At 39.8% G+C, this 72,089-nt stretch overlaps 1 protein-coding gene across 2 annotated transcripts; it reads left to right on the top strand.

Annotated features, from left to right (window-relative positions):
- Window positions 1-3,399: 3,399 nt before the first annotated feature.
- Window positions 3,400-53,271, top strand: rai14 (retinoic acid induced 14). 2 transcript variants are annotated; one of them, XM_033646760.2, is made up of 21 exons: window positions 3,400-3,672; window positions 5,553-5,634; window positions 28,655-28,785; window positions 30,583-30,671; window positions 32,209-32,273; window positions 33,271-33,328; window positions 33,895-33,965; window positions 39,555-39,661; window positions 39,921-40,105; window positions 41,133-41,158; window positions 41,536-41,622; window positions 42,088-42,177; window positions 42,962-43,099; window positions 43,594-43,695; window positions 45,957-46,655; window positions 47,242-47,702; window positions 47,946-48,114; window positions 48,219-48,386; window positions 49,552-49,710; window positions 49,848-49,913; window positions 51,382-53,271. In XM_033646760.2, exons 2-21 carry the CDS (start codon window positions 5,599-5,601, stop codon window positions 51,466-51,468), a joined length of 2,994 nt encoding a protein of 997 aa, XP_033502651.1. In that variant the 5' UTR covers window positions 3,400-3,672; window positions 5,553-5,598; the 3' UTR covers window positions 51,469-53,271. The 2 variants fall into 2 exon arrangements, with proteins under 2 accessions (XP_033502651.1, XP_033502652.1); XM_033646761.2 differs by lacking the exon at window positions 41,536-41,622.
- Window positions 53,272-72,089: the final 18,818 nt, after the last annotated feature.

Consider the following 72,089-nt stretch of genomic DNA (forward strand, 5'->3'; position numbering starts at 1 on the left):
AAATGGAAGCAAATACATAGATGCAGTTTAAAGACAAAGCCGCAATAAACAAAATTTTTTAAGCCCGGATTTTTAAAAAGTTTTAGCAGAGCTCAGGTAGGCCTATATTAAGGGAGCTTATGCCACAGGTGGGGAGCACAGAAACTAAAGCAAAAGCAAAAGACGAACAGAAGTTAAACACACACAAAAATACGTAAAATACTTGCAGGTTTTACACGAATCCATTTCTACAACAGTGTTATTGGGAAGTCTGTTGAGTTATTTAATGTGAGGCAACAAACACTGGACATTAAGAATCAGGTAAAAGATGTATTTCAATAAAATTACATCAAATCTGAGCTTTCATACAGTCCAACAGCTGGAATGTTAGCATAACCATGCTGAAACTCAGGGTAAAGCTTGGTGTCTGAGTGTTATCTGAGTGTAAACAAAACCACGAGATTCCATTGCATCATTGTTTCTGTCTTTACATACATTTTAAAAGACCAGATTGCGAGGTGTAGATTCAAGGATGGATATGGTAACCATCAATACACTGATAAAAAACACTGGGCTTGAACTACTTAAAAAAAGTAAGGTAACTTTTTGCTTCAGGTTATTATGTAGATCAACCCAGACTGGTCTTTGTGAAAATTACTTAATGATTTTGTACATAACAAATAATTTTCCAAGTAAAGTCAACTCATTTTGGCAAATAAAATCAATTTTTTTTTCATACAAAAAATTAAGCAGTTTATACAAAGACTAACCTTGCTTGATCTACATAATTATCTGATGCAGAATGTTGCCTTAAATTTCTTAAGTAGATTAAACACAATATATTTTTGTGCTTTTTTTTGTCTACTTAAACAAATTAAGCATATATTATCTGGTCAATCTGCCCAACACATTAAAATATGACATTTGGGGCTTGTGACATTTGACCAGCTGTACACACAAGACATCACTAAATTAAGAGGGTTCATTTCCTGGGAATCATGAGTACACCCAGCAGATTGTATGAGGGTGGCACTAAAGATATAGGCCTATTCATTTTGTGACAGCTGGTTTGTGGTAAAGTAAAGAGTATACACTGAAAGGCCTTCCAGTTGGGTCCTGAATTATTATCTGGCTTGTTTATGTCTTGTGTAGGGACACACAACAGTGTTTAGAAATGACCACAAACAGAGGTTAATACTGGGTCAGAACTATTTTTTAACCTGTAACAGATAAATTCAATAACAAGTGGGCCTGCTTTTTTCTTGACATAAATGTATCCTTGTTTTTCCCAGTTTTGTTCAACCTCTCTGTACCAACAATAAATCATATTTTCTTGAACAAGGAACTTAACTGCCTTGAATCATTTCTTGACCTACTAAAATACAGTTGGTATTATATATATATATATATACATACATACAAATAATATCTATCTATCTATCTATATATATCTCTCTCTATATATATATACACAAATATCACACATTTGGACTGGTTTATCTTTGTAGGTCATGGATAACTGGTAGTTTATATTATATACTAAAACAGGTTTTTGTAAGATATATATTTGGTGATTACTATTATATACATATACATGGGTTATTTTTGTGTGACAACGTTACATGTTAATAACAATGTTATATTTAGAAAAGTCTTAGGTATAAGTTTATCTACATAAGGAAGCTGTCTGTTTCACTTCACTCAATGGCTTGTAGAGGGGTGTGATTTAATAAGGTCATACTTCCTCCCACTCTTTTTCAAGTGTGTAAATCAAAGTAACTATACACTGACAACTGCTTTTCATTATTTGCAAATACTGCTTTCTTTCTGTCTGTCTGCTTTTTGTATGTGCATGTCTTTTTTTTTACACGTTCAAAATAAATATCAAATAGTATTAATAATAGTAGTAGTAAAAAAGTAGTAATTTCTTGTTACCCACTGTATCATACAGGTAATTCCAGTGTTACATGTATCCTTACCTGAAGGGTGCAGACAGGATCAGGATCTAGAAGAAAATGCAGACCCATCAGTTTTACTAAAGGTTCCTAATAACATAGAAACCACACACCTAAAATTTTATGTTTTGTTCTGTCACTTGTATTATCATGGGTGAAAAGTCAAGTTGCTGATATGGGTCAGATATTTTCTCACATGTGGGAATAGGCCACATTTCAGCTACTTTTATTAAGACACTTGCCAACTATGTACTCTTAAATACACTATTCATAATACAGAACAACAATGTAGTAAGTAGTTTCTCCACTAGGTGTCACTGTCTTGACATTTACTGAGACTTCATGCCACTGCCTACATTCTTTGTTGGCCCTATAAACTGGAGTCATAATAGGTGTTGAGTCAAAATTTCATATAATAGGGGCCACACCTTGGCTAAGCAGAGTAAGCTATGAGCATGCATCTCTGTCTCTTTGTCACATGATCCCATTTTTTTCTCTTATTGTTTAGATTTCACAATTGCATAATTTCAAAGACACTGCTCATATTCATTCAGAAAATATGTCCAGATATGCCAAAACAATGTGGGTAAAGCACCACGGAGTGTATGGTAATGGTATGTACTGGAACAGACACTGGCTGTAAATCATAACATTGGAACATTTACATTAATAGTTTTGGTTTATTTTGACAGACACACAAACAAAGCCAGGTAGCTCAACTTGCATTATCTCATCTTACCAAATAGCATCAACATGACAAGCTTACACCTCAGACACGTTCTTACCTGCTTTAGTAAGTTTCATTGCAGAGGTGTTGCGACACAGGCCCGTATCATCAACATGACTTGTTTGACTGGCAGAGTGTCTCAATCTCTCATGGAGATGATAAACACTGATTTCACACAAGACAAGCTGGTTTACACATTATGAGTGGGCTACTGCAGCCTCTGAAAACAGCTGTACTGAGTCTTTATGAAGTCTGAGATGCATTATGGGAAATGTATGATGCAAATTTTTGGAGGTTGAATCACTGGGAGTGGAAGTTAAAATATCCTGGAACCTGTTTCATTACTTTTGATTACACTTATTAAAGCTTGTCTCTTGTAAGTACTTGTTTTGGAGGTGCATAATATGCTGGGATACCTGTTTAAGCAAATACACATCATTAGTCTTAATATAAAATACATTGTGTAGTTATAGTGCAGCTCCATTTACACATAAGTTTGTTGTATGAAAACATGACAGTTGGTCGTTTTTGGGGGGTCATGGGAGTTCAGGGGGTCCAGTCAAAAATCCTGAACATATATACTGTGTTTATTATATTATAATTTATTCTGCTGTGGCTGTGTGAGTGTGGTTTTGTGGAAAACACCCCTCTAACTAGAACATGAATGGGGCACAATAGAGAACAGAAGAGGGCTCGCTCGCCGCGGTCACGAGAGCACAGGGGGAGTGACGTCACTTTCCTAAACCGGGCAACAGCAGTTGAGTGGAGAGTCCCGAGCAGAGAGACACACAGGCAAAGAGTCCGTGAACAACTTTTAATGTATGCGGGCCAGTGTGTCGGGGCGCACTGTTTCCCCCCTCGTTTATGCATCCTCCTGCTCGACTTAGCTCAACCACGGCTCGCTGTTTCCTCACCGGCTCCGTAGCTCGTCCGTTTTTGGCTCAAAAAGCGGTTGTGTGTCAGTTTCTTTTATGTGTCCAGCCCTCTCCTGCGACTCCAGCACAGAACCGGGTAAGTGCGTCCGGTAATTTCATATCATGTTAGCTGTTGTCGGCTGAAATAATGGGTGGTAATTGTCACAAAAGCCTCACAACTAGGTATTTGTAAGTGTCAGTGTTGAGTTAAACGCGTTCAGCTCCTGTTACAAAGAGTCCAGGCTGACTGTTTGTGTATTATGATGCACGGCGCGCGCGTTTGATAGCCTACTTTGTGCTAAACGAGCTGCAGCCGTGTTTGAGCATGTATTCAACTTCCATTGTTTGAGGGGCAGTGTCCAAATACTCAGGTAGCTACTTTCTAAAATGTGAACTCAACTGCTTGTTGGCCGCAATTCGTGCTACAATAGAAACTTTGACAATGGGTTCAGTGGTTAAGTTTGCTGCCCAACAGTGGGACCACAGCTGTGTTTGATTGCTCACTTTCAAATTGGCGTCCAATACCTTTAGAGGTGTTCACAATACATTACCACTTATTGTCGTTTTCAACACATTTGCCATTGATAAGCTGCTGATATATTACAGAAAAATTGCCTTATGGATGCACCCACCTACAGCACACCCCTCTAATACATCAGTATCCACCCACCTAAAGAGTCTTTCAACTTAAAATTACTTTATGTGTGCTCACATTTTTAGATATCCATTTAGGACCTTGTTTGTGCATGTATTCATTCATAACTTCCACTGTTTAAGGGGCAGTTTGCAAATACCCAGATAGCTACTTTATAAAATGTGGTCTGAACTGATTGTTGGTAGCAGGTGATTTAATCCGTGCTCCTATAGAAACTTTGACAATGGGCTCAGTGGTTAAGTTTGCTGCCCAACAGTGAGACCACAGCTGTGCTTGATTGCTCTGCTCATTTTTAAAAAATTAGCTTCGATAACTCTGTGTTCACAATCCACTACCACTTATTAATTGTTGCCATTCATGGGCTGCTGATATCTTACAGAAAAACTGCCAAATGAATGTGTCAGGCAAATGTATGTTAATCTTGTTGGCTTACATGCTGCCAGAGGAGCCCAGACATGGCTGTCCTTGATGCACCCACCTACAGTACACCTCTAATACATCAGTATCCACCCACGTAAAGACTCTTTAAACTTAAAATGACTCCTTCTAACTTGTGCATTGTGTCTTCAAATCCTTATGAGCGCTTACATTTTAAATATTATCCCTTCATTGCAAAGAGGCTCAAATAGCTTACGTGGTTCTCTGTGTTGAAACACAAGCAGACACAGGCAAACCTGGGTATAATGATAATAAAGTCAGACTAATTTCACTGGAATGCTCCCGGTGATACTTTGGGAGTAAATCACTGACGGTCATTTCAGGCACGAAAAACTGGAAATCGCCAGAGGTGGTTAAGGCACAAAAATGCCGTCACCAGACATCCCCCAAGGGCTCTGCGGTGATTTAAAACATCCTTACAGGAAACAATACAAAGCTAGATACTATTTCCAGCAACAGGTTTAAATTAGAATTGCATGTGGTAAAGTCTGTTCCTCAAAGTACCCATTGAATTGAGAGGATTCGTTGAATGTACAAGTGCTTTGGGTTTGTTACAGCTGGAGTACAGAGTGCTGTGATCAAACTCATTATCATCATTACTCATTGTTTTTGTTGCCTACTGTAGTACTAGAAGTCGTGCTGCTGGTGAGGCTTTCATAAACGGCGTATTTTAGTCTTTATAAGGAAAATTAATTAAGGCTGTGGATTGTTCTTACCATAAATTGCTGCTTCTGCACAGCACAGTCTCATACTGACTGCAACCTGGGTGGATAAAGTGTCACCAATCAGGAAGTTTGTCTTATAGAAACACTAAATCACATTTGAAATGGAGGCAAACATCACCGAGGCTGAGTTTAAACATCTGCGCCTTTTTTCCTTCACAGCCTTGACTGAGTGATTGAGTGAGTGACTGCATGGACCAGACTGAACATGAAGAGCCTCAAAGCGAAGTTTAGGAAAACCGATGTAAGTACTGTAGCATGTGTTCATGGCTGTGTGAAGCTTGTGTACATACAACCATGTGTGCACATGTGTATGTCTGCATGGCTGAGTCAGCGTCTGTGTATGCATGGCTTGAGCAGTTGCGGATGATTAATGGTGGAGTTTCTCAGTCCTGGGGTCCCTAGCAGCCCGCTGCTTGTTGATATTTTGCTATTTCAGAAAAAATAAATAAGACTAGAAAAATAACTAAATAGATTTTAATCATGTCTGGGTAATCCATTTAGAGCTTCCTCCAGGCTCTTATAAACAGAAAAAGTATGCCATGCTCAATTTCACATGACGACTTGTCAGCTGTAATTGTAGGTGTCATGAGACTCTAAGGACCTAAAAACAGGGTCATGAGCTTGAGAAACCATGATTTATGGAGTTAGCGATACGACGCAGGCTATTAAACAGACATGTTGAGTCACTGTGAGAGGAGTCTGTGAATGTGATGCAAGTTTTTTTTGAATAATCCTACAAACACCACAAACATCCACAGATACTCTGCACTGCTCCAGATAAGGATTTGATCCCGCTGACTATGAATCAGTCTTTAGGGAGTAATTTCTACGTGCTGGTTCAGTCATTCATTCGGTCACAGTCTGAGATACATTCACAGGAAGTGAGGCGTCTCCACAGCGTCTGACTCATCTGTTGTCACGGTGACCGTAATGACACAGCCAAACGCCAGACAGGAAAAAGCTGGAGGGTTGCTGGATGAATAGGATAAGTTTTAGGGGATGGAGGGAGTGTCAGAAGTAGTTGTCAGAAGTTGGCGACTGGAGAAAAGAATGCCTACCAAATGAGATACATAGTTTATGTAGAGTTTCCATGAGATTAGGAGTGTGTGGCAGGGCAGGAAGGTGAGCTCTGGTTAAATGGCATGTTCTGGTGAGAGACAGACTGTCCTACAGAGGAGGAATTAGGTGGAGTACATCCCTGCTTTTACTCATTTATAGACACAGTACACTACATGGCATGACTAGCGCATGGATTTGTGGAGAGCAAGATCTCTGTTGAGTTAAACGTCTATAAAAGGAGCACAGATACAAATATATGTAAACAGAAAATGGGGAAAAACAACAGTTTAACCTGAGGGTCTGATTTAAATCTTTAACAGCCTGCAATTTTACATGCCTAATATTTGTAAATTATTGCAAATTCAGTCAGCTATGTGGGGGAGTACAATAGTGTCCATTGTTCTCGCAAATTTTGAGTCCAGCATTGGGGAGCAAGGTCACAGTAGTTCCTCCGTAGTGTGTAAAACAGATAGTGGCTGTCTCACCTTTACTGGGTGTTTTCCAGTCAAAACCCGTATCGTTACAGTAAGAGTTGTTCACTGTTTGAGATGGATGCTTTTGGAGTGGAATGCTTGTCCTCACTGAAATAGCCAGTCGTAGGCGGCATGAGAGAAGAAAGGGAAGAGCAGTGGATGTGAATGTTGCTTAGAAACACGACTGAAGCCATTTGCAGTCATGCATGCCTTTGCAGACCTCACACCCACCCACATTGTTGCACTTTGATGGCTTTGATGGCTAATGATTTTTAGGTTTTTCTGTCTTTAATTGTAATGCATCTCTGTTTTTGTACCTGTGCATGGATATGATACTGGAAACAAGTGAACTGTTGGTACACAAACACTTTTGATTGATGCACCAGTTTCCTTGCACGCCACCTGCACACATATTATATAATAAAGTGTCAGTAATGAGGCATTATTATTTTGCCGAAGACAATTACATTATTTAATAACTGATCTGACTACAAAAGCATGTTTATTTCTCTCTTAAAGCACATCTAACCAACTATATTCTAAGTTTGGACTCTTTTTCTCTGGAGCAGTTTTGTGTTTGTGTCTTTTACTTAAAAAAAATCCATTGATATACTTAAAAAAACAAGCAACTTTCAGTACATTTATTTTTTATGCAAAGGGATTCTGGGTAAAGCAGTGCCAGCACTGTAGTGCATTGGTGATTAAAATTAATGGTCATGGTTAAGATATGCAGAGAAATGTTTCACAAGCCAGCATGTTTATCCTCAGAGCCAATAGTCATTCCTTTGCTTTTTATAGAAACCCTGAACACCCGTAATAGAAAGAAAATATCTCCTTGGTGCTATTTTGGGCCGTGTGTGTCAGTGACAGATTTCTCAGGAATGTTCCCCCCAAAATCCAAAACCAGACCCTCATCTTTTTTTTTTCCAACAAAATAACAGAAACATAATGCCTTCATAAATAGCTTTACTATGAAGTAAAGACATTTCCAGATTGTGTGTAATGGAATCTGTGTTTCAGTGTCAAATCTGTACTAACTGCTCCACTTTGGGGATCTACCCCCAGCCCGGAGACGTGAGTGCATCAGGCAGCCAAACCTTTACTCACACACCTCTCCAACATGAGGCCTAAATAAGGTAGAAAGATTGAAAGCGGGACTAAAGGAGAGAATAAGATGTGTTATCACTGTAGTGTGATACAGGCAGCATAAGGGCTAAATGTTAAGCTGCATGATATGACCTGATGATAAACCTTGATTGTGGATAATTCAAATTCATGGATGGTTCACAGTTTCAATAGATTTTTATGCCTCTGCGCCTGCAACAGCTGTAGCCAGAGGTGCTGTGTTTTCAGCTTGTTCATCCATCTGTCTGTACCATTCTGGTAAATGTCTTATCTCAGGAACTCTTGGCATTAACATCCACTTGTACTCAAGGATGAACTGATAGGATTTTTGCGGTCAAAGGTCAAGGTCACTAATGACCTCACATAACATGTTTTTGGCCAGAACTCATGAATTCATATGCTTATAATGACAAAATTCCGTCCAACTGTCGAATAGGATAAATAGGTGACACTTAATTCCAAAAGGACAAAGGTCAACTTGATGTTTTCTGGCCATTATTTAACGCCATAACTCACAGAAGGGGAGACATTTGGTCAAATACTGAACTGTAGACGCTAATCCTGGGTGCTTACCTTGAAACTTTGGTGATTGTATAGATCTTCTGTGCTGCCAGGGTTGAAGGTGTGTGTGAATCATCCACGTTTGCCCAAAAAATGCACTTAGGCTTCTAACTTTTTATTCAATTCCTTCAAAGTCTTCACTATATTACCATATATGAGTCTGGACAGATGTCTGTGTAAATTGCTGTTTCAGAGAAGTTTGCTTAGAGGGCTTTCTGCCATAAAAGAATTTCTTTGTTAAAGTCAGCAAAAAAAATTGTGGTTTGGGTTAAAATGTATACATTTTTTGCCAGAAAGAGCTTTCTCTTCTCTTTATTGAATTTCCCCTCGGGGATTAATAAAGTATATAAAAAAAAAAAAACTTTTCCCATGTACAAGTAAACTGCAGCTTGACTAGTTGACGGAGGCATACAACAGCGAGGCGGTTATTCTAGTTTTGAAACACCACGATATAATTAAAATACATGCATAAAATAGACTGTATTATTTATCAACCATACCTACCATTTAAATTCACACCTCGCATTTGAATATAAAGTTTAAAATCCACTTCACACTTTGCACTTTCCCTCACATATGGGGCTTAAAGGTATAGTGTGTATGGTTTAGTGGCATCTGCCGTTGTGGTTGCATACCTGAAACTTCTCCCATCTGCCAAGTATGTAGGAGAAAAACAGTGATCAACACGAAAACGCCAGTGGTATGTATCTAGAGCCGGTGTTTGCTTTGTCCGATCCGGGCTACTGTAGAACACTATGGCGGACACCTTGGAAAAGGTCCCACCCCATATGTGGATGTAAATGGCTCATTCTAAGGTAGTTTCAGGTGATTGTAAACTAATGAAAACATAGCTTTGAATATTATATACCATTTCTGCCAAGAGATGCCTCTAAATCCTACACACTGGACCTTTAATCCCTCATTTTTCAAGAATTCAGATGGTGGGAGTTTGGTCTGTCAGTCTCACTTTGGTTCTATTTGTTCCATCTATATGTTAATATTTATGACTGTTTGATAGGTTACTGTTATATATCTTCTTTATTGTTGTATGTGAGTAAGCTTTTGTGCCTTATGACCAAGTTAAATGCCTGGCTGCAAACCAATTTCCTCCAGGATAAAAGTGGAAAGTTTATGTATGTGACATAATGGTATGCTGTGTAAAAATCTAACTTTATAGGTACTTAGAGAATATTGAAGGTAAGTTAAATTTATCACCTTGCCCAGCGCTACACTTTATGTCATAAGGTGCTGTATTATTGATTAGGCTGCTGTACCAGCTTGTGTAAGCCACAGAACGAAAGGCGATTATTAGCGACAGGAGTACGTGCAGGTCAGGTTGTGTGAAGATTATCAGTGTGGATTTCTAAGACTATACACACACTCATACAGAGAAAAAGCACCCATTATACTGTCCTGGTGGGGGTAGTTTTTGTACTGGGATAATTGAGGCAGTGGGCTGCAGAGTGCAAACTTCATTGTCAGACTGTCTTTGATATGCATTGAAATGAAACTGGTATTTAAAATAGTGCATGAATAACTTTAACTTCCTTACATTTGTTGCTCTTTGAGAAGCTTAAAATGCATCATCTTTTTTTAGATATGGCATAAACAGATTTTTCTTACCACACTTGAGGTATGCTTGTAATTATTTTTCAATCTTCCTGCATATTTTATTGTCATGTGAAACCATGTCCGGCTTCAGAAATACCATGCAAACTAGCTTAAAACTGTACAGACAGCAGACTCAGCAGAATGTGTCACCAGGTTAAGTAGATCAGCTTTCTCAAATACTGCCCTGTGATTGCACTGTAAGGCTAAGTAGTGTGAAAACTGCGCCTACGCTTAAGGTGCTCATGCATTTCTAACCTTGATATGAAACAGCTTTATTGCTGCACAAAAAAGATTACTAGAGAACTGAATGTGTGATTTTTCTCACAGACTGTACTGTGGAGGTAATAAATGTTTTTTTCTGCACTGGGACCATCATAGCTGTGTTGGTTCCTGGTTTTTTTTTTCCACATTCAACTTGTCCATCAAAATTCTGTGCATGCCAGTACCTAACAGGGAGTCACACCAGTGTTGCTTTATCAGCAGGTGTGTAGTTATGCAAGGTCAAAGTGAATCAGAGGAATTCTTTCAAGTGTGTGTGTATGTGTGTGTGTGTGTGTGTGTGTGTGTGTGTGTGTGTGTGTGTGTGTGTGTGTGTGTGTATGTCTCCATGTATGTGGGTGTTCTGAAATGTTTGAATGTCTGTCTACCAGACTTGGTGTCTACATTTGAGTGTTGTCTCTGTTTGTCTGTGTCTGCCTGAGTGTGTCCCTTGAATATATCATTGATTCGTTTGTGGATCATCTCAGCTAAGCCTATTTTGGCCAAACATTCAGTATAATGAGGGAGGTTCTGTGTGTGTGTGTGTGTGTGTGTGTGTGTGTGTGTGTGTGTGTGTGTGTGTGTGTGTGTGTGTGTGTGTGAGCAGTGTTCAAGACAAGCAGACGCTGTAATCTGGTTTCTGGGAATAGGGCTGGCGATCAGCCACATGGAGACTTAAAGGCATTTTGCTCCAGCCATGTCTGAACAATCAGCTGTCAGAGATGGTTTTGTTGTGACCTTTTGTGATAATGTCAGTAAGAATGTTCATCTTTGTTGTGTTAAGTGTAACTCTTATATATTTAATGTTACATCAGAATACAAGAAGATCTAGCTTGGTTGAGTATTACTAGGGCTGAATGTTAGGCTTGAGCCATAAATATTTTTTTAAACATTTCACTAGGGTATACGGTATAAGATTGTTTTTCTGTTTAAAAAAAAAAAAAAAAAAAAGTAAAAGCTGAGCTACTGTTGATTGAAGTCATTGTAGCATGTGTGTCACTGTCAAAGCTACAATGCTGTGTTTCCAAGCAATTACCCTACCAGATAGAAATGTATGTCCTTCCTGCTGGAGGGCCCAAAGACACTAGTTGCCACGGCAGATACTGACACATCAGTGGGCTAAATGATGTGATGATGTGTTGGATAAAATCATGTGGCTAAAAAACTGCTTTTGAAGTTGGAATAAGTCATCTCAAATAAAAATAAAGTTGTATGTGGCAATACTCCCAGACAGGGGCAGAGGCATTTTTTGCTTTTACTAGTCCTGTAACGTTATCCCCACTACTCACAGTCACCATCTTTCTTAGCTCAACTGCTTGTTCCACCAGTAGATACTGACCTCTGGTGGCTCATTCTGTGTACTACAGTACAATACATCTCTTCAATACAGCATTTCTGTATTAGTTTAGTAGCCTTTTTTAAGATATTGAAAATCATACCTTTCTAAATAATCTGGCATACCATAATACCTTGATACCGCCCAAGCCCTACTGGGTATTGCTTGAAACTTTTCAATACTATTGCAAATAGCATGTCTGAGTTTCAGTACTAAAGCCAAAATGTTTACTTTACTGTACTTTGTGAAATATAAACTTCTCAAATAATCAGGTGTACAAGAACATTACTGGTCTAAAGCTGACAAAATTTTGATTTTGAAAATACAGTTGGTAACTTTTCTGAAAATAACTTTTTGTCATATTTGCTGAAACTGTCACTACGGTCTGAAAAAAAGTACATGAGCCTGTGGAAAAAAATCACGTCCTTCCTCCTCTTCCTACCTTCTGAAAGCATTGGCTTGAATCAGCTGCGACGCATAGAAAACAACCGATCAGATCCGAGGACTTTCTAACGCAGCTATCAGTCACTACTGGTGAACTGCGGTCAAACTGTCAAACTAGGCAGCACTGATCAGACATGAATTGAGATTTTGTAACTGCATTGCCTATTTCTTGTTTTCAGAAGAACATTTTAGTGTACTGTTTAGCTGTAAAATTAGAAAGTTTGTGACTCAGCCGCCATGTGTGAAACAGTCGAGAAACGCGTTAAGCACTGCCCACCAGTCGGAGCAAATTTCTCATTTTACATCTAAACAGTACATTATGATATGCTTCTTACAAAAATTAAGGTAAGTTATAGGCAATGCAGTAAGAAAATGTTGATTCATATTTAATCAGTGCTGCCTGGTTTGACAGTTTGACCACAGATCACGGCCGTGATTGACATGATTGACAGCTGCGTTAGAGACTCCTTGGCCCTGATTGGTTGTTTTTGTTCACATATGACAAGGCCATTAGAAGTGCTACAAGGCAATAGAGTAGGCAGAGGAGTATGATTTTTTTATTTAGTGCTGTGTTAGTGACACTTTCAGCAAATATAAAAAAGGTATTTTTACCGAATGTAACTTATGATCACAAACTGTCTGATCAAAGAATAACTTAAGACCACAGATCTAACAAACTCTTGGCTCAAGCTTTTGGTATTTGGTTGAGAACAACATGTTGAAGTTTGATAACTGGCCCTAAATAGTACCCTGTAATACTGTACATAGACTAAAACAATGCAGCCCATTCTATAACATAGAAAATCAATCTACAAACACAAGTTTTTTTCTTGAAACAACCTTAATTTTAGAAAAACAGTCATGCGTAATTAGTGTGAGGAATCTTAATTAAATCTTGCGGTGTGCGTCGACCTTTGAGACATCATTAACGGCTCCAACCCTGCTGTTTGAGCATAGCTGCTCTAAATTAGTTAATTTGCTTACGCTGTTATCTTACCCTTACCCCCTTACTACCATCCCCCCAAGCACATTACTCACTGGCTGTGCTGTTGTGAGCACACATGCATGCACATACTACACACATACACAGTCTGTGCTGGTTATTATGTGTGTACTCTATTGTTGACAGTGGTTCTAGTATAAAACCCTCACCCAGCCCTTCATACTGTCACACTACTTAAACCTGCTCCCCCAGCTGCTAGACTATAAGCAGGATTACTCGAGGCTTTAACACACACTTTCCCATCCATGTGCATAGACTGGTACCTACAGCATATGCGCAGACACACACACCCTCCCCTTATCAGCCAGTCTCTCTGAGTCTAATTGATGTGTGGATTATACTGTCTCCTCTCACTCCACACAGCTGTTTCATGGCTCCAATTCATCTGAGCTACAAGACATTGCAGACTAGACTGTACATTTACTGTTTGCTGTAATTTTTGGCACTTATTAAAATGTATAGAATCTGAATTTAGCCCTGTAAATACTGGAGGAATGTCGTCCCTCTTATCAGGAGTTATAAAAGTGTCTGCTGTGTTAACTGGAGCGGCACAGCGAGGACGGTCACATGCTGATCATCTGAAGATTTCTAAAAAATGTGCACCTCTTAGTACGTTGACGAAAAAATGTTACACCCTACTTTTTCCATGAGAGTTGAAACATACTGCAGTCACAATATATAAAATCATTATAGAGTTGCAATAATGCAGCAGCCCTTCAATTAGAGAAGCTTTCTTTTAACTGAAGCACAGCCACTTGGCTCTGTTTGATTTGGCCCAGTCGGACTCGGTTTGGCATGGAATGGTTTGTTCTGGCTGGGTGTAGTGAAAGGGTATTAGTGCTGGTAGTGACAGTAAAACCTCAGGGACGGCCCAGCATTAATCTGGCAGAGGAGGCGGAGGAAGGGTGGATGTGCGTGTTTGTCAGTTGTCAGCAGGAGATAGTGAAGCAGTCCAAAGGATAACTACAGTTTGGGCCTGTTTACACTGAATGTTATATTCAAATATACAGTGTATCCAGATTCTGTCTGCATCCAGCATAGTGTCAACATTGAAGTAAAAATACATATGTTGTGAATGCAGAGAAGGTGACATGGGTTCACAGCATTTACCAGTTGGATTAAATCATGATTGTCAGGATGAGCAACCCACCAGCCAGTCACACACGTTATGCTGTGGCTTGGATTTAGAGCTGACATGATGAGTGGATTAATCAGCGAGTCAATCGACATGAAATTAATCTGTAATAATATTTGATAATTGATAGTTTTAGCCTTTTAAGCACCAAGCTCCCACCTTGTCCAATATATTGATTTGTTGCTTTCTCTGTCTGGTTTTGGATTGTTGTTTTGAGAAAACTGAACATATGATGATATGATTTGAAAACGAGGATAGAAATTTTTCACTGTTTTCTGACAACCAAATGACAAATAAGAAACATAGCCAGCAGATTAAATGGTAGTGAAAATAATCATTAGGTGCAGCCATACTCAAGGTTCCCCCGACCCAAGGCATGAACAGAAGTAGAGCTGAAACGATTAGTCAGTTTACTGATTGTTGATTGACAGACTAGTTTGATGACTGATTAATAATTTTAGTCATTTTTCAAGCAGAAATTACAAATATTGACTGGATTCAGCCTCTGGAAAGTGGCAATTTGGTGTGCTTTTCTGTTTAATATTATAAACTGAATGTCTTGGAGTTTTGGACCACTGGTCGGAGACTATAAGATATTTGAAAACATTGTCTTGGGCCTTAAGAAATTGTGTTGAATGTTATATTCTCTAGACCAGACAATTGATTGACAGTAATAACAGTTGGTTACAGTCCTTAACAGAAAAAAAAAACCTGCCCGACTTTTCAAATATCTATTTTCTTTTTTTTTGGTTAAAGATACATGGGGCGCTGGCACTATCCACTATGCTACCAACGCCCCCAAATATCTATTTTCAATTACAAAAAAATGGAAAATTAAACTAATATAATGTTATACAGACTATTATGGTCTCATCAGGTGCACTCAGCCTTTGGCAGTAACCTGTAATCATCTCAGCACAGTGTGACATTACATTATTACTGGTTAAAAATACATGACTCTTAAGCTACTCAACTGCTTCATGGGACATATTCAGAAGTAGAGCAGTCCTTGTTCAGTAGGTCAATCTTGACATGAGGCATAAGCACAAATGTTATTCATGTCTCCTCTACATCTCACTGATTTTCCTAGTGTTGCTTACAGTAGCTTCCTGTATGCAGTACGCTGATGATTAGGCCACATACTGGAATGCTGGCCACGGTTAGTTGTTGATTGCACTAGCCTCTGTGGTCATTATCCTAAAGCTGTATTTTTGACCCCAAGGGCCTCTAAATGAATGTTAAAAAAACACAGTCTTGAACTAGTTTAGATTAATCCAAGGACAGGCCGAGGAAAATGGCTTAGAGTCTGTTTAAACATGGATCCAATTAAAGCAGGAACTGCCCATGGGATCTCTTTATTCCTTATCACCTGTGTACATGGACTACAGATGTATGGCCAGAAAACCTGCTCGTCAGCAAATAAAGCACCGTGCAGGGTAAAAGCAGGTGGGTGTAATCCTTGTGTCTGTGCATGTGTTTGCATGCTCATTTATGTGTGGGTGGGTGTTTGTGTATGGGCTTGGTTGTTGTCTGGTGTGAGTGTGAGGACATGATGCAAGGTGCTTTATGTGTATGTTTGTGTATTTTTGTTTAGGAGGATTAGTTTGTGAAAGTATACTTATCAGTGTGAGTTTAAAGTGTGGCTCTACATGCAGTATAGCATGACTCACTAGGCTATCTTTTGACATGGTTCAGAATTACATGTAGATGAAGTAATGGTGCAAGACATCACTAATCACTGATAATGATGGCGGTACCAGAGAGATAGACAAAAGCAAATAAGGTGGATAAGTGGAGCTGAGATGAAAGGTTGTGGAAAGAGGGAGGAGTTGTAAAGAATAATACAAGAAAGACAAAGATGAAGGAATAATGAGGAGCAAGAATCGGATTAAGGAGGAGAGACTGAAGATGATGGGGAAGAAAGTGAGCAGGAGAGAAACCCTAAATGTGAACGAGAAGGACAGCCTGACTCCCCGCCCGCAGTCGGGTTGAGACTGGTTGTTTAGTTTGGCCCGCGCCGAACAACTGGAACAATATTCATGCGAGGAGATGGATGGAGGGAGGGTTAGACTCAGTTCACCTGAATCAACTCTGAGAACTTTGCCTCATGAAGGACTTTTGGCATTGCACCGCTTGATTTGCAGTGTACTTCCGAGAGGTGTTATTGCTCACAAACGTGTTTTGAGTTCTGCCTAATGATTTAAGTGATGTCAGTGACGGACAGTTTTATGGCTACAGCTTTAAAGTAGACTCGCCAGATAAACACTGTTTCTTGTTTCAGACATTTCTGCCCCAAAATTTGTCCTTGGAGTTCAACAGAATGATAAATGAGACTGTGTAACTTGTATATTTTTTGTTTGACTCTACTCTGACTCTTTGTACACTAACGTCTTGTGCATGAACCCTATCCTGACCGAAGTAAGGGATACAGTATATTTTTGCCCTACTCCACTGACTTTATGAACAACCCTCAAGCGTAATGAGGCTGGTTGCTTTCCAAGTCCAGCAGTGTTTATTTATAGGGCAGGAAAGGCTATTTGTGTAAGGAGGAAGTGTTGTACGAGGGTTATTTTTTACTGGCGGTTTTCTCGCATCTATAAATGTCTCATGCTGGAGTTCTGCATCAATCTTTCAGCTTTAAAATAAGTACATTTGATGAAGATAGTTGTGTAATTAATTGTATGTAAAGAGTTTTAGCTGTAAGATCATGTACATGTAGTAGGCTTTTTTTTTTTTGTGCCAGCCATAAACTATTTAGATAAATGGATAGCCACCATGACGTACCCCATTTTTTGTGGACTGCCATTTTGAAGTTTTAAGTTTGGCATTTTGGCTGTCAAAATCTTGGATTTCTGGAGCCAGATGTGAACACCTTTGGATGAGAGGGTGGAGCAGTGGAGGAACAAGGGGTGGATCTGGCTCAGAGCCTGAGGACACTACTTGCAGACAGCCTGTCACTCAGAGCGGCCACTCCCTTAATTATGATTCGATTTAAGCCTTGATAAAATGTAATCACATGAGTAATTAAAAACCTGTACAATTGTCAATATGGAGCCAGCCTCAAGTCGCCGTTTGAGGAACTGCAGTTTTTAGCACTTGCGGGTTGGCTCCATTTTTCAGCCCTGGTGGTTGCTGCTTGGTGGCAGCCTGTGATGCAATTAGCAAAACACAGCATATACTTTCGATTGTCGCAATTCAGCTACTAGAATCATGGTGGCCTCACAGTATTCCTGTAACTGCACAAGATGTTTATGAGAGAAATACAAGAAAAGCAGTAAAATAAGAGGTAACGCCAGCAGTCAGAGGGAAATGACCACTAATGGGTTTTTTAATCTTTGACAGTGAAGTGAAGTGAAGAGAGGGTAAGGGGGGGGCTGATGGATGACTTGATGACAAGTTTGTTTTCCTCTCTGTTTAGTCTTAATGTACATACCCTGTCATCAGTGGAAGGACTGAGAAATTGAGTGTGACTTTTAAAACAATAAGAAGATCATAAATACAATGGTATTTATATGCAGTTTTACCACGTTAGGACAGTATAGTCTTGTTCTTTGAAATAGTGTGAAGCATAAACATAGTGCTTATTTGTCATAGTGCTCCCATCTGAGAGTCTCCGCTACGCTGAATTTAGCATTTACTCTGAGTATTAACAAACACAAATGGCGGACCAAGAAGAACCAAAATGATGTGCATTCATAACATTTCGTTTTTTGCATTTGGCATCCACGTCTTACGAATTACAACAAACCACATAATGGCAGACCTATCATCTAAGATAAATTTATACCGTAACTGCTACTTGATTCCTGTGAATCAATACACTGATTTATCATCAGTGTATGTTGGGCACCGATATTCTCCTTGGCAGTCTCAGATGTTGGCAAAATTGGTGCACAGAAACGCTCTTGGCAGACGTTGAGTGTTGATAGGGGTGCCATTCAACTTGGCCATCACTGGCGTCTCTAAAGGGGAACTCCACTGATTTTACACATCAAAGTCTGTTTACAAATCTAATGGAGTACTACTTTATTTGTAAAAAAAAAAAAAAAAAAAAAGTCCTATTAATGAACATTAGCCACGACTAAACTGTTGGTTTTTGGGTTGCACTGTGAGTAAAGTTGGCGTCGGGCTTTGACAAAGAAGAATAAATAAATGACTAAAAATATCATAGATTCTGCCACAGAATTCAATCCTTTTTTCCCCAAACTTTCCACCACGAGTGCAACAATTTACAGACAAGGTACCAACGTTTACTAGTTTTGCGGGAAAGAGAGTGGTTCAAGTAAATTTGCAGTTAATCTAAACCAAAGTTGCCAAATGAGAAAAATGTTCTCATGATGTAAACTTATTTCATTATCTAAACGTGCGGTCCAGATTGGGCAGTGTTGTGAAATACACGTCTGCATCTCTCATAATGAGAGCAACCATCTGGTCTTTGTTTAACAGTTCTGTCTACTAACTCTCTGATTCTGGGTTTGAGTTTCAGAGTCTAGTAAACTATTGTGTGTGTGTGTGTGTGTGTGTGTGATTGTACTACAGAGGGCAGTAAGCGGTTTCAGCTGTGGCCCGAGAGAAAGGATGTATTGTTTGAGGACATTTGAGCATCTGCGTTGTTGTAGATAAGGGGTTTGAAGTTAACAGCCACCTCTGATCAAAGGGCAGAGATATTGTAGATGTGTCACTATGTCTTTCCTTCACTGTTTCTTTTTCTTTTTGTTCAGTGCATTGTTCGCTTTTCCATCCTCTCCTCTGCTTCCTGTCTGTGCTGCCCTCCTCTGTCTCTTAGCCACTCTCCCAAACAAAGAATATTCTTGTAACCTGCATAGATGTAATTCCCCCCTGGAGTTAAGTCTGTGTTGCTTGTGTGTGTTACCTCCCGTCTAACCTACTTTCCTCTCTGTATTTATTTAGCTCTGCATGTAATCCCACAGTCAACATAATTCTCATTTGCACAAATCTGGTTTAGCGTGTGAATTGGAGCAGTGGATGGTGTTTTGTGTTCATTTTCAGAAAAGGTTGATACAGTTGTATCTGTATTTTCATCCTAATGATCTTGTCTGGCTTGGGTTGTTTTTTTCCTCTTCCACTTTCCATATTTCCTCTCCATGATTTAGCCTTTAAGTTTTTTTTTTAATTTTTTATATCAACCACAGACAACGTCCGGAGAATCAGGTGTGGGCATTGTCTGGGGTTTCTCTTTCACACATGTAGCACATAACAGGAGATTGTCTGTGTCAGAGATTTCTCACCCACTGGAAAAACTCTGATATAGTTGAGGGGTGGTGCCTGGTTAGAGCATGGAGGAGGCAGGACCTGACGTGGATTACACTGTAGTAATGTAGCCAGTTCGTAATTTGGTCATGAAAAGAAAAGTCTCCTGCCATTCCTTTTAACTTATTTGACAATTTCGGCTTCAGTCCTTATGGGCAGATGTTCCTGAATCTCTTCAGTTTGTGTTAATGATCCTTCTTCCTCACTCTGGGATGTTTGTTTTTCCAGGTTTGCACAAACCCCATGGTAAAAACATCATCAACAAACCAACTCCCTTGCTGTTAATTCCTCAACAATTACCAGCTCTATTCACAGAGGGACTTAATCAGACATTATGCAGACTTTGTACTGAGGAGCTGGCAGGATAAAGTCTGTTTAATGTCCCGTCCAACTGATTCAGGCATTTGTGTTCTCACATACTGCTCCTGCGGGTAATGTCTAGATAATTTCAGGTTTGCAGTGCATGTGTGACAGGGGGTTTAGCAATTCACTCTCCGTGTGCATTATCTTTAAAAATAATCCTGTAACCACTCTGTTCTGTTTTTGTCCCATCTCTTTCACTTTTCTTCTCTTTAAACTGTAAACTATGTTAAACTTTTTTGTTTTTCTTGCCCAGCTAACAGCAGGGCACAGTTAGCTGGTCTGTCTTTCCAACACTTCAGTCCAGAGCAAAGTTTCCTGACAATTACTGCCCAGATCACCATGAAATTTGTTAGGGTTTTTTTTTGTTTCATCCCCAGAGTATGACTAGGAATGATGCTGGTGCCACCATCAGGTCAGATTTCCCTTTCGCAACATCACAAGGCATCTGGAAATGTAATTCTCGGATTTCTGTGAAATTTGCTCTGGATATACTGTACATAGTCCTGGTTTTACCTTTTACATTTTTTTCCTTTGAAAGGATTTGCCTTGTTTTCTTTTTCAATGTCAGAGTTCACACAGTGCACAGATGCAGTACATTGACAAACAATAGAGTCAAAAGGGCTCTTTGCTTGTCAGGTCAAGTGTAACTTAATTTTAAATTAGTTTTTTAAGCTTTTAAGTAAATCAGCTGTATTGAAATAACCTGTAATCCCCACATAGTGAAGGCAAATAGGACTACCCAGAAAATTTAAGAACAACAAACACCTTTTTATCCTTAGGTAAGCAAACATGTTATTCAGTCTGTTTTTGAAGAGGAATACTAAAGGTTTTCTAATTTAGAGGTTTTTCGGTTAAACTCCACCTGCTCTCAGCGACTGAACTTTACAAACATACTGAATGTGATGTAGGAATTACTGTTTCCTGACCTTAGTTTGTTTTTCCTTCAGAGAACTGAGGAAGTTCAGAGAAGCAGAAAAAACACTCCAAGCAGAAATGTTTATGCACAAAACATTAGTTTAACAAACAGTCGCACACACTTGATGGGCATCTGTTTTCTTTGCAATTTATTCTCAATCTGTAGCAATGACTGCATGTTTAAAGTTGTGAGTCCATAATTTGTTTTCAAGACTCCATAAATAGAGAGAAATTAACACCTTTGAGACACGTGAGGAGAGGAGAGGGAGCAAGAGAACAATGACTCATTGAAATATAACTGTAAAGCAGCACACAGAGCATAAATATGTAGTCAAAATTCTGGTTCATACCAGTCCATTGCCCCTCTGTTTCTTTTTGTCTCTCAGCATACCCTGACTAATTAATTAAATGCTTTCTGTTTTCCTCACCTCTGTAGCTCTCTTTGCTTCTTGTTCTCTTGTCCTTGTCCTTGCAGCCAGGCTCAGGCCTGGACAAACAGGAAACACTTAGTGTTATCAGCCGACTCTTTGTGTGTCTTAATGAGTGTCAGGCCAAAGACAGAGAGAGAACACACACTACCGTCCACACCCTGATCCCACTGTAAACACACTTATCGCAGCTCAAGAAACAGAGAGAGGCAAAACTTGGAAGAGAGGCGGGCAGACAGACAGCCAGAGAGGACAGAGGGAGAGGACAGGGGGCAGTCAGGGAAACAGAACTGAAAACAAGAGAGGAAGTGAGATCCCTCTACACGTCCTGGTATTACACACAGAGCAACGATGGTCTTACTGGTTTATAAACACAGGATTAGTGACCCATGACTTATTGCTGGTGCAAACCAATGTAGGCTAAACCTATGCTGACCAGTGTAAGCCAATATAGGCTAAACCAACAGTATTCAATACAAGCAGATATGGTCCAAAGTCATTAAGAGTTCATGTCTAGTACACTGGCTTTGAGTGTGGTATTTGTCGACATGCTCTTTGCTAAGTTGTGTTCAGATTATACATCATGAGGGGCAGGGCTGCAACAAGTGATTGCTCCAAAAATCGATATTTTTTGATAAAGGCCTTTGTACACGGGGGGCTTTTTTTTAAATCAAGCAATTAACTTGCATGTTAATATATTTTTTTCAAACTGCCAGTTTTGTTATGAGTACATTGCACGGCAAAAGAGTGACGTCATTTTTTTAAACCTTGTTTTATTTTTATGTGAAGGCATCAACCAATGCTGTTAGGCCTATACTTATGAGGAATATAAAACTACAACATGGAGGCTCCATAGTCTGAACTTAGACGGCAGACTTTATTACTCCATTTAACCTTGACACAGGCAGCTCCTACCGGTTCCACTCCTTACATTCTGACCTTTCACAATAAAAGCCCAAGACATGTACACTGTGTAACTGTTTACCAGAGGGAACTCAAATTACTCAGAGCAGTTGCAAAAAGGAAAATCAGTAAAAAAGCTTACAGTAACTCAGGCTATACAACAGCTTACTTCAGACAGATTGGGTCATTAGGGTCTTGGTAGTTGTTGCAAATTCGCATCGCTGCTGGCAAATTGATTCGCATCACAATCTTTTATTGTGAAGTGTTGCAACTGTCGCAAATTCCTGTTGCTTGTTTTGATGTGAAATATTTGCAGGTGAGTATGTAGCATTTTTGTGTCATTTATTCGTCTTGCCCGGATGTTTAAAGGTCTTAACTCTATAAAATATAACAGTGTAAATGGGGTCACTTGTTGTAATGAACCTACGGATATTATTGCCCACATCTGCAGGTCCTGCTGGCTTTACAGAGCTTTATAGTAAGTTTAAGCTGATTGTTTAGCTACTCTCACAGCATCATTTTCAGCTGCAGCAGGCAGCTGCTTGCAGCAAAAAGCCCACTGTTCACTACCTGCTCAGCAGCAAACAGCAGACTGAGAAAGCTGATGAACGTAGTGGACCATTTAGCAGTGACACAGACAGATCTTCCCCCCAGGAGTTGGTAGAAACTAAAAACAGAGCTAAAAGAAAGTGAATATATGACTTAAATTTGTCAGGCAATCAGAAACACGACTTCAAATGAATGTTGATTCTGTTGATTCTTTTCTCTTTTATTTTAGGAATCATTTGTCCAGCCAACAACTCAAAACCCACAGATATTCAATTTACAATCACATAACTGTTACGTGACACAAAGGAAGGCAGCATATTTTCACCACTGAGAAGCTGAAACAGATTATGAAAATATTTGCTGGGTAATTTTCTGTAGACTTATTGTTTCAGCTCTAATGAGGAGTTTAGAGGTAGTTATGATGACAGCAGCTATGGCTGACATGGTGTTATTGTGTTTTTTGGCAATTATATGAGGATATTAAAAAATAATCAAAGTTTTCTTCTAAATATAACCCTTATTCAACGTGTTTCATAAGTTTAGAGTTCAGAACGGGTTCTCAAAATCTAACCCCATCACAGCTACTTTCCCCCACACCTGTTTCCCAACACAGAAAAAAACCTTTCCCATGGGAACCACATATTTAGTTTCCTACAAGCTTTCAGTTGCTAGTTTACATCAGCCTACTTTCTTCTCTTGTTGTTGTTAATATGTATACAAGACAGCAGCACAAAGGACATGAAGATATTTTTTCTATTGGCACACTGCATGGGTACAGTGCACTGTTTGCTCTCTCTGAACAGGCAATTATTCCTACATCATGCCCCTTTTTCGGCTAAGAAAACTCGTAAATACACTTTGTTCAATCACTTTTTGTCGGAGCCAAGGCCCGTGCTGATTTTGCACCATCTCTGCCAGCACATGATTATTTCATCAGCCTCCCTGCGATGACACTATTTGTGTATGCGGCCGAAACTGGAGCAGTGCCTTCCGCTCCACTTAAACCTGTCCATTGCAATGTACTGTAGTCTAATGCTATCGGTGTCATGCTGCTCTGTCGTGAGGGCGCTGCATTTTTGATCAGCCTACAACCATTAGTGCTGGTCGGCAGGGGGTATTTGTGTTGGTACGAGTTCAAAGTCTGTTTCAGTTTATCTCTCTCATGCAGCTCTTGTTAATGAGACCACGACAGGAACATCCTCTACAAATATCAAATAATACTTGTCAGTTTTTGGAAAGACTTGCTTCTTTTACAGTAATATAGTGTTCAAGAATTAAAATGAGAGCAACACACAAACCCAGAAGTTCACCCACTGAAATTTTAATTGCACTATGAGCTGCAGCGAGCCTGTTAGTGGAGTTACAGCGAATTTGTTCAAGTGTGACCAGTGTGATGCTTCAGTGTACAAAGAGGAAGTACTGCTCAGTATGAAACAAGTGAAATTAATCATAACACTGGAGAAATCCACTTTTGAGACATGGATGTGTGAAGCATATAAAGTACACAAACATGTGCAGATGTTGTAGTACTGGTTTCTTTGTCTTATAAATCCCCGTTGGGTATAATAAATGCCATGGTAATAATAAGTTCCAGTACATATTTGTGTTTGATAGAGAAGGGGAGTGTTGACTCTACTCTGTAGATGTAGCAGAGGTTCAGATGAGGTCAAACATTTTGTAGAGTTACATACTTTTCAAGTGAAACTTTTGCCTACGAGGCAGTTGTTAGAACACACAGGGCAGTGGGCCTTTGTGCCGCTTCCTTTGCCCTAAATGTTCCTGCAGTTTCTTGATTCAAAGCAACTGACAAGCAACCACAGCGTGAACAAATCTTTACTGAAGCGAGGATACGGAGAACTGGCTGTCTTACTGTTACTAGTAATGTTCTGAATGACAGCATGAAGTGAACCAAGAAAATATGCAGTACCCAGATCCCTGGACTTTAGTTTTAAAGCGCTGCAATAGCTCATACCTCTTTTCTGGTTTTCCGTCTCCGTAAAACCGCACTCTAACTCTCTATTTGCCAGGTTACTCCTCTTACTCTCCTCTAAGGTTGGACAGGTTTGTGTGGTTGACCATCTTTCATGGCAACTCTGCACAGCCTCAGGGTTTTTCTGTAAATCGTGGGTGGGTACATCTTAAGGATAAACACTGGCAGTAGTTTCTTTGCATAGTGCCTTTGAAAGCCTGTTGTTTCTCTGTGAGACATTTTCCCAGAAAACTTTTGTACCTAAAATGAATCCCCATCTCGGCATTGCACCAGTATTCTCTTCTTGATATCATTCTGTGTTAGTTGTGACATGCTCCTCCGGTTAGGCAACTCTGAAAATCATTTCATACCAGGAGTTAAATATTTGCTGCATGAGTGGAAAGCAGGAACTGAAATGTCCAACATCATGGGAGAAGATCTATTTCCTGTACTGCTGTATGCCAGTGTGTGGAAAATGTCTTTAAGAAAAGTATAGATTAAATTATCGAGAAAATATACTGAGTCTGGTTGGACAGTCAGTCCCAGGGCTTCAGATACACAAGCACCTTTCCTTTCAGGGTTAGATATAAGGAATCAGAAGATTGAGATCAGTTGGCAGACGTTTCATGCAAATATTAACAAGTGTCAATTTCCAGTAAATTCCCACATAAAGTGACACCTCACCATCTACAAGATGTGTCTGCTCCTCTTACTCAGTCTGTCATGTATAGGAGTGGGTTTGTTTTGCTGCTGTGTCCAGATCATAAAGGCACTCAATTACAGCAGCGAGTTCCACCCTTCCTGATGTCCACAAAACATGATAAGAAAAGTACTGGGTACCGTGTTGAATAATATAAACAAACCACTCTCCAAGTTCCTCTTAACCTCTCTTTGAAGATTTTGGCAAAACCCTGGCAACAAAAACACTGTACAACAATTATATGTACATGAATGTTTCTTTGCATTTTCTTCAGTTATGTATTTTCATCTTTTCCTTTTCAGTTCTTGCACTGTATCTATATTTAGTATGTGACTTCCTCAGTGCCCTGCACGCTGCCTGAACAACACATGTCTTTCTGTATGAAAATCATGAGACTATTGGGAGGCAAATCCAGCCCACCTCTGTGAACACAAGAGATCTTAACCACTACACCATATGGGATATGTCCTTTATAGCCTCAGTTATCTCCTGCTGTGTCATGTTTCACTTCACATCCATCACAGCCATGGACAGATGCACGTTCTCTGATTTCTCTGTTCCACTTTCACTCACCCCACACCACCTTTGTGCGTGTTTTTCTCCACACCAGGGGGTTTCCCCTGTGAAATAGTTCGGCAGAGGTGGTAAGCCGCCTGACCCAGGTCCTTATTCAGCTCAGTTACTTGATGATGTTTGCTGCACTCGTTAGAAGTGTAGCATTTGCTGTGTGAAATAGCTTCTTTTTTCCCTGAAGGTTGAGGTTTTATTTTATAAAAGTGTATAGATTTTATGATTTCTACAAAGGTGGTCAATACTTCAGGAAAGGTGGCCAAAAACTGGAAATCAGAGCAAAGTTGCTCATAATGAACCTTATTGATGCATGACCACATTCGTGTGTTTTCAGAAATACCTGCATGCACAGTTTTCATTTATTTACTTTAAGGATAAATGTACAGTGGATAAAAGTCATCAAGACACTGCAACCTAAAGGTGCCCCAGGGAGTCTTCTCGAAAACAGACAGAAGTTATGTTTACATTTCGTCTTTATCACCATATTGTATTGTAGGTATCCTTGAGGCCAAACGATCATATAGAGTCACAACATGTGTCCTTCCTTACAAAACATCTGTAAACCCATTATTTGTTATTTAAAACTGTGTAACGTTTACCTCCATCTTTGCTGGTTTGCAACCTTCTTTCTTTGCCTCTGTTGGCAAGAAACCAGAAGCACGAATATGTATCAGGTTGCCCACATGTTCGGGCACGTGTATGTGCGTCCTTGTGAGTGCAAACAAAACCGAGACTCACAAGTGAACACATTACTCCACAGCGCTACTGGTGGTGAAAAACTCCACAGGGTACCTTTAAGAAAACATAGCACATAGACAAAAACCTGAGCAGATACAGAAACACTTTAAGTCAACACAGCAGCAGTTTCTGCAGCACACCGATGAACATGCTAGTAATAAGTAAAGGGCTAATGCTAGGTGTACTGCCAATATCTCTAATGATACAGCTCTGTGTGTTCATGGGTTTTCTGTGATGACTTTGCTGAAATTCATACCACTGTACATGTGTTATACCCTGAGCCTGCATTTATTTTGTAGTAACCATAAATCTGTCTTTGATATTTTTGGAAGTACTTGAAGTGTGCCCGTAACTGCTCATCACAGACACAGAATGACACCTGGTAGACACATATATCTCTTTCACATGTCTCTGTCAGTGCTCAGCTGAGTGTTTTTATATCCAATCCGTTATTTCCAGACTGTCAGAGAACTTTCTCATCTTACATTGCCTCCTAAATAGTATCTCACCTCTTGCTTTAGTGCGTTGAAGCCTGGGTCACAAAGAGTGTGTGTGGGTTTGCAACAACTTTCCAGAGCTCCTTGCCACAACCGCAAGAATATTTCTCAACTCTCAGTCATCTTATACTTTTAGTTTACAAAACACCAACGATTTAGTATTTTTAATTTCCTTGCTGGTCCACATTAATGACTCTGTGGCTAAGTCTGCAGAGCCCAGTGGTCATCCTAGCTGTTTCAGTGACACAGAGGATTTTTATAGCCCTGCAGTTTTCCACCAGCTGTGCAAAATGTATTGCAGCGATTGCATTTGGGTGTTTGCCACAGGGACTATTTACACCATGTATTGCTATGCTGGCGTATTGCTGTCTCAAAATAGGGTACAGTTTACCACCACAAGTATTCCTGGAGTCAGAGGGTTCACCCCCTTATCACGTGTAGGTCAGTAGGCTATCGGGTCAAATCTAATACTGTGCCACATCCTAATATATACAGATGGTTGCAGGGAGAGCTGACTAATGAAATTGCACTGCCAACATGGGGTTCACGGGTGCAGTTCTGCCCTCACCCTGCTATCAAGTTAAGGAGACAAATTCATTTACAGCCTTTAACAAGAATTTCTTAAAACACATGTTCTCATCTGTCTATGCTGAGTCCTCCTTTTAAATGAGTGGCTACTTCTTTCCTAGTTTGAGATTCCTAATTTTGGTTGCTTATATTTGTGAGTCCACCGTTCTTTTCATATAGATGTGTTAATAATGTGAGTTTTGTTTTTTGCCAGAGGTTATGGCTGTAGTTTACAGCTCTGAAAGCGTACTGTGCTGTATTTTGTGCCATCAGACTGCAGTGTTGCAAGGCTGTGTCTGTGTGAGAGCATGCTTGAAACTTTGCAATAGCTGACTTCTCTCTGTCGGAACAGCCTGTCACTGATGCAAATGTGTGGCCATTTGGTTTGTGTATGTGTGTGTTGTGCCTGTTCTCATTGGATGTTGCTTATGTGTGTGTGTGTGTGTGTGTGTGTGTGTGTTCTCACATATTGGAAACAAATATTGTGTTTGGGCCAGAGCAAATCCAGAAAAACATTCTGTACCCCTGAGAAACATCACTCAAATTACGGCCATGTTTACTGCAGTGTAAGATTTGCCTATGTGTGTTTTATTGTCTAATGATGCACGTCATTGTTGGAAAGGTGTACATTCTTACTATAGCAAAGGTAATTGACTGATATAAGATGCTTTCTTAGAGTTAAAACCAGGGATACACGCATCACAGTAGTAACAGTTGTTATCTTCCAGTGTAGTAAATATATTGATGATGATAATAATGATTTTATCTTTCTCTCATCCCCTTTAGACCAATGAGTGGAACAAAAATGATGAGCGCCTGCTTGCTGCAGTGGAGCATGGCGAGGTGGAGAAGGTGGCATCACTTCTTGCCAAGAAAGGCACCAGCGCTGTAAAGCTTGACAGCGAGGGCAAATCAGCGTAAGCATCCTTTGTATTATCTACAAAATTACTTATGCAGAGTAACTCATTGACAGACAATAGCCTGCAGGGGGATAATAAGATATTGATCTGAAACACTATATAGATTCAGTGATCAATAATCCAGTATTATCGATGCAAAGTGAAGGGGCTGTGTCCTTGCTGCAGCAGCCAAGGGTTTGATTCCAATCCTCGGCCCTTTGCTGCATATCATTCCCCTTTCACGCCATATCTGACCTATCAAATAAAGGCAAAAAGCAGATAATGGTAAGCAGCCAAGAAAAAGACAATGAAGGTATTTGCTGATATCGTCTATCGCAGGCTCCTAGATTGAACTGAATCAAAATCATATTGTGGCAGACCTTGTGATATCAGCAAATATCATATTGTTGTGGAAAGAAACATGATGGAACTTGTGATTTACACTCCTTGCCTGCTGTAAGATGGGTAATATATGAGCTGGGGAAAGCAGCTTCAATCATAAAGGAAAGACACTTTGATTCAGATCTGCTACACTGACAGGCTGCAAACCAACAACCTGAGTAGAATATGAAGTGCAAATCCCCAGCTTGCAGCCTGGTTTAGTAATATCTGATAAGTAAATACAATACAAGTGCAGCTATTCAGGCGCTATCTGAGACGCAGTTCACACTTTCATGACAAAGGTGTGATAAGAAATAGTGTGATTGTGGTAAAATAAAAGTGGGGGTATTTAATTTCAGAGAACTATTATCCAGTCTTGGTTATTTTTGTGTTTTCCTTTCAGTTTTAGGATTACATACTGTGTTTATCTCTACAGCATATGCTCAAATTCTCAAGTCGAGGGGTTATGAAACTACTTTCACGCTCCACAGCACAATGTTAAAAATGAATGGCCAATCTAAAAATACAGCTGTTCCTCTTAGTTCCTGAAAGGTTGACATTTTCATCCATTCATTCAGCCTCCCTGACATTCAGTGTTTTGAGAGCCGGCTCATTTCTGCAGAGGCGGTGAAGCTCGTTGCCTCGCCATTCGAGATTGTTGATAACACAGAGGCTCAGTGTTAATATTTGACCTCTTTTCTTTTTCTGAAACACAACACCCACTGACCTCAATGTGTTGAGCAGCTCCCGCAGAGCCAGGAACATCAAAACACAGGAACAAATGCAACAAGAAACGAATGTGCAGACTCTCACATGCTGAAACAAACACATAGGCTATTTTGTTCCCTCAGTAGTTCACATCCTTGACCTTTTCTCTGTGTGCGACCAGAACACAGAAACACACACACACACTGATGCACGCTCACAGCCTTTGTAAATCACGATGAATGTGGTGGTTTGGGATCTCAATGCTCCAATCTTTTCAGGATGCACAAAGACGAAGTCTACAGTATCTCTATGGTGATAAAACCTGATTGAAAGGCATGTGGGCATAGTTGTGTGAGTGTGTAAGAGAGTGTGAGTGTGTATCCTACTTACACACCAAGGGAATGCTGGGCATGTGTAGTGGTTTTTTCTTTCTGCTCACTGAGCTGGAAAGGGGTTGTATTGATTGCCTGCTGCACACATACAGACAATACAGCCTAAGAATTACAAATTATGGTTTTTCAGAGGGTTGTGGCTATATGAGCACATAGCAGCAATATTTTGCAAAGTAGCAGTTTTTAAGGATGTTCAAGCTCCCACATCATGAGATCTTTATTAATGTGAAAACTAGAAAATGGTAGCTCACTTACAGACATCTCTGCTGTTGTGATTTAATAACCTCTGACAATTACTGCTTTTCTTATTCTTTGCTTTGGGTTTTTCACACAGGCTTCATGTGGCAGCTGCACGTGGACAGACAGACTGCTTAGCTGCAATCCTGGCCCATGGAGCTGACCTGTCAGTCGCTGATGCTGCAGGTATGTAGTTATATACAGCAGTGATAATTCATGTGGTGATTATTTAGATCAGGGAACTCATTTTATTTCAGGGGCCACATACAGCCCAATTTGATCTCAAGTGGGCCGGACCAGTAAAATCACTGGATAAATATCAACACTTTCAACTTTTTCTTTCATTCTGAAAATGTTCATCCATTTACCAAACCAAGAAAGAAAAATTACATGCAAATTCAACAGTGTGTCTTAGTATTTCCACATTCAGTTCAACATCAACACTGAGTGTGCAAAGTCATCTAGAGGCCTGGATTGGACCCTTTAGCGGGCTAGTTCTGGCCCCCGGTCCGTTTGTTTGACACCCCTGGTTTAGAGTCTGTAATTATTAGGGGTGGGAATCACCAGAGGATCCAGGATACGATGATATCATGATCGACGATGATGCAGTATTGCAATTGTGATTTATTAGCTTTTTTAAACTGTTAATTATATCCCCAAATGAAAACTTTGTCAACATCTGCTTTATCTAATAAGATTAAAAAAAAATCAGTCTGTTCATCCCCTTTTTTATGGCAGCAAAATGTATCTAGAGGACTGACAATGCAATTGATTAAATTATTATAGTATGATAATAATCTTTATTTATAAAGCGCTTTTCAAAACATAGTTACAAAGTGCTTTACATGTCAACAGTTAACAGACAGACATGAAAACAACAACTTTTAAAAGAACTAATAAAAACAATTAGATATATAAAAACTGAGGAAATAAACAACAGTTTAAATGAATTTAAAACTCAAGTAAAATCAATGGAGTCTCTCAGATAAAACTATGTTTTAAGAAGGGACTTAAACGAGATCACTGACTCGGCTGACCTGATTTCCTAGTAGGCTACCTAATGTTGAATTTGTATTTGTAATACTGATAATTTATATAATTAAAAGAAATGAAATTTTGCATTGTGTGATGATACAGTATTGCCGAACAAAAACATTGCGATACTATGCTGAATTGATTTTTATTCCCATCCCTAGCATTTATGCATTAATGCAATCATTTGTTTCAGTAAATACTGTAAATAGAAAAGTTTAATGTCCACATACTTTCTAGTGCCACTTCAAAGACCTGTCTTGTAGTTAGGGTTGTAACGGTATGATATTTTCGCGGTTTCATGGTATCACAGTTTTACAGAATTTAAATGATCAGTCAGAATGACCTTTAAAGGAATGACAATAGAAGGCTTATTGTTGGTGAAACAAACATTTAATTAGTATAAGTGAAACTTGAAACAATTTTGTTATTGACAGTATGTGTAAAAAGTCTCATCTTGGAAAGTAACTAAAATAAAGGGGAGATTAAACGGCAGATTTCTTTAATATCGTAGATTAGCAAATGCACATGGTATGATAACCGCCAACTTTTACATCACAGTATACCTTGAAACCAGTATATTGCTGAAACCTTACTTGTAGCTGTCCTCCTTATTATTTCATTTCATTGTCATAAAAAATCTTTGGCCTGATAAAGATCTTAACTAAGGACTCTCTTGATTTATGTTCAGGTTATAATCCGTTGCACCTGGCTGCCAAAAACAATCACATCGAGTGCTGCAAAAAGCTCATTCAGGTAAGGTGGATAAGGTGTGATTTGTATCTCTATATTTGCTTCTTCATATCTTACAAGTTGCTGCAATCTATCAAACCATGTATTTTAAACACAGTATCGTCCCTCAGTCATAAAATTCTTCATGGTTTTGATTTAGTATGATAGCTGTGCAGTATTTTAGGTTCACTGAAATCTCTTCAAGATGTGTTGTACAAAAATAAGAGCTAGAAATATGGAGCTAAGAATGTTTAAATGGCAGAGCATCAGGCCACCCAGCAGGACTTCTCCTTGGACGCATTACTTCATGCAGCAAATAAGGAATGTGTGAAAGCAGGAGCATGAACCATATGAGGCATACACTCTAAATAGTCTCGCTATCTGTTCAGACATCTAAAACAGTTTCACTGCCTCATTTCTTCTGTCTGCTGATTGTGTGTGTGCAGATCAGCAGATCTCAGCAGGAGGAGACACACACAGACTTTTCTTGCTCTGATCTGCTGACCCAACTGTCCCATGACAGTCTGCAGCATCTGGGCAACACACACCTGCCTGTTAACACCAATCTCAAGTCTGCTGGTACAAACAGCAGAAACATCTTTTTGCCATTTTGGTGCCAGCTCCTTAGAAAATAGACTCCATTACAATTATACTCTGATACTCCCCATGAGCATAAATGCAGCCACAATTCATTTTGAGTTTTGATAATTATCTGGACACATTTTGGGGCACGGTCAGACACATTATCTGAAAACTTTTTTAAGTCAGTCAAGGAAATATAAGAATTCACCTAACAGGCAGTAACTGGTAGTGATAGTAGTAGTAGTAGTAGTAGTAGTGACATGGTAGATAAGTGGAGTAACGTAGCAAAGCGTAACAAGCATTGCAATGTACTGCATTTCACGGACACACAAAAAGTGTATTTAACAGTAGTTAACAGTCAGACTCTCATTTCATAATCATTCATAATCCATGTATAACATTGATTTGCAGGTCTAACATGTTTCTGTTTCCCTTCCAGAGTAAATGTCCTGTCGATGCTGTAGACAGCTCAGGAAAGGCTGCTCTGCATCACGCTGGTAAGTGTCTTGGTGTCCTGAAAGTTAATTAAACAAACGTGCTTTTATCAGAGATTAGTCTGCTTAGACGAGAACGTGGGAAAATATCTTGTGTGATTAAATTTAAGCTCGGATTTTGTTTGGATGAAATCCTATACCATATCTGGAATGAAGTGATTAAAGGTGATTTCAGCCCAGTTTGTTTCAATCAAAAGTTCCCATAATACTCTAACAGGTTTATCTTCAAACCAAATACTGAGTGATCAGAAGGTTCTCACGGAGTCCATCATTTTTTCATTGCCCTAAAAATGTTTATTCAACATCATCTGCCTCCACTGAGTATGACAAATCTCTGAGCTTCTTCTCAGTTCATGTTACAATGCTGATGCTAGCTGACATTAGACTTATCATTATTTTTATTAGAGTTTTTATTTATTTATTTGTCAGTGTTGCACATTTAAAGTAGAGGCAATGGCTTACAAGTGTCATGTACTACAACATCACAAATCAGAAAGGGAGATATTAAATTAAATCCTCAACACCTTCGCGCTTTACTCATGATTGACTTTGTTTTATTTTATCCGCAGCTGCCAGTGGGAGCATCCAGACGGTCCAACTGCTGTGTGAACTCAAAAGTCCCATCAACCTGAAAGATGCAGTATGTACTTTCATTATTACTTCTACTCTCTGTCTTTCCCAGGCTTATTTTTCCTGGCAGGATAGTGAGGGGCTCTGAAACAGGATGAAGACCACAGAAATGCTCCATTCAGTCTCATTCATATTGCTTATTCCCAGAGAGGAATGTGTTCAAGGAAGGATGATCACTGTTTGTACGCTTTGGATTTTCTTTAAGATTTACCCGTGTAGTGGTTCTTTGTTTGCAACAGGATGCTCTCTGTATTTCTCTGCTGTGAAATATTTTATTTCCCGACTATAGTTTTGTCTGCGTCCCCTTAAGTGCTTTTTAAGTTTGTAATTTAACTGCAGTCATCTCTCACAGCTGTAAATCTACAATCTGAAGGATCCCCATTAACTGACATTTCCTCTCATTTGTCGTCCTCCGTTTAAAGATTGATTGTACATTGTGTGTGCATGTGCATGAATGTATGAATGCGTGTGAGGTAGGGGGTCAGTGTACTGTGGGAACTCTGCTCTCAAGCCGCAGACATGTGGTCTCCATTGCAGTGATGCTCCATGCCTGTGGTTTTTACCCAACTGGGCTGTGTGAGCATGATATTTTGTGTGTGTGTGTGTGTGTGTAAGTAATAGAAAAAGAGAGCAAGTGAGAGAAAAGAAAAAGAGAATGTGTTGCCCATTTATTTCCCTTTTTATTATCACGCCACGGCTGGCCTGTTGGAGATAAACACAAACACACACACACACACACACACACAGAAACACAGTGGTCTCTTAGCCTACACCAAAGAAATTATATTTATTTCTAATTAAAATTTATTGCTGCCTCACACTTGTTTAAGCCTTTGACAAGTTGTATGTTGTGGCTTTGGAAACTGGTTCATGCTACCACTTTGTACCACTGGCTGTAAGGACTTTAAAGCTTAAGTATAGTGTTTCTGAAATCATGTTGCACTTGGAGCAGCCCCAACCAGCCTTTTTTTGTGACATTTACATGTGGTTTTCAAGCATGTCTTCCTGGTCAATCCAACAATTGTTAAGCATGTTTTTGTAGCTGAGAGACAGTGTTTTAGTGCTGTTTGCTGTTGACAGGAAAACAATATGTGATGTCACTCTCGTCAAACAGTGTTCATTTTTTCCAGCCATAACTATCTGCAAATGTGTGTGTGTGTGAGATGTGAGCAGGTCTGTCTGCTGTTAGCGGACATAAAGACTGAAAACCACAAAGTCGTCTGGAAAATATTCCTGTTTCAGTGCTGAGCAGAACATGCCAGCTTGTTAGTCTCGGGCATCCATCATGGCTGTAACAAATACCTATACGATGCAGAATGAAACTGTGGAACATCTGCCAGGTCTCACATACGCGGACAAAAAATGTTTAGAGAAAATCAAGTGAATGTAAACTTAAATTCTGCTCAGAGACAATGGTACTATGTAGCGTAAACGCTTCCTTATGTTCCTTATGCAGTTGGAAAGAAATATATTTCTCAGTTACTTAGAGAAACTCAGCCTTGACACAATTCAGACATGGCCTGGTTATTCTTTGGCATCCATGCATTTTGTTCAAGTGGGTTAAAGAGTCTTAGAAGACAACAAAAGAGACAATTTTGAATAAACATGATCCCATTTTCTTTACCCCAGAAGAGAGTCATGTCGCTGATGATATACAGACAACAATATGCAGAGTAGAGCCCCACTGATACTTGTTTTTTGAGGCTGATGCTGGTTTTGCTATATTTTTTAAAATCCCATAACAACGTATTTGCACATAGAAATTTGTTTAGTGGCACGGTGGTGCAGTAGTTAGCATTGTCACCTCACAACAGGATTCCTGGGGGAGCCCTTCAATGCAGAGTTTGCATGTTCTCCCTGTGTCAGCGTGGGTTTTCTCTGGGTACTTCAGCTTCTTCCCACAGTCTAAAGACATGCAGGTTAATTGATAACTCTAAATTGTCCGTAGGTGTGAATGTGAGTGTGAATGGTTGCCTGTCTCTATGTGTCATCCCTGTGATAGTCCTGTGACCTGTCCTGGGTGTACCCTGTCTCCCCATTGTCAGCTGGGATAGGCTCCAGCCCCTATCGATCTATCAGTCAAAATGTTACCAGTCATCTTAACTCAGCAGGGCTCAGGAGGAACGTCTTAACAAAAGTTTAACTCGGTACAGTTGCAGTGTGCTGTGGTCTGATTTGGAATCAAAGCCATGAGAGTCCTGCAAGACAAAATGACAGTATGCATGTGTGTTCTAGGCAGTATGGTAAAAGTTAAATTGGCATGAGTCAGTTCCAGGCTGGTCCAGTGGACATCCACATACCAAAAGTAGCTTGATGAGTGATTTTATAACTTTCCTCAGAAATGAAATACAAGTTGAGTGGTTTTCAGATGGAATTTTTAGCAATGATTTCCATCCTGGGAGTGAGGACCTCGTACAGAGTGGTGAGACACAATAGGAAAGAAGAAAAAGACATTTCTCTCACACAATTTTTCTTTATATTTTGCGCTTACTTTACCTTTTAGGGCTTCTTAGTGAAATGAAACAATCTGATCACTCTTTGTTTCAACAGTTCACAGCTCTTTGACATTTGCAGCATGTGAAGAGGGATCACAAATAGACATTGCTGCTTTTTATAAGGTCACGTGCTAAAAAGGTTGGGTTTATAGCAGCCTATTTCTCATTCAGCAGCACATGAAGTGATAGAACGAGCACAACAACCACTTTCATTTCCCCTCTCCCGTCAGTTTTTATGAGTAAGAGGTGGTATGAAAAAAAATGCCTTTCTAAAATAGCCTGTCACATGTTGTACTTATTAAATATACATTCACCAGGCTCTTATACATAGAAACACAAAGTATGTACAGTATTTGTGTCTATATTAGTAACCACGGAGAGAAGTTACAGTTTTAAAGCCAATTTCAGCTCCTCTAATCTGTGTTTTGGAGCCACTTTTGACAATTGAGTGTAATCCGCTTTAAACAGGGGCATGTTTGTGTGTGTGTTTGCGGTGATTGACAGGCCTCTGAAATGATCACACTTAGCTGTGATGCTTGCTGCTCCACGTCAGCTCTGCCCAGTCTTTACCTCGCTGCCCAAATTTGGTATTCTGGCTTTAAACTGACAAGATGACAGCAAGTTGTGAACGGAACTCAAATAACAAGTGTAGACAAACATTTATACACCTGCGCTCTTATATTCACCCACACAGACACTGAATCTATTACCCTGAGAAGAAAAACTATAATTCTGTCTTTTAGATTGCAGAGTAGGAGCAGTTCAGCAGAGACACAGACTGAGCAGAGCAGACACAGGGCTGTTAAAGTCTTCAGCAAAGCTCAGAGGAACCCACAACATAGTTTTGTTCTCTGTGGTGTGTGAAAGCTGGAGCCTTGTAATCTAAAACACAAAGCTATGCTGACAGACTTTACTTGTTTCTTGACATTCTTTCTTCTAGTTGTACGTGACTTCAGATTTATTTTTCCCTTGTTTAATCATTAATACATCATTCAATCAATCAGTCATTAATGAAAGATAAATCCAAAGTTAGGCTAATTAAACTTTGTATTATAGTTATTTTACTGTTCAACAAACATTTAAATGATAATAAGTAATGCTTACTAATTATAGGTAATAATATAATTTATGTAACAGTTGCTTTACAAAGTATTTAACAAGGTATTATATCAATCAGTTGCAACTTTATAATAGCGATCCAAATAATGTTAATAGATGGCTAACAAACCAACTACTTAACCACTAAAGTGTAATAAATATCTGGTCCAGTAATGTTAATAGATGTTTTACAAACAATTTTGTAAAGGTTTACAGATCACTTGTTGATCATTAGCAAATACTAACTATACTAACTAAGCCTATTTTCATTCACAGAGTGTCAAATACTGCCTCTTTAGTCCTGTTTCCACCAAACAATTTCGGTATGGTACCTTCTGAATAAAAAGTAACACTTCAGACATGGTACCTAGACCCTAGTGTTTCCACTGCAAACAGTACCCTTAAATGTGGGTGGGTTTGTTGTCACTAACTGCTCCTTCCAGCACTCACTGTATTTCCTCATTACTGGTGACACAGATGGAAGTCTGCACCTCGTTTATCGTTTAGACCTCTACATGTGATATTGACGCCAAATGCACCCATTAGCATCTTTATGAGAGGCATCGGACCTTCAGCTAACTCAGCTGTAAACTCACCTGAAGCAGTACCTGATGCTAAGAGCAACTGATGTAGCATAAAGAGCAAGAAAGTCTGCATAGTTTGGGAGTTAGGTGTGTGTAGTCTGTGATTTTAGACAGCATGCTGGCATCATGGAAGCAAAAGAGGCGTGACACGCGTGACATTTAGTGCAACAGCATGTGCCCCTCGTGTAACATGTAACATGTGTGAGCAGAGCTTTATGAACAAAAACAACGGCATAATGGGGCAAGAACATTCATTTAACTTCTCTGTTATACGGCAGCTGATCTCGTCCTCTGGAGTTCCTGGACCTCATTGTTTTTCTAATTTGCGGGCATTTTTGGCTGTTGTTCGTATTTGAGTTAGCTGCAAACTGCTATCAGCTCCTTTTAAAGTCTCCCACAGGAGGTAGCAGCTAAAACACGTAATCTGTGCTGCCCATGATCCTGTTCTGCAGGGCGTTCCGTTTATACAGACATTGCATAATTACGCATTTTACCTTTTATACAGAATGGCGAGGCAGCATAATGGCATGAAATCCCCGCCTTGAAGAGGCAGTGTAAAAGGGGCTATAGACACGATAAAGGGTGTCCTGTCCATTCCTATGAGACACTGAGGGTTGTGACAAAGTGCCTGTATTGGATGACCAGGGAATGAGAACAGGTTGAAGTGTTATAATGTCTGCAAGAATAAACTATAAATAGTTAACTAATTTAATCAGAATCATTGTTATTGTTACTAATAATTAGATGATAAATTATAATTTTATTGTTTGTCATCTGCAAAATAACTTAAAGTTGAATTAACTAATAATTTACCATTTACTAATGACGGATATTATAAAATGTTAACATCTATTCATACAGTTTTGATATTGAGTATTGAGTTTTCTAATGTCATCTTAGTGGAGAGGATGTTTGGGCAGCGGCTCCCATCAGTCTGTACACCGCCCTCCACAAGCCCAGCCAGTCAAATGTTTAGTTTAGATCGAGGTCAAAGATGGTTAAGTTTAGGTTAAATGTCATGCTTGGGGTTAGGATCTGTCAACCCGGGTGAAAAATGTGGGATTACGTTGGATATAATACTGCCTCAGTTGCCCAACTCAGGGCAACTTTACTGAGTCAGCCCATTCATTTAGAACAGCGAATATATCATTTCAGGGATTTTCCCCAAATCTACGCCTCTCCAGAAACTGGAACAGCTTTGACTTTCCTGTTTCTGTGCTGGGAAATTCATTTAGGAGACATTTCTCTCCTTTTTCACACGGATCTGAGATTTCTCTCACCACACAGACACTTAGGATACTTCATGTAGACCCACGTCCTAATGTCACATGTGATAAGTTATGTGTATTGTGTTAGTTTGTGGTCCCTCCATAGGATGATTTAAGTCATATCTAATGTTTATAATGTCTGTTTGTCCAAAAGGACGGGCTCACCCCTTTGCTGCTGTCAGCCAAACACGGTCATGCTGAGGTGTGCAGCGCTTTGCTGGACTGTGGTGCTGAAATCAACACTTCCGACAACAGTGGCAGGTACAAAAACGGTCAAGGCACACACTTGGAATTAACACAAAAGAAATTAAAAAATGAGCAGTGATGACTGAATAAAGTAGGGCTGTATTGAATGTCTTTTTTTGTGTGTTGCCTGATCTTAACTGCAACTGTACAGAAATACCAGGTTTAAAGAGAATGAATAGACATTAGACTTAGTCCCAGATAAAAGACACTTGTGTTTCTGGATGATGGATAGATGTTGCGTTGGTGATCATTATTTGTTCTGTTTGTGTTGCAGGACAGCCTTGATGCTGGTCAGCGAGTCCAACGCTGTTTCAGTTCTTGAAGTCTTGGTTCAGCGAGGAGCAGATCTGTCGGCTGTAGATTCACAAGGCCATGATGTCTTACACTACGCCAAGCTGTCAGGCAACACTGAGGTCAAAACTGCCCTCACTGCTGCCCTGAACAGACAACAGGTCCCAGGTAAGACTTATGCTAAGTCACATAAACACACTCACTGTGTGATCATGGAGGCAGCAGAGGGTGAGTGTTAGTGTGTATCTTCACTATTTGGACAGTATTATTTATGACCAAAAGCCCACACACTTGTTTTATGACTTCAGGACATTGCATTGACTCACATTATTTCTCTGGAGACTTACTCAGAGCTTCACCACCCTAAGCCTGATCTCAGAGCCTAACTCAAACATTCACCAAAAAATGTGTGAATATTTAATGGTTGATCTTGTGAGGATTTCTCTGCCCCAGATGAGAGTCGAGTCCCCATAATGCCTCTTTTTAGATCTTTGTCCCCCCAATATGATCACCAGTACATGCATACACATGTATTGCCACTGTGTGGTGGAGAGTTGTACTGCTCTGGTTTCAACAGAAAGTCAACACTGACATCTGGAGGAGGTCTCCTGCTAGTGTTTTTTTTTTTTTTTCCCCTTCCAGTTTTTGGTGTAGGCTCTTCTGGTTGTGTGACAGGGTTCTCATGGTACATTGAAAGAGCTTGTGAATGTACATGAAAAAAAAATCGAAAAAATGCACTTGAATTAAGGTTAAAAAAAACAAAAAAAAAAAACAACCTTCATTCAAAAAACATGGCTACCAACTTTATAAAATGCTTGCTTGACTCCTGTCCACTCTCTTACACCCTTATGAAGACCTTAGGGTCGAAACCAGTTGGTGCTTTAATCTAAGCAGACATTTTTTTTTAATAAAGGCTTTTTAACTCAAGCCTTTCTCTCTCTTTTTAATTGTTGTCTGTGAGCTTGTGAGTCTCAGTTTGTAATAGTAATCAAAGTTTGGTGTGTTTGGGCCTTGAATTTGAGGGCTTTGGGCCTGGAAAGTCCTTGAATTTGATGTTTAAGTAGGTGTGGAAACCCTGCTATGAATGTGATGTCACCTGTAGTAAAAAGCGTAAAACCTCTAAAGAGAAAGCTTTAATCATCACTTCATTTTGTTTGTGTCCATTTTTTGATGTTCTTTCCACCTCCTTTGACAGATGCGAAGTCTCCTAGAAGTCCCCAGGTAACACACCAGCCTTGTTTTTCATACATTTCTTTGGAGGTCTTCACAAACAGTCAATCAAAGTTACTATAACACTTGAACTTATACCAGCCAATTAACCATTGATAGTAAGTTTAAATTTGTTTTTAGGACTTCATAGTGAGAAAAGAAAATTAAGCCAAAACTTTTTACTGTGTATCTACAACTCATGGATTGTAGTTTAGTATCAGCTTTTCTTATGTGTCAAAAATCTTTTGGTTTGTTTTTGGAAAACAAAATTGAAGTCCTAGTGTAGCGCTCATTGATTGACCCTCCTCTTACTAACCAGCACTGAATCCCTCCTTTCTTTTTCTCTCTTTCCATTGCCTTTCTTCTCTGTCTCTTTGCTGGCTCCTCAGCATGATCAAGTAGCTAAACTAAGTGATGAACGGATCACAACTCCCAAAAAACGAAAAGCACCTCCACCTCCTATTAGCCCACTGCAGGTAAATGCATGTCTCTCTTTGTATCTGTCTGCTTGTACCAGTATGCCACCCTTTATATTAATGCATGTCTGCAGTGTATTCATAAAATGAGAAGTCAGACCTGTATGTGTCTGTTCTGCTGACACTTTATCTGTTATATTATTGTTCTGTCCCGCCAGAGTATAACAAAGTATTTTACTCATTTAGTATGTTCATTTAATGTATGTACTAATCTGCCTTTTGTTTTCCAGAGTTTGGGATTTAAAAAATGTTCTTCAAACATCTAGGGCACTTGTTATACTGTATGGGACACTAACATTTTGAATCTTCATTACTGGGGGGTTTTGTACCAACAGATTATAAACACACTGCACTCATATTTTAAAAGATTCTTCAGAACAAATGCTTAATTTTCTCAAACCAAATCATTACAAGGGTTTAAGAGGGAAAGGAATTGAAAAAATAATCAACTTCATCCTTCTTCAGAGCTCTGGACCCTCCTCTCCTTCAGTCCTCACCTCCGCTGGGACCCCTGTATCCAACAAAAGTGATACTCCCAAAAGATTCAACTACAAGGTAATAAAGTAACAAAAGTCAACATGTGAGGGGTAACGTAGAGCAAGCAGGTCATTATTGTGATATGAACCCCGACAGGGTGATGCAGGACTTTGTAAGTAAAAAATAAAAGCTAAATATAACAATAAATAGACAGAGTGGCAGAATTTACATTATTCTATCGATCAAGAGTATCAGATAGTTCAGTTGTTATATACAGATATTGCACGAGTGATGACATTATGGTAAAAACTTTAACTTACATATGAAATGATACACGAGAAATGAAAAGGTGTAAATACACAATTAAGTATAAATTATATTTATAAGTAGGTTACATCTCAATTTACAGTTAGACATGAAAATCAGACAACAAAAAATTTTAAGAAAACAGATATAAAAAGTACACTACATTGTGAGGTTAACCGCTCTTTAAAAATATTAAATATAAGTATTTGTAAAATAAGAACAGGTGGAAAGCAGCATAATCATCTCTGATAAAAACAGCACCGGACATTTTCCTGTATTATTTAATAAATGTTAACTTAGTCTTCAGGTGTGAGATGGTGGTTGAAAACATGCGACATGCCTAATTTCCACTCCAGAGGGAGACATTTTGTACATGATTAACTTAGTATTCATGATATAGTAGCATCTTGTGTGCTGATGATGTGCTAAATTCTTGCCTCCAACGTTTCATTCCCTTTCCCCTCTCACCTTTACTCTTTGTCCTCCCTGTCCATCTTTCGCTCTTGTCCCCGCCCACACCCTTTTCCCGCCACTCCTCCTTTTTCTCATTTCGAAGGAGGATGAGTTTAGAGGAACGGCGCTGAGAGAGGAGGTTGAGAAGCTCCATGAGGAGAGAAACATGTTGCTGGAGACAATCGAAGACCTGAAGCAGTCGGTGGAGCAGACGGTGACTGGTCCTGAACTGGATACAAAGGTGACTAATGACTGTATTTATGTTACAGATGAGCACATTTATAAACAGATGTGGTGACTAACTGTATCAGTGACTGACATCAGAGCTTTAGTTTATAGAGTAGAGCACAACACATGCATTGAATATACTTAATGTGTAAAATTATTGTTAATAAATCACCAGGTAAAATGTCTTTGTATTTGGATGAAGATAATTTAAAAGGTTTTGGGCTGGATATAGAGATATTTTTACTTTTCTTAATTTAGTTTTTTCTATGTATCGTCAGTCTTTCTGGTTGTTAAAATGTGTAAATCAATACGGCTTTGTCAATGTAATTCTACACTCTGACAACAGCTGCATACTGCTGAACCTTTTCACCTTGGGCATTCTTGGAGGAAGTCTAACCTAAGCTTTAGACGTGTCACAACCCGTTTTGTTTTTCAGGAGGTAGCAAGTGGTCTTAAACATTACTTTTCTGTCTGTGTGCTTCTGCCTGCGAATGTATGTGTTGACAGGTCGAGCAGACTTTTACAGCATCTGCAGCTCTGGTTTCTGTTCTGCAAGCCAAGATTAATGCTCTTACTCTGGAGAATCAGCAACTTGCAAGCAAACTCAAGGTATGTAAGCCATTCATTCACGCTCATGAGTTAACCATAAACCAATGAATGAACGCACTCAAGGTGAGGGCAGCATACTATATACATAAGCTAAGCAAATGCTGCACAAATGCTTAATGTGAGTGACAGAGAACCTAAACTATAGCAAAAATTCATTTAAGACTTTCTAATGTTCTGTTTCTATGTAAATGTAACAAGGCAATGTACAAATAATGTAGTTACTATATATCAGAATTGCAAAAAAATACATAAAAGTACCATTATAAGGAAAATAAAATACAAGGTAGGTACTAGGCTTGGGCTGTATGATTTTTGGGCTGTCTTGGTTAGTCAATGTTTGTTAGATGTGAAAATATACTGGCCCCAAATGCTGCTTTTCCCCGCTGGCTTTTTACTAGTCATGTAACTAGGGATGTCAGTGGTTATCTGTAAAGAATATTTGAGTGGGAATGAATGCCAGACTACAGGTTACTTTGCTACTCTTTAGTTTACTGCAGTGCACACTATACGGGTCTGGTGCAAGCTAGCTAGCAGTGCTGCTCATTCTGCACTTAACTCTAGTAATGCTGTCCCGACCAAACAGAGTTGTGAAAACATTTTGCCCACCCTCCAGTCTCCCCCAGGTCCCCCCTGTAAGTAAACGAATCAATTTTGAGCCACAAACCCCCTTTAGCATTGTTAACCACCAGCTTCTCTGTCAGCACTGCTAGTGGTGCTAACATAGCTAACAATGCTAAAGGGTTGTTGTGGCTCAAAATGAAGCCATTTACTCACTGGGGCTACCTGGGAGGGGACCGGAGGGTGGCCACCATGTTTCCGCAGCAATGCCATCCAGCATTATCATGAGTAAGCAGCACCGCTAGCTCCCACCCAACCGGTGGTGTGCAGTGTAGAGCAGGCAAGGTCAGCGGGCACTGTGTTTCCGCGTGTTAACGCAGCTAGTTGCCTGTCTGTCTGTCAGCAAAGCAAACAAAATAAAATATTACCATGTCAAATGGATAGCTCTTTGAAAAGCATTGCTAAAGCTCACTAAATCAGTGGAACACTGAACTATAACATAAGGCCTTGTTTTCAATGTCGTTTTTGTGTTTTTTTCTTTAAAATGAACCAGTAAGTTACCAATTAATGGGCATTGCACTTTAAAAGCAAAATTAACTGAAACTGACCTCCCTGTAACGTTATCCACACCACTTGCAGTAGCTGTCTTCCTCAGCTCAGCTGCCTGTTCAATCAGTAAAGACTGACCTCTGGTGGCACGGGCTGTGCACTGCATCACCTCAGAATCTCTGTATCAGTTTAATAGAAAGAGAAGCATCTATACTTTTGACAGCAGTGAAAATCATACCATTGACATTTCTTTATACCCTGATATACCAAAATACCGCTCAAGCCTAATAGGTACAAATCTTTAACTTTGTCTTAATTAAAGCAGTACTCACATGCCCACATGTACATTTAAAGACTTATTGGTCACTGTAATCATCTCTCATGTCCATACTGGCTTTGAAGAGATCCCCTTCTAATGCGATTCAAGTGTAAGTGATGGGGGGAACAAATCCAGTCCTTGTACTTGTTGTTTTCTTGATTAATCGCTTATTAAATGTCAGAACATAGTGAAGAAAAAGTTAAAATTTCCATAACTTGTTTTCTATTCAACTGACAAGACAAAACCCAAAGATATTCCATTTACTATCATACGAGAAACATACATTTCTGCTTGAAAAATTACAAAATGACAATAGTTGCCAACTAATTTTCTGTCACTTAGTTGATTGTCACAGCTCTACAAGTGTCTATAATGAAAAAGCAAAAAACAATCACATAAAAAATGATAGCCATGAAGGTGTAATCCATGATCCAATATTTAAGCAAATTAAACCTAACCCATCATAAAAATAGCAGAAATTTAATAATAATAAACTTTATTTCTATAGTCTTTTTCTGAACCAGAGTTTAAGTGCTTCACAATACAATAGCCTGCAATTTAAGACAAAGAAATAAAGGAGCATAATTCACAGAAAAGCAATTAGTTGAAACTATCAAACTAGTTGATTTACAGAAAATTGGTTGGCAACTATTTTAAAAATCAATTAATCACTTGAGTAATTTCTGTAAGTGAAAATGACAAACGGAATGTGAGAATTTGCTGCTTTTCTTGTTCCTCTATGTAATGAGACACTTTAAAACACAAAATTTTAACCCGTACAAGTGGTCGGTGCTTTGTTAGTGAGATTTCTATTTTTGAATCCCTCACCTTGCAGAAACATCCTTCCGTCCAAGGAAGTGAGGACACCAGTCGTCCAAACAGCATGGCCTCCAACTCCTCCTTCCACTCCACCCAGGATGAGTTTGAGTCACTGCCACAAGTGGAAAAGGAAGATGGTCCAGGTGGTGTTTCTGTCAGACGAGAGGAAGAAGAGAGTGAAGGAGGAAGCAAAGACGAGATCAGACTGTTGAGACAAGCGCTAGAGAGCGTTCAGGTGAAACTGCTAGAAACCAGGAAGGAAAACCGCTCACTTCAGGCCCAGCTGAAACCTGAACTAGGCAGAGAAAGGGAGGAGGATGGAAGCGTGAGGGAGAAAGGAAGAGAGGAAGAGTTGATGGAGAGTCTTGCAGAGCTTCAGGCGAAGCTGACAGACACTCAGGAGAGATACCACCAAGCTGTGGAGGAGGTGGAGGATCTGAGGGTGCGGATTGGAAAGGGAGAAGGTGAGCTGACAGAAAAACAGGAGGTCCAGAGACTTACATCATCTGCACTTGAAAACGAAGTAAAACAGTTGAGGGCCCTGCTCGCCCAATCTGGATCTGAGCAAGAGAACGCAGCTCAACGCATCAGACAGCTGGAGGAGGCGCTGAGGAGGGTGGAGGAGGAAAGACGGAGTGTCAAGGAGAAAGAACAGAGGACTGCACAAATTGAGGAGCTGTACAAGGAGGCACAAGAGGAGATTAGGATGCTCCAGGTGAGTATGGGCCTCTTTTTTCTTTCTCTTGGACTGAAATGGGACTTCACTGATTTTACACACCAAAGTCTGAACAACTGCAAATTAAGGCTGGGCCAAAAATTATTTTGTGATATTTTTAGGCTCTATCACGATACACTTTATAGATCTAGACACTACCAAGATACATTACTAAATAAAGTACTGTTACAATAAAGTTTAATAAAGTACTGTAATAACGTTAAAATATATCCTGTTACACTATAGTTTAATAAAGTACTGTTGTAATGAAATAAATCAAAGTGGAACCACTGGTGCTCTTATTCTGAAGCACCCAGCTTGCCTTGGGCTGAAAGGTGTTGATGTTTTGCTGTGAGCTTCAAGCTTCCACTCTACACTTGGGTTGCACTGCAGGTAATTTAGGCACCGTGTTTTGACAAGGAAGAAATATGTGTGGAATAAAAACGACATATCTCTGTTTCTGCTGCATTGCCTTTGATACCTATTTTTTCTATTCATTATTATTTTGTCTTACTGTACTTCACTTACTTGAGTTAAATTAAGTATTACATTTTGTCTCATTAATTTGTCCCTTCCTGTTGTTTAGGAGGCTCTGAGAGGCACAGTGCCAGTTGAAGCTGCAGCCAAAGACTTTGAGGAGATGAAGGCTGAGCTAAACGAGGTAATCGCAGGGCTGCAGCGCCGCTTGCTGGAACTCTCACACTCCTACAGTGAAACCAAGAGTCAGCTAAGTGCTGCACAGAAGCAGCTGGCTGAGAGCAGCGCAGCCTCATCTCCCTCCTCAGAGCAGCAGCAGCTAAACAGCAAGCTGGAGGAGCTGCAGACATCACTAGCTGAGACAGAGAAGAAGCTCGCAGCTGCTCAAGAGGAGATTTCACTCCTGAAGCAGGAGGCAGAAGCTCAGGCACAGAGCTCCGTGTCCCTCGCTGACCACACTCAGGTGATGTCATCTCTGGGAAATGCCATCAAAGAGTTGGAGAGCCAGACAGAGGCCCTGAAAGAGCAGCTACACCAGAAAGTCTTGCAGGTGGAGGCTCTTCAGAGCAGGTGAGGAGGAAAACTGTGATGTCACTTGCAGTTTATAGATGCATCTTAGACTATAACTAGAGGCCTTTATGCTAGTTTGTACTCCTACTCCACTACGTTAACGAGGAAAACATCGCACATAACTCGTTTACATTCCAGTGTGTGGAGGCTAAAAGGCTAGATTAATATGAAAACAATTTCTCCTACTGAAGTGAAGGGTTTATCAAGGTCACCATGGGATTCTTGTGTCTATTTCACCAAAAGGCTGACAGCAGAGAAAGATGTTACCTCAGATGATTCAGTCTCCCGTGTGGAACTCGAGACAGCACGAGAGCAGCTGGAGGGTGAGGTGAACCACCTGACGCAGCTCCTCCAGGAGGCCCTCAGGAAGCAGGACGAGATGGCTCTGGAAGCTGCTGATGCATGGCAGAAGGTGAGAGGGAGGAGGAGCCCCAGAAGAGGATAAAAACCAACCTTTAAATGTTGACTGTTAGTCTTTCCATACAGTGCATTTCTTAAAACTTACCTATCTTCTAGGCACGGGATAATCGAGCAGAGCGGGAGGCCCTGCAGGAGCTGGTGATGTCCAGGGAGAAGGAGAACCAAACTCTCACCACGAGGCTGGCTGAGGCCCAGGATGCTGTGTCTCAGCTGAAACAGCTGGTGGAGAACCACACTGCCTCAGAGAGAGAGAAGAACAAGAGGGTCAGTAATCATCTGGTTGACACTTCAGAACCACATCACACTACACAACATTTTTGTCCTGCAGTCACTGTGTCAGATTACATGATGGTGAAGTCATAAAATTGTGCCGTGACTTGGCCGACAGACAGGACACACTACACGATAGTCCACACCAATCATCCCCAACATGTGTGATGTCATCAGGTTATTCTTGTCCTATTTTTATTATTATTACTATTATTTTAGTCACTGTTTCTGTTCATGTGCCAGCCGAAATGTTATTGTAGTAACATAAAAAGCACCACCAGATGGCAGGAGCTACACTTGAACTTAAATTAAAACCCTGTTCTAACTTTGGTTGAGAGAATCCCTTCATTTTATAAAACAGGCTTTTATTGTGAAACATTTGTAAGAACTTGTTGTGGAGGATTCAGTGACTTGCATGTTTGCATGTGGTACTTCAAATGTAGCTCCTGCCATCTGGTGGTGCTTTTTACGTTACTACAATAACATTTCAGCTGGCATGTGAACACCCACAATTAGGGCTGGGCGGTTTTCGCGGTGACGGTAACTTACCGCAGTAAACATGAGCCATGGTACTGCTTTTGTGGTTACCGTCATACTGCAGTACTCCAGCTACAGCAGCAGAACGGGGCCCGGCCTGCCTCACGCACCTCCTTCGCTACATGATGGAGGTGGCCTGGCCGACCACACCAAAGCCGGGCCCGGGAGCTGCTGGCCCTCCCTCTTCCCTCTAACGTTTATACATACTATATAACGTTTAATACACAATAATAGATGGATTAGCAACCCTTTTACTTCTGACGATAAATAGGTTCCATCCTAGACTTGTATGGCTTTTTAAATTGTTTTATTTAAGGTGTAAAAAAAGAAAGAGAGAAGACGATAACACGATATCATACCGTCACCGCATCCCCCCAAAATAATACCGTGATATTGATTTTAGGCCATACGGCCCAGCCCTATCCACAATCGCCTAATGTGACATAGTGACTGTCGGAACAGACAAAAATGTCGTGTAGTCTGAACCAGGCATTAGAAATTGGTTGTGATGTATTTTTAGACACTGGTCAACCTAAACCCGAGACAGTCCAATCAGGGCTCTGTTATCAAGCTGTAAATGAATTGTTTCATTACCTGCATGTTTTATGTTTTCCCCCTTCAGATAGATGACCTGTCACGGGAGGTTGGAAAGCTGAGGGACGCCTTAAACAGCCTATCACAGCTCTCCTACAGCTCTGGTTCTCCCTCCAAGAGACAGCAGCAAAGCCAGCAGCTGGAGACATTGCAGCAACAAATCAAACAACTGCAGTACCAGCTAGCTGTAAGATTGGATCAACATATATTTTTTTAGATAGAACACTCAATAATTCCCATTTTAAAACACACAAGCAAACTGTGCTTTGAGTGCTTAAAAGTGAAGGTGAAAAAATTTGTATTTACCTCATGTTGTCTGTGCAGGAGTCAAAGAAGCAGCACCATGAGATCGTGTCAGTCTACAGGATGCACCTCCTCTATGCTGTCCAGGTAAATACATCCACGTGATTGCCTAAAGAGTGAAAGTTAAAGGTTAAGTTTTGTAACCTGGACCCTATTTTAACATGTTTTAGTGTCTAAGGAACAACAATTTTTGAAAATGGTCCAATATTGAACAAGACACAGTGTCTGTAGGTCCTTAAAAGTCTTTATTTAATGGCTTTTAAGGCCTTATTGTTGTAACATTGAATTTAAGACATTTAGTCTTAAAGGAGCTATATGTAAGAAATCTAAAGCAAATAGTCATAAAATCCTCCTAATATGTCACAGAGACTAAGGAATAATGTTCATATAACATACTGATCTCACCGACAACAATAGTACAGCCAGAATATTTGCATCTAAAAAAAATTTTTACGGTCCGCAAATCATGTTTATGTTTTGAATTTGTGTTTTGGCCTGTTGCGCCACCCACCGCCGTCTATCAGTCACGCAGTCAGTAGAGTCTCAGCATCAGTTACAGTTACGACTGAGCTACAGCAGCACGGCAAGCAGCATTAGCAGTGTCCCAGTACATAGCATTAGCAGTCTCCTCAGCTGTATCCCGGCAGCAGCGTTAGCAGCAGAGAAGCCGGACTTGCTCGAACGGTCTGCTGGAAAATCGAAGATCAAGGACGCGGCAACACGGCCCTGCCACGGCAGCTGCCCATGGGCTAACAAATCAGTCTCCAGCGTGCCGCTGTCCAGCAACCTCGAATCTGTAGGGGAGGGGGGGCGGACACGACTTGCGGCAGTATTTTGAATTTGAGTGCAGTAACTGTTTTGGCCACATTCTTACATACAGCGCCTTTAAATTTGAATTTGTGAAGTCTTTACTACTACATTACAAATCATTCAAAAACTATAATACTGTCAATTTACTTCATACTTGCACTCATCTGTTGTCTAAATATAGATTGACTTAACTCACTCTAATAACCATATTCCTACATAACACTCACCTCTGTACAAGACCACATATATACTACTTGCCTGCAATGCTTAAAGTAAAACATGATTTGTCCAAAAATCTGTCCTAAATTTGGTGAAAAGGTGTCTTGAACGGGTCTTAAAAAGCATTAAATTTAACTGTCTGATACCTGTAAAAACCTTGCAAGAGCACTGCAGAGGCCTGTAAGTTTTTCACTTCAAATTTTAAAGGAGTGGTTGTGGTATCTAACCATGCAGACAGTATTGGGTTAAATTTTTGTCCTCCATCCCAATACAATGAAGGTGAGTGGCAATGTATTTGAGGAGCTCACAAAGACAGAAAATGTCTTTTTAAAATACTCTACAGCATATGGGATAATCCCTTTGGTAGAAATTAGTTCCGGTGGAAGGGGTTTACAGTGAGATCTGTTAATGTTCACTACAAACAATTACATCCACCTTCATTTTACTGGTGTGGCAGCAGAAGACATCTTAAAGCCTGGACAAACCAACTGAAAAGTGTTTTTTTTTTTTTTGTGTGTGCCCTCAGGGTCAGATGGACGAGGATGTTCAGAAAGCCTTAAAGCAGATCCTGATGATGTGCAAGGTGCCAAGCCAAGCCAAGGAGGCCTGCTAAGACACGCTAGGCCTGGTTTCCCAAAAGCATGTTGTGAACGAAACTGAAGTGAACTGCTGCTGTCACTACACGTTCTGTCGTCACAGTTCACACGTTGCTTGTGCTGATTACAAGTAAGGCCAACTTATGGTGCCTCTGGATGAACCTTAAGTATTTGTTGATGAGGAGTAGGTTTACAATCATGTTCATTGCCTTTGCTAATGTCAGGACCAAGTAAGATCCAAAGGTCATCAATGTTATGATGGAAGATGTTTTTGGGAAACCTCAGCCAGTTGACCGTTCACATGAATAAATGAACCAAGTGGTTCCAGCCAAACTTATAATCTCAGTATGTGCATGTTAACACTACACTGTCAATGTGCAGTAACCTTAAATCACATGCAGTTGGACAAGCGTGAAACATACATGTATGTGCGCACTAATCGGTCCACTGAAAACAGTGCGTTTGATGTGGTTTGTTTCTGTTACAATGTGCGCTTAGAGAAATAAAAGACTTGCTGCTGTTGGTAGTATCTATTTTATGATACAACAGTGTTAGTATTATTTTACTTGTTGTCTAAAGGTTTCATAGTGGTCGACATTTTCTCGATGCAATCTAAATTATTTGTGCCCTCTCAACAATGCATGCTCAACGCCAGCCCAAATATTGCATAGAAATGTTTTTCTGGCCGCACTTCTATGAAGAAAATGCATGATACTGTTTGTACTGCTATTTTCCTATCAGCACAAAAATTTATAAAAATGTATTTTGCAGAATTGTATTACCATGCCATGTTTTCTAAGATACTGTACTTTAATGAAGAGGTTTGATAGCTGTATTTTTGATGGCCTTGTTTTGTGTTATGTGTGAATGAAATTCCTTTTCCCCTGATTATAACAACGCACTAATTGGTCTAGTGACACCTGAATTAGCTTCCTGTTATTCTGTATTAAAAAATATCAGTTGTAACAAATGCCCAGCAGTATGGGCTCAATATTTTTGTCTTTGACTCAGTGGATAGTAAGTTAGGAGGGAAGATTTTTACATTTCTCTCCTCTTGTCTAATCTTACATTTTGGTCTTTTGTTTAGAAATTCCTTACTTGAAAAGCATGCAAAATGTGTTGGCTGAAAGCAAATGGTTGAGTGTGCCGTCACACGTCTGTCTGCAGTACTTTCACCTGAGAATTACCATCAAATATCACAGTTGTTGTAGATGCCAATTTCAGCAGGCTTCCTTATTAATTTATTTACATTTACCAGGAATGTTTTTTTCTGTCTCTCTACTTGTGATACTCCCATCTCTCTTTCAGTGTTTCTTTGTAGGTACGGATTTACACTGTACAGAATACATTTTAAATGCATTTCTCTGTCCTCTACAGGCGTCTGAACTGTTGTCACATCACACTCCTTTGCCTTAGTACTGTACTCAGAGCCATACGCACTTAGATAATCACCCTTCTGTACAAAGTCTGAGATTATTGACAACACACACCCAACACTAACGCTGATAAACTTGACTGACTGAAGCTACCACCCTCGTCTCTCACTCAGGAACTTTTGTACTGAACATGATTCACACCTGACTGAGCTTTGTTAGACCCTGAGTAGAGCTTTGGCTTTATATCATAGGTTGTAGAACATCATCAATGTCTCTCCCTTTCTCTCTAGGCCTTGACTGAAATGTTTTGTAACAAGAAAGGGAAAAGACAGAAACAGCTCTTCTGTTGGTTGTTTCCTCTCTAACGGTTTTGTAGTGACATGAAAAAAATGCTCGTTTGCCAACTGCTTTTTGCCCACATTAATAAATTTTCAAGATACTGTACCAGCGTGTCTCAGTTTTGGTTTTCCTCTTATCAAAACATATGGAAATGGCCTCATTATTGTAAGAAACGTAACATTAATTAATTTGAAACCGTAATGGGACGGTTCACCCAAAATCAAAAAATGTTTTTTTTCCATTTCCCTGTAGTGCTGTTTATCAGTCTAGATTGTTTGGGTGTGAGTTACAGAGTGTTGGAGATATCGGCCGTAGAGATGTCTGCCTTCTCTTGAATATAATGGAACTAGATGGCACTCAGCTTGTGGTGCTCAAGGCACCCTAAAAAATACATTTGGAAAAACTCAACAGCAATGTCTCTCTCCAAAAATCCTGACCCGATTACTCAAGATAATCCACAGACCTTGTTGTGAGCAGTTTCATGTAGGAACTATTTTCTTTCGACTGAGTTTCACCCACCAACTGTATCAGCGTGTAGAAGGAAGTGTGCATCTACTGCTAGCCGAGGAGTATGCCATTAATGTTTACTAGTGCTGTCCCGAATACCAGTTTTGGGACATCGAAGCTTTGTTGAGAAACATTTGCAATTAATCAATGGACATAAGTTACCATGGCAATGATCAAAGCTTCAAAGCATTCAGGTCAGCCTTAATGTCAACATCTTGTGCTGTCAGTAGCATGAGCCTCTATCCATGAACTATACCCGCCAACTTTATCACCATGCAGAAGGAAGCATGCATCTACTCATGGATGAGTCTTGTGCTCGTGATAGCGCAAGAGGTAAACATTAATGGCGTCCGCCTCAGCAGAGTTGTAATCTCAGCGAGTTCAGTGGTGATAGGTGAGTTAGTGGTAGATGCACATTACCTTTTATGTGGTGATGTGGTAGTTTGGAAGACAAAATAGCTCCTACATAAAACTGCTCACAACAAGGTCAGTGTTTGATTTCTGGAAAGAGACATTACTTTTTTTGGTGCTTTGAGCACAATAGCCAAGTGCAATCTAGTTCCATTATACTGGAGAGAAGACAGACATGTACAGTTGACATCTCCAGCACTCTGCAACTCACACCAAAACAATCTAGATTAATAAACAGCACTACAGGTAAGAGGGAAAATATGTAATTTTGATTTTGGACTTAACGGTCCCTTTTACAGCATTTAACATAAAATAGGAAGTGACTAAATTAATTAAGTTTTTGTTATTGTGTCATAAATACAACTACAGTGCACTGAAGGACACCTTAAACAGCCGATCACAGCTCTCCTACAGCTCTGGTTCTGCCTCCAAGAGACAGCAGCAAAGCCACAATGCCACACAAACATTTTCAAACAACATTGCTCTTCTTTGAGACAAAGTTCAGCTACAGCCAACTCAAACCCATCAAAACATAGCAACTGGTCCACAACATACCATAGTGCAAACACTTTAAATCGCCACAGTATGTCCAACACAAAAGAAAATGGGACAAACCTCTCCTAAATCACACAGCTCACATGATCTATTTTCCTCCTGAATATTTTTATAATCTGCCAATCTCAATGGTCACAGGAACAACACCAGGATCTCAACTGTGCAACAAGATACAACAAATGATTCAGGGCTTTACATCACATGGAGATTTCCAGCAAAGGTTTTACACTGCAGAATAGCTACCGCTCTACCCGGCTCAGTCTTGGCAAGGTGCTGAAAACATCAATGAGTCCAGATTAGTAGAAAAAGATTTCCGCACACTTCCATCTATGCAGTGTCTCACTTTACTGCTGAGCTTTCTGTCTATTCGACCTTCATCAGAGCATACATGAGGCAACAATGGACAGGCTGGTAAGAGTACCTAATCTCAGTCTAATCAATGGCTGTATGCAATACACCTGTGTGCAACCCTGGTGGTAGGAGCTCCACCTTCTGGGAGTTGTAGTTTTTTAAATACTGGACGGCAAACTGAAAGGCATACAAATGGAAGCCATATTTGTCTTGTCATACAGTACCACAATATAGAACAAGGATGGAACACAATGATAACAGAAAAACCATTCATAGTGTAGTATGTTGTCCAAAACCACGAAAAAAAAGGCATAGTATAGTATGTCCTCTTAAAACAGGAATAAAGTCATAGTATAGTATGTCGTCCAAAACCATGAAAAAAAGGCATAGTATAGTATGTCCTCTTAAAAACAGGAATAAAGTCATAGTATAGTATGTCGTCCAAAACCATGAAAAAAAGTCATAGTATAGTATGTCCTCTTAAAACAGGAATAAAGTCATAGTATAGTATGTCGTCCAAAACCATGAAAAAAAGTCATAGTATAGTATGTCGTCCAAAACCATGAAAAAAAGGCATAGTATAGTATGTCCTCTTAAAAACAGGAATAAAGTCATAGTATAGTATGTCGTCCAAAACCATGAAAAAAAGTCATAGTATAGTATGTCCTCTTAAAACAGGAATAAAGTCATAGTATAGTATGTCGTCCAAAACCATGAAAAAAAGTCATAGTATAGTATGTCGTCCAAATCGTGAAAAAAAGTCACAGTATGGTAAGCCCTCTTAAAGAACAGGAAAAAAGTCATAGTGTAGTATGTCGTCTCAAAACCATGAAAAAAAAAAAAATTATTTTGATAAACATCTTGGATTTCAGCATCGTATCAAAATCCTAATGAAGGCCTGTAGGCTGAAGTGCATCTAAAGTGTCAATCCAGAAAAGCTCCCTTTGGCATATCTTTCTGCCTTAATGTTGGCCCTCACAAGCTTATTGCTTAAATTAGGACCTCTTTTATAGATAAAGAGGGGAGGATCCTTAAAATCCTGGGCTAATCCTTGATCAGAGGCTAAAACAGGCCAGTATTTTAGAGTAGCCTTCTTCAGGATATAGGTCTGAGGAATGTAAGTGGTGATACAGGAGACAGAGTAGCTTTTATCTTTTTTGACACTTTTGTAAAAGATTGTAGCGGGATTTAGAGAGTGTAACTTTCAGAATTTGGGATCTATGATTTATGATGGTTCTCACCTCAGCAATAAAGTGGAACATTTCATAGATGTAAGTGTGCAGAGATCTTTTTCTACCAGCAACGGTTTTATGAAGCTGAATGTCTAATGTAACAAAGACAAACACCTCTATTTGACCCAAATGGGCTGAAAGGTTTCTTTGTTCATCTGAGAGACTTTGTTAAATTAATTATCAGAACAAGAGCAGAACGAGACTGAACAGGCGATAAATGACCACTAGATGGCAGCCTCTGCCAGAATTGGATCTCGTAACTCTCCCATAGGGCTGACCTGCTCACACACTAGACAGAGGGGGGACAAACTGTAGGCAAAAACTGGATCATGACATGAAATGGGTGTGAATGAGTATGAAAATTCTGAAGTGAGAGAAAATTCTGTAATGGGGTCATCACAGTCACTAAATCTTTGCCTAATTGAACACTTTAGGGATATTTAGGACTGACATGTTAGGCAGACTCTCCACCGCCATCATCAGAGCACCTAATAAGGAAATACCTTTATACAAACAGTGTTTTAGTCCTCCAGTAGCTTTATATAGATTTGTATCTGGTGGCTCGTGGTGGTCCAACTTCCTCCAACGTCCATTTTATCCATTTTTCTTTAATTTGTCCTCATATACGTGATATATATTGTTCAGTTTCTGTTTTCATTCTCTAAGCGCATGCATCTACTCTAACCTCCTCCAGAATTGGACTGAGAAATATAAACTCTGAGTCTGAAATACTGGGTGAATTAAAAAAAATCAGATGTATTGTTTATCTTCCTGTTGGGTTAGGCACACCATCCTCCATGTCAACACTCTGTCCTCCCTCAATGTCCACTCAGCTTTGGCTCTCAGAAGTCCTGCCAGCCCAACTTTGGGTAATTTATCTGCCGTTCTGTTTCCTCTAACCGGTGGCACAACCACTTTGTTTCCTGCCCTGGCCCTGTGTTCTGCCCGCTGGGCAAACACACACATGCACATATGCACGCAAGAAACGACACACACAGACAAACACATACACATACACCTCTGCCTTTACACGACAACTTCCTGTCAATCTTGCTTTCCCACACGTTCTGCACTCAGGCCTCGGGGGTTAGTGAAGAGAGATCTAGCGCTGTGATCCTAATCCAGCCAGGGCCCATATTTGACAAGTATCCCAGTCTGTGAGTGGCAGGATGAACTCTGCTTGGCTGAACTGAAATATGTAATTTGACAGTATTTGACGAGGATGTTCAAACACTGGACTGTTTTATATTCATTTCTGTTTTTCTGTTGCTTATTTAACTAAGATGAAACTGACCTATCAGTGTTTTCCTTCAATGTCTAACATCTTCAAGATGACTTTAAAGTTAGATACAAGTTTTTTTCCCCACACAGTGTCACATACACTGTGTGCACAATTATTAGGCAAGTGAGTATTTTGACCATATCATCATTTTTGTGCATATTCTCCAACTCCAAGCTGTATAAACTTGAATGCTTATTGGATTTAAGCATATCAGGTGATGTGTATTTGTCTAACGAGGGAGGGTATGACCTAAGGAGATCAACAGCCTATATCAAGGTGTGCATAATTATTAGGCAGCTTCTCTTCCTCAGGCAAAATGGGCCAAAAAAGAGATTTAACTGACTCTGAAAGGACAAAAATTGTAAAAAGTCTTTCAGAGGGATGCAGTACTCTTGAAATTGCCAAGATATTGGGGCGTGATCACAGAACCATCAAACGTTTTGTTGCAAATAGTCAACAGTGTCGCAAGAAACGTGTTGAGAAAAAAAGACGCAAATTAACTGCAAAAGATTTGAGAAGAATCAAACATAAAGCTACCAGGAACCCATTATCCTCCAGTGCTGTGATATTCCAGAACTGCAACCTACCTGGAGTGCCCAGAAGTACAAGGTGTTCAGTGCTCAGAGACATGGCCAAGGTAAGGAAGGCTGAAACCCGACCACCACTGAACAAGACACATAAGTTGAAACGTCAAGGCTGGGCCAAGAAATACCTGAAGACAGATTTTTCAAAGGTTTTATGGACTGATGAGATGAGAGTGACTCTTGACGGACCAGATGGATGGGCCCATGGCTGGATCACTAATGGGCACAGAGCTCCACTTCGACTCAGACGCCAGCAAGGTGGAGGTGGGGTACTGGTATGGGCTGGTATTATTAAAGATGAGCTAGTTGGACCTTTTCGGGTTCAAGATGGACTCAAAATGAACTCCCAAACCTACTGCCAGTTTTTAGAAGACACTTTCTTCAAGCAGTGGTACAGGAAAAAGTCTGCATCTTTCAAGAGGACCATGATTTTTATGCAGGACAATGCTCCATCGCATGATTCGAAGTACTCCACTGTGTGGCTCGCCAGTAAAGGCCTTAAAGATGAAAAAATAATGACATGGCCCCCTTCCCTACCTGACCTAAACCCTATTGAGAACTTGTGGGCCCTTCTTAAACGGGAGATTTACAGGGAAGGAAAACAGTACACCTCTCTGAACAGTGTCTGGGAGGCTGTGGTTGTTGCTGCACAAAAAGTTGATCGTCAACAGATCAAGAAACTGACAGACTCCATGAATGGAAGGCTTATGACCATTATTGAAAAGAAGGGTGGCTATATTGGTCACTGAATTTTTTTTTTGAAATGTCAGAAATGTATGTTTGTAGATTTTGAGTTGTTTGTTTATTATTCTCACTTTAATAGATGAAAATAAACAAGTGAGATGTGAAAATTTTCATTTTTCATTTAGTTGCATAATAATTCTGCACACTAATAGTTGTCCAATAATTGTGCACACATGGATTTTCTCCTAAGAAAGCCAAAACCTCACTTTTACTTTCTTAAATATTCAAGTTTGAGGTTTATTAACATTTTGGATTGACCAAGAGCACTGTAGTTGTTCAATAATAAAATTAATCCTCATAAATACAACTTGCCTAATAATTGTGCACACAGTGTATATGTTCTTTATCCGTTTGTTCCAATAGAGGCAGAGCTCTAACAATAACCCATTTAAACGATTACTAATAGAAAAAAAAGCATCTGGCAAAAACTTTGACAATCAAGTCATCTTTTATATCATTTTTGAAGCAAAAATGCAAACTCGCTGCTTTTCTTTATCCAGTATGACTGCAAATTGAATATTAATGAAATATTTTTGGATTTTGGACCATTGGTCAGACAAAACAAGAAATTTGACTAATTTACCTTTGGATTTGGGTAAATGTCAGAAAACTTAACAATAAAAATATTTTACAAATACAACGAAAAAACTGAAAAAAAAAATCTGATGGATGGATCTGTGATGGAAACAATCTACTTCAATATTTTCATTAATTAAATATTCCAAAACCATATGTTATGATTAGTAGAAACGCATCATAACATCCAATCGAGAACTGTTAATGTCTTCTATGTGATTTTATTTCCTTCTGTAGTCTAGCACGATGTTTCCTATGTTTGGATACTTGCTGATGTGAACTACAATTTAAAATAGAGCCTTTGTAATGACGACTTGCCATTGAAGCAATGAAGTTCAAGGGCTTAATGGATTTAGCACACAGAGCGTCAGAAGACGCCTAATGATTAGTGGACCCAGAGATGAGCCCTGTGGAACACCATAGCACAGATAAGGTATTTTGTGACTGACATGCTTTCCACAACAAAGGACAAAGAAAGACTACCTTATAAAAAATAAAAGCAAAAACAGTAATTGAATTAATTCTGGATAATTCTGTGTGGAGAAACCAGTTCAGAAATAAAGAGCGGAGAGTTTAAGAAGTCATAACAGAAGGTCAAAGCCCAGGAGAGGAAGACTGCGGCTGAAGGAGCCCATTCGGGGAGGAAATGAGAAGAGGTTGTGGCCAAAAGAAAAAAACATGAAGAAGCAAGAGTAGCAGATCAGGAGAGAGGGACAAGTGTATACGCTGAATCACTGGAAGGATGACTAATCTGCCACTAAGAGAATTCTCTGAAGTGGCGTACAAACCTGTACAAGCTGCCAGATGCACGAGAGGAACAGGCTGAGAGGGGAGAGGAAGTTGCTGATGAAGAGGTGACTTTTCTAGTTAGTTTTCTTGACAACCATGACTCACATGTGATTAAGCACAGCAGCAGTAAAGTAGTGCAGTTTTAGCTTCCAAGCTGCCACTTATAGAACATATTTTAAATTCGCTATCCGTGCTTTGGCTAACTATTTGTTTATACTGTGTATTTCCTACTAATCAAGGATTGTGGGCTTAGTAAATATTGTTGAATGGATTCTCATAAATGTGCGTCATAGGCCGTATGCTTGATTTCAGTGAGCAGGCCTGTGTTATCTGTTCAAGTGCTGGTACTTGTATCTGCCAGTATGTGTTGTCTCTGCTGTTGCCTTAATGAAGCATTTCCTAATATTTTGGCTGCAGTTGTAGACATCTGGACTGGAAATCTTTTAGGTAACTATGACACATTTACAGAAATAGCTATTAACGTACATTGTTGTCTTACAAACTGGAGACAAAGCTGACTAATTACCAGCTGCTGCAACCTACATGTAAAGCCTTCAAAGCTGAGAGGTTCCTCTGCCTGGTGACAACCTTCAACTTATCTGGGTTGCAGCTGAACTCTGCCCTGTGACTGATCAAACTGTGGTTAGTCGAACCCACAATAAAATGTCGTATCAAAAAGACTGTTAGAGAGCATCACCCCACTGTGGTTTGCATTTTCCACCCACTGTGGGAAATATACAGATGTGCACATGCACTAACATGTGTGTCGCAGTGCTCATATCTCTACAAATCATATCACTCTACATGTTTGCTTCATGACATAAACAGAGGCCCATATTCAAATTCCAAAATAGTGAGCATGCTCAGACAATTAAAAATACAAAGCCAGACCTATTAGGCCAAAAGTACACAGACACCCCTTTCTTCAATTTCTGTACTTGTGATCTGGCACTGCTTTTCTCAAGAACTGGACTGTACAACGACTGACCTCAACTGCATCAAACACAGTACATTGACTGTAAACTCTGTTTTACCTCCTGAATTCAGCTGCAGTTTGTTTCATCATAACACAACTTTGTAAAGAGGGACCAGAAAAAGTGAAATTCTGAAAAAGAAAGGAGGCAAAGAGAGAGTCGGAGACCATCTGTGACATGCTACAGTTGTTTCTCCATTGCTACTCAATAGTCAGTGCTTTTAGCCAGAGTAACTACCCTGGGGCCAAGCCTTATAAAAAAGTTACCCCTATTTCTACATCTGCCCGCCCTCAGTCAACGCTTGGGTCCTATCTACCAGTCCTATCAGACAAAAAAATCTGTGTCGCCGCTTAAGGAGCCTCGCTGCCCAACATCAGTGCCTAACCTCAGTATCTGGTGGTAAGCCTTCCCAGAAAAAGTGGAGCTTGTTACAGCAGCATATTATCATTTCAAAATACAAGATATTCAACAATTACTTACTTTTGGTACTTGTACTGTAGCTCGTGGTGCACTCTCTTTAAAATTATTTTTATTTCTCATGTGATTATTTCGCATTCACGCAATAAAAATGCCTTTGAAACAATCAGGTACATTTCCTAAAAATTATTTTCCTGAACAATATTGTTTTCAGTAAATGATATTGTTAGTTTTTATTCAGTGAGCTGTTGTCTTGATGTTTTTTATGATTCAGCAGCTTGTAATATACAATTTGGTTATTGAAAAATGTGAACTATTGAAAATTGTAATGGCTCTTACAATACATATATAGGTAAAAAAAAAATTGCGGACAACATTTAACCTTAAAGATTACATTGGGCACAATTACGGCTGCTTTCTGATTGTTTTCTTGCGTTTAGACCAGTTGACTATGCTGTTTAAACGTATCCTAATCAAATTCAAATTTATTTATAAAGCACATTAAAAGTTGACCCAAGTGTGGTATGATCAGAAAATAGCAAAAAAAACAACAACATAAAAATAAAACAGAAAACACAAAAAACCCAAACAAAACAGGGAAAACACAGAAACAGAGGGCAGTTTAACAGACAAAAAGAACAGTAATATAGAAAGCCATTGCTCATTGTTAGTTAAAAGCCAGAGAATAAAAGTGTGTTTTAAACCAGGACTTAAAAACAGGCAGTGTGGAGGCCAGCCTTACATGAAAATGCAACTCGTACCAAAGTTTGGGGACTACAACTAAGAGGCCGTTTAAGCTGTTTAGTGTCAGGGAAATGAGTCACTCGGAACATCACTACTCATCGGTTACCAAAGAATATCAAGTATAAAATGTGCTTCAAATTAATGACACATTAGCAGTTTATCATACACTGAGAATATATCATAACTGAATCTCTTACAACCATCTTCATTGTATAACTATCCTTATTTCCACTACACAGCCACACTGAGCCAGCCCAGGCCTTTTCAGTGCACTCATTGTCTACATAAATAATACTTATGTGAGTCTACATCCACAAGGGATTATTTGTTTGTTGCTGATCTGTTGAACTGCAGTTGAAAATAATTATGTTGTGACATTTAGCTGTGCTAAGTGCCTCTTAGCAATGCTGGGGACAATTGGCTTTTGGCATCCAGGCTCCTATAAACAAGGGGAGGCTTTGGTATGTCAGTAATCTCTGCCATGATAACTGCCTGCGTGGTTACAGTTGTGCTGTCATTGGGGAAATTTTCAGTATCACTGATCCGCGGCTGTCCTTGGCAGAACATCGTGTGTTTACATATGTATTTTTTATGGGAGGTCTGACGGTAATGAACGTTGTGGAAGTGAGGGAAGTGAGGGAATGAAACTGACAAATAAAACCGGTCTGACACTTCTCCAAATGAAAATTTTCATTCCTGGCCACTATGTTTCAGCAACTGTCATCACATTACAGTCTTCACCTAATCTCTCACTTCACCTATCTCTCTGTGCTTTCCTACCTCCTCCTCCTCCTTCTACTCCTCTTCTCCCTCTCCTTTTCATCTCTCCCTTCTGCTGCACATCTCTATGGTTTGTCAACATTGTTAACATGCTTACGTTCCAATCTAATACGACCACATTTTATTGTCAAGTAATTAACTTATGTGTGCAACATGTTGTTGCTGTGTTCACCCATCTAGCCACCAGCCACCAAGCCGTCAAATGTTCTCAGTTTGTATAACGCAGGCTGGCCTTGAAACAAGACCCCGCGGTAGACGAATGGAGGGGCGTAAGAGACGCATGCAGCTTAATTGCTGCAAGATGTAACCTCGCCTGCAGCCTACTGTGGCCCACAAACACACTCACACACTCACACACATTCATGCACATGAAAGCATGCGCATACACACACATTTAAAAAAAAGCATGCAAACACACAGTCAGACATGTGTACACATTGTAGATGCGGCAAAGAAAACACAAACTGCTTTAAGTGTTTTACTAAATTACAGCATGGCTGGATTTGTTGCTCGGCATCGCGGCACGGGTCCAAACTTCATAGACACATTTTTTGTTTGTTTGCTGGTGAAAAACGAGGTTTTAATTCTACTACAAGGCTGTCCTTTGATGGAGAACATTCAAACGTCCCTCTCTCTGAAGCAAACCAAATGGAATCAAACCAAATCGAAATGATTCAAAATCTACGGCTTTCGTTTCCTCGAGGCATCTTAAGATGGTCTTTGAACCAAAGTCTAATGGATAAAAGATGATATTAATGCAAAGATGCTTTTGAGTAATCTACATTTGGCTCTAAGTAGAATCCCATGAAGCATTAGTGAAATGACAAGAGGGATCAGGAGAGAGGATCTGGCCTGATTTGATTTTACATACGATGAACTGCAGCTACATGGAGCTCCTCTTAATTACACCATTAGAATATAATATTTCTAGGATTTGTGGATTCATAAACTGTATGCGAAAATTTAATGCGGTCCCTCGCAGTCAGAAACGATAAAGAGTCTGTGACCAGCACGCGGGTGCATAGAGAATCAATTGGAAAAGTTGGAACAGGTGACTGTAACAGTACGCTGGAACATTTCCTCTGGGAAAACGTGCATTTTATGACTCAACATCACTGAAAGATCACAAAAAAAATTCACATAATTCAGTCTCATCTTGATTGTCGCTCCGGGCGGCGCACCAGGTTGACATCATAGATTATAGCCTCGGCTCTCCGGTTTCTTGCTAAATTCGGTACCCCTTAAAAAGAGATTTGACGGTGCTACGCCGTGATGATAGCAGATGTGATTTCTTAAATTGACTGGTATTCCCCCTACAACCGCACCGCTACACCATCCCTGGGCACTGCTGGTGCATTCCCTGACATCACTGAGCTGACTGCAGATCTGCTGGCGGCTGTAACCCAGGTCACTGAGATACGGTTACACTCGCGACTGTGGAAGACCACAACACAACAGACCACAGAGAGGTTCATCAGCAAAGTCCTGCACAGAAACACTGCAAGTGGTGCACTGTAAATGGCAGTAAGAGCCACGGTTATGCTCGTATTATTGCAAATAGTTATACTGGGAATGTGTCTGAGTGGGAGAAGTGATTTTAGGTTACATTATTCCTCGTTCCTATTACAACAGTTTTATGATCCGCTGTCGTCTTTCTTTACCATCTACAAACATCCAATCGTTGCATGTGTATTGATGACATTCAGTAATACACTATCATGTGCTGCATCCCAGATCTCAAGTGCTCTTCCTCTGTCTAGAAGTGGGATAGTTGGACTGGATCCCCGATCTGAGAGAGTTTTGGCTACAGCTCCAAACCCCAGAGATGTTTATTTCTGCATCTGATTTAGCACAGAATGATTGCAGCAATACTGTCTGGAGGTGGGGTAATAGCAGTGGGCAGAACAAGGCCTTTGATCAGGCTATTTTCTTGTTTGTGTTTTACATTATGGCATCTTACAAATATGTTAATAGTGATGTCGACTAGCTTGTGTCCCAGGGCACCTATGCTTTGTAAACCAATCATATAGGACAATATAATTCCATGATCGCTTGTACATTGTGAAAAAAATACGTGCATGTAAACATTTGGCAGGGAGCCATGAAACTAAAGAATCTGGGAGGGAAAATGTTTTGCACAGCGTGTGTTGATAGATCACGTGAATGAGGTCAGGAAAAACATCTTCATTTGACTATGTATTGTTGGAGCTGGATAATAATGTTTTACAGCTAATTCGATCTTTCCCACGAGTCCGTCTTATTCCAAACAGCCTTTGTGAGTTTTTATATATCACTGAAGTGTATACCTGCGCTCTGAAATAGTGGAGACCCGGTGATTTAATTACCCTGCCCTGCGCCGCCGTTCCCACTCCAGGCCAGGCTTCCCAGTTTCAGTCCCTCACGTTCACTCCGGCCTCCCCACATCAGGTTCTGATGAGCCTAACTGGAAACACGTGCTCCACGCTGGCTCCCCCGACAGATGGGACAATATCATATTATTAATGACAGAAAGAGAGAGACAGAGGGAGGGAGGGAGAGAAGTGGGGAAGGAAAATCCTCCCTCCTCAAAGGCTTGCTGGTCTTAAATAGCTCAACACTGAGCTGCCGTCGCTTCTGAGGAAGTTATTATAGGAAGGCAGCGCGTCTGTGTTTGCATATGGAATATCCTCTCAATCTAACTCAATACTCAGCAGGCTTAGCCCCGTGTCACTTCTCTTAGAGCCACTGAACTCTGGACCCTCATGAACACTCATGAAAAGATGTGTAGTGCATGCCCAAAAGTATGTGGACACCCCTTTGGTGCACTTTTAGGGCTGTTTTTCAGTTTAGTTTAGTTGTAATTCATAAATTACAGCACCCAATGATATTTAAACAATAATATAATAACTACTTGTGTTTCTCTGAATTTCTAGAACTGTACGCTTACAAACAGGCCTCATATCGAGAGTAGACAAAAAAAGATATTTGCTCGATGAGACATCAGGATGCAGATGCAGCAACCAGTTGATTTTTTTATTACAAAAATGCTGCTTGGGTCTGTGAAACACAGTGATTTACTGCATGCTCTTACTTGGAGACAGCCATGTTTAGTAGGAAGGAAGTTTTGATTTACCCAGAATTCATAGCAAATTACTGTAGTCTTACAAAGATTAGGCTATTGGACGAGTATAACTGCTATCAGCGTTTGGCAAGACTACATCAGTGGTTGTTTTTGTGCTAGTTTTATGGTGTACCACCAAACAATGAGTGAGAGCAGATGGCACAGCGCTAAAATGTTAACAGTAATGGCAGAGAGAGACAGCAGGGAAAAACAGCATGTAGAGCCAGCATATTTACTCATGTAACTCTGTGAATTAAGGGTTTATTTCAAACAAACCAGAGTTGGTGATTGTTGTAACGTACACCTGCGTGAATATTAGGGCTGCCCCCTAATAGTTGACCAAATATTAGTCGACCAGAAAGGTTATTAGTTTGCAAGATGTCATTGGTTGCTTAGTCACAGAAAAAAAACAAAAAAAACCAAAAACAAAACAAATCTAAAACTCTATTAGGAGCTGCATCTTCTTAAAATAAATCAAAACCTATATGAGTGGACCATGTGGGAATTTAATTTGAAAGGACAGACACAGGAAGTGGCCACGCTCAGCAGTCAGACAGAAGTCAAGTTAATTTCCAGGGCTGGTACCTGCGGTTATTCCACAGGCTAGTTAATAACATGTCGGGCAGGAAATCCCATGTGTGGGATCATTTTGAGAAGGTGAAGGATGAACCCAAGGTGATATGTAAACTCATCTTCATTGGTCGACTACAAACATGACGTATCATCTGAAACATGGAAGTAGCTACATGCCCATTAGCCACTTAGCACAATCATTACTGCTTTGCCGACAGCGTCATTAACAGGCGGCTCGCTCAGTGTGTGACGTGCACTTGTAGATAAAATATAGGTCTATATTAATGAAGGTTCTTTAGTACGGTTTTGTATTTCTCTGTAATGTAGCACAGTGTTAACAATGTTACTGATACTATTCTTTCTCACACCTTCAACTCAAACCATTGTGTTGCCCCGCCCAAAATATATCATTTAATAATTAAATTAATATCGTAAACATGCAGGCGACTAGTCGACTAATGACCCTAAATGACGACTATTGGTTGGCTAGGATAAGTCTCAGTCGGGGGCAGCCCTTGTGAATATATCAGCAATCGCCGGTTGCTTGGCTAACAGAGGTCGGTTGGAAAATGTTAACATGTTGCCCAACCTTAAGTCACACTTCTAGATTGATTTAGACATCTGTCTGTCTGACTATTGGTTTGATCTTTTTAAAAGCAGCTCTTCTCACCAGTGCTCGACATGTGGCTGAATGTGAGCGTGAGTTCTGACTTTAATGCTGCAGGTTATGAGCTTCAGAGACAATCATTTCGGTTTTTGCACACATCATCTACGACACTTTTATCTCCCGCCAAGACAAGAGCGAGATAAGAAAGAGGAGAAGCTTTTTTATTATTACTTTATTACGTCTACTGCTATCAGGCAATATTCATCATCACCCTGACCCGGATTTCGAGGAGAACATCTTTGTGCTACAGACTGAGTCACAAAGGCCGGATTCCCCTGCACCGAATTACTGTGTGAGCCTAAGGCCATGTATCCCGCCAGCGCAGGAAACATCTAGCATTTACAGATTGTAGAGGTATGGGGGCAAATTGCAGCAGAATGGACGTATCCTCTGTCTTTAAGATGCCAAGTTGAGCTCTTATGGCTGAATGGCAGTAAAAATCTTGCTAGCAGTATAAAAATGACGATGGTTTTGGATTAAGGCTTGGGTGTCCACATACCTTTGTGTATGTTGGTGCAATAAACAGACAAATAATCCCTTTCGAACTGAACTGCACAGGTATTGTACACAAAAGAGCACATGCTGAGAGGCAATTAGGTGGTCTGCTGCTTTAATGGGTTCTTTCACCCCCAGTCACCACTGATTCACTTTGTATCAAAGCACCGGAAACGACATTAACACTGAGTCAAACCGCCAGAAAACACCTCTGTCCCTCCCTCTCTCTCTGACACACACACACACACACACACACACACACGTACAGTGCCATGGCATATACACAGGAAGGGGTCTCCGAGTTTGCAGCCAAGTGACAAAGAATTTACAGGCGTGTTGTAAGGACCTGTAGATCTAAGTGTGCATGAGAGTGTGTGACAGAGAGTGTGTGTGAGAGGGAGAGAAAAAAGGTCTGACACTTGTCTATGAGTGCCTTATTAAAAAGGTGAGAAGTGAGTGCAGTGTCTGGAGGAGGAGGTTAATTGTGCTCTTAAAGAGGACTTCAAAGGGAGGCTGGTGTCAGGGCTGAGGGGCATGGGAGCGAGAGGAGATGAAGAGGAAGAGGAGGAGGAGGTAGAAAAGATACTGTAACTGATGTTGGGGATTCGGGGAATCATTGGGAAAGGGCAGAACTCTAGGGAAGGTAGTGTTGTGGTTATACCAATGATTTTGAGATGTTAAGGAAAATAAAACGGGCAGCCCAGTAAGATGAGATGTTTTCGTCAAAGCAGGGCTCAACAACTTTTAGAAGTAGTTGCCAGGCTGGTAACCAAGCATCAGCTTTTGGTTGCCGGAACTGAAAATATGTTTGCCATTTGTAGTCACCTTATATTTTGAGTAAATTAGATAGTATGCAATTATACGTAAGATATAGCATTTAAGATTGGTGAGAGATGGTTTTGTTCAAGAGGACATGCAGAAATGTACTCAGACAAAAGAAGTTGTGTGAGTTATAGAAATGACGAAAAATGAAAGTGTCTCCAACATCTTTTGGCTTTTAGTTATTTTTGAGAACTACCATTATTATTATTATGTATACAATTGTGTGATACTATGCTAACATAGTCCAACAGTGGCAAAGATACTGTTTTCATAGGTTGTATATTTTTGTTTTAAGCCTTGCTAGTGTAGCGGTGATGGTAATGGTGGTTGGTTGGTCAGTCTGCCACTTAGGTCCAGACACAAATATCTCTACAAGTAATGGAAGGATGGCCATGAAATTTGGTTCAAGCATTCATGGTGCCCAGAGGTTGAATCTTAATGACTTTGGTGATACCCTGAATTTTTACCTAGCACCACGATGAAGCTGAAATTTGTGGTCTTCAGTGAAATGGACTTTTGGCTGGATTGCCACAGAATTTGGTGAACAAATTCACTTATCCTTCAGTATGACTAGTGATAACTTTTTTGATCCCTTAATTTTTCATCTAGCGCCATCATCAGGTCAAAAATTTAATATGTCAATTTCTTTGATTCATGACCGACCACTTGCAAAACTAAAGACACTCCAATCAGCCCAACCTGATCTCACAGAAATACGTGAAATGACCACGACCTATTAACACCGCATTCCGTGGTGGCAGCATGTAATGGGTTGAAATTACGTGCTGCCACCACGAAAACAATGCCAATGTAAAGTCAATTAGGGTCCTCTCCCGTGGTGGACGCACAGATTCCCTGATTCAATCACGTCACGTCAACCTCGTTTTCCTCAATGATATCTTTAACATTCCTGTATACACACAAAAACGCGGAAGTGTCCTTGATAACTCAACAATATGACAGGTTAATGTCAAGGCCATAAAATAAAATAAATGTATTTTGCCAGCTTTTGATAGGGTGGGGCTTTAAGAGCATTGTGCTGTGGGCGGATGGGGCGCGTTCCACTACTGTTTTGTAGCTGCTGTTCGCCGTCTGTGGGCTTCATTCCATTTCAGATTGCCATCCGTCTGCCGTAACTGAATCCAAACGCCAGTAATAAATAAATAAATAAAAAGATAAAAATAAGGCTGAGCACGGAAGAACCAGAGAGGAAACACCATCACATGGAGCCGTCTGCCCCTGGCAACCCGGCCACCCTCCACTCCAACCAGGGGAGAGTGGACCCCAAGCCAGCGCCACAGAACCAGCGGCTGCCCCGCTGGTTATACCTCCGACCGTGGCAGCTGTCACACAAACCGCTGCTGAAAATTATACATTTTGATACAGGTAGGCTATATACATATTGCAAAACTCTGTAAAGGTACACCAAAGCATATTTTCGTTTCCAAATATTTATTTGAAAACGAAACCATTCATACGGTCAATATAAAACATTTTGTTAGTAATAAAAAACAAATGTAATCTCAATGTGAGCCAGCCAGCAGGACTGCGGCTGAACCACTTCCAATGTTCATTCATTCATTCATTCAATCGCGTGTTCAATGTATGTGTGTGTGTGTGTGTGTGTGTGTGTGTGTGTGTGTGTGTGTGTGTGTCAGAGAGGAGTATCAATAAAAAAAGTAATTATTTCGGTGTTTATTTCTTTTATTCTTCCGTTTTTTTTAAATTAAAATGCGTAATATAGCCAACAATATTATAGACCAAATGTTAATCTAATTATTATTGTAGAATGTATTTAGCAAATCACCACTCTCAACTGGAGACAGCAGCAAAAAAAAAAAAAAAAAAAAGGCATTATAAAAAGCTGACAAATCGTGTTAATTAATTGACGTGAGACATTGAAGAGGTTGTCTCCTATAGTCTGTAATTTTTTATTTTTTTTATCATAACTTCTCGGAAATTACTCAAAAGTAGAACATGCTAAAAGTAAATACAATAATAGGCTAAATAGTATCTAAGCAATAATAAAGTGTCTAAACAATAATAAATATTATCTAAGTTATCTATTAGGCTACCATTCCACTCTGTAAATAGATTTTAACATTTCAATATGATTTTAATATTATTTTTGCTTATTTCATTATTGTTATTATTGGTTTTACTTTTTAGTAGTATTGTATTGTCTGAGGATGACTCATTTTACTAACTATCTACAGTAAAAAAGATAAAAACAAGCAAAGAAACAAACAAAACTCATTTTATACACGGGGCCTTCAAAGTGCCCTCTGAAACTACACCTGGCATGGCTTGTGTTCAAAAAATGAAAAAATCTAAACTTCATCGTAGAGCTAAACCAAATACATCATTGGAAAGGTCTCAACCTGGAGAGTAACATATGTCAGTATGAAGATTCTACATGGCTCCTGCTTTCAGCCATTGACCTTTGAACCTTGACCTCAGTGCATGTTTGAGGGCTTATAACTCAGCAACAAAAGGGGGTACAGACATGGGACCAACTGTTATAGAGAGCTCTTGACCTCAGCTATCATGTGAGTGTAGTTAACAACTGTGGGTGCTGTCAGATATGGATAAAATATGGATAAAATTAATTTTCACCCATTTAGAAATTAGATATTTAAAATCTGATTTCACAAATGTGTTTACCATCCCCTTAAAGTCCACAGTGTACTCTCAATTCAATATTTACAACTTCCAAATCTGGGAAAAACACTTAGATTTTTAAAAAACTACAATTCCCTGGGACCGCGCCATGCAGTTTGATACATATCAGCAACATAGTTGTAGTTCTTCTGATTTGCAAAGTAGGGCTCTAAATAGGGTTGTAAAAAGATATATCTACTGAATATATCTAATATCAAGTAAAGCCGAACGAGTTATTACACTCCACCTAGATGAACTATGGTAAGAAAAAGTAAAGATGTCCGCTAATTTTCGATATTTTAGCTAATACACTAGAAACGGCGTTTTTGGGACAGAAGGTTCGTTTGCGGCATGTAAAATAGGGTTGTAAAAAGCTAGATCTACTGAATAAATCTAATATCTAGTAAAGCCGAAGTAGTTATTACACTGCACCTAGATGGACTATGTTAAGAAAAAAAAGTAAGGATATTGGCTAATCGTAGTTATTTTAGATAGTACTCTAAAAACGGCGTTTTTGGGACGGTAGGTTTTTTGCGGCTTGTTGTAAAACAGGGTCGTAAAAAGATACATCTACCGAGTATATCAAATGTCTAGTAAAGCTGAACTAGTAATGACACTGCACCTAGATGAAATATGTTAAGAAAAAGTAGGCATGATGG

The sequence above is a fragment of the Epinephelus lanceolatus genome, chromosome 19 (assembly GCF_041903045.1).
Source record: "Epinephelus lanceolatus isolate andai-2023 chromosome 19, ASM4190304v1, whole genome shotgun sequence".
Lineage (NCBI taxonomy): Eukaryota > Metazoa > Chordata > Actinopteri > Perciformes > Serranidae > Epinephelus > Epinephelus lanceolatus.

Coding starts and splice junctions, on each gene's coding strand:
- rai14 (XM_033646760.2), top strand. CDS start 5,599: ATGAAGAGCCTCAAAGCGAAGTTTAGGAAAACCGAT. Junction 41,159..41,535: donor AGTCTCCTAGAAGTCCCCAG/GTAACACACCAG, acceptor CTGGCTCCTCAG/CATGATCAAGTAGCTAAACT. Junction 41,623..42,087: donor CTCCTATTAGCCCACTGCAG/GTAAATGCATGT, acceptor ATCCTTCTTCAG/AGCTCTGGACCCTCCTCTCC.